This window comes from Solanum stenotomum, chromosome 1 (assembly GCF_019186545.1).
Source record: "Solanum stenotomum isolate F172 chromosome 1, ASM1918654v1, whole genome shotgun sequence".
Taxonomy (NCBI): Eukaryota; Viridiplantae; Streptophyta; class Magnoliopsida; order Solanales; family Solanaceae; genus Solanum; species Solanum stenotomum.
Window position 1 is genome coordinate 56,993,312 of NC_064282.1, and position 72,089 is coordinate 57,065,400.

Genomic DNA, 72,089 nt, shown 5'->3' on the forward strand with positions numbered 1-72,089 from the left:
AGTATAAATATCACATTATTGCCTTTTTAAGTTATGTTTCTGGTTCTTATTATATTCATATTTTTGGCTGATTTGAAGAACAAACGGAAGGCTATTTGTTTGGTGAACAACTTGTGGGGGTGGACGTCTTCACGTCGAAATGAAATCAAATAATTATGTATTAATTTCATATTTTTTTCGTCTGTTTTTTAATGATTAAGGTCATAAGAATGATGTAGCATTATTTATTTATTTTGTACGTTCTCTTTATGATTTATCTTTATTTTATATGAATATGAATATTTTATTATTGTATGTTTGATATCTTATCGTCTTTTATAGCCGCGCAAAGCGCGGACAAATTCACTAGTGTTATATAAACCAAATTTTATATAAATCAATAACCATTCTATGCTATGATTGAGGAAACATGATTATACTTTATAGGCATAATACATAAACATGACCATTAACTTGACATTAACTGACAACTATGACCTTTAACTTTGGGTGTGCACAAATAGGCACTTAAACTTGTATGAAATTGAACAAATAGACACATTCATCCTACATGACACCCTACATGAAAATTTTGTATCCTACATGTCATCCTACATGGATTATGCCATTTAGGACACGTGTGCCTACTTATTCAATTTTATATAAGTTTAAGTGTCTACTTGTGCACACTCAAAGTTGGAGGACATAGTTATCCGTTGAAGCCAAGTTAAGGTTCATGTTTATGTATTATGTCTACTTTATATATATTAGGTTTGGTTTGTATATTAAATCTTGTAGGATAATTTAATATACCTATTGGTGTGTTATATTATTTTGTAACTACTATAGAATGATATTACTTCCTCGCAGCTCATGGCTATTATATTTCATATTTAAATATATATTATTTAACTACTTGTTTACTTTTCATTTTTTACAAAATAGTTCCTTGCGATCTTATTATTTGGTTACTTCAACTCACACATCTTTAAATCACTTGTACAAATTTAACTATATCATCATCTAGATAACATGATTAGAGTGCTAAGAGGCAAGTTGGTGAGTGAAAAAATAGTTAACAAACTTCATACATGAACCAAGAGAAATTGAACAACTTGATAATATTCCTCAATCTTATGAGTCAAGCAGTACAACAACTCTACCATCAAGTTATAAAAAAAAATATGTGCTACATGGAAGGAGCAAGCACATTGACGTGAAGTATTACTTTCTGCGAGATCTCAACGACGAAGGAACTATAGAGTTGGAATATTGCCGAAGTGAAGACCAACTGGCAGATATCTTTACCATACCTCTCAGGTTGTTTCCATTCCAAAATTTGAGGAGGTTGATTGGAATTGGCACTATGAAAGAGTTCAAGAAGTTGAAGTTAAACTAAAGCACGAGAGCTTTCAATTTAAAGGAGGGTGTTAGTTTTAAAAGAGTCTCATCAGTAAAATAAGAGCTGTTAGAAAATAAAATTCCTATCTGATAGGTTTGTCCTAGTCTTTAGGAAGTAGTTTTATACGTGGGTTGTCATCTAGTTTTTAGGAAAAAGCTTTGTAGGATAGTTCCTAATTTTTTGTTTAAGTCTGTTGTGTGTTTTTGTGCTATATAAAGACTGCACAGCAACACTGAAAAGTATCAGTCAAGGAAATTTCTTTTCACGTTTACTGCCTCTCTTTTTCTATTCTATTTTTGCTTCTTGAATTTGTTTTGCTATCAGCTTAGACTTTCGAAGCATCTAATAGTTGTTGGGTTTATTGATTTTAAATTCTCTACATAAATTTTGTTTTAGAGAGATGGTGAGGATTGAGAAAGGAAGAGAGTAAGAATGTGAAGAGATGAAGCAGAGGGTAAAGAAAGAAAAATGTGGACACAAATATAACACGTGTTTGCCATTTACTTAACTCATTTGGAACCTCTGCAATTGCAGTTAAAGTACCTAAATAACCCTCTTTTTAGTACAATTCGCCTTGGATTTTGTACAATAGGGTGATGCAGTGTTGGTCCTAGCCTTGTTGGCTTATATAATATAGAAGTTTTAGGAAAAAGCTTTGTAGGATAGTTTCTAATTTTTAGTTTTAAATCTGCTGTGTGTTTTTGTGCTATATAAAGACTTCAGTAGCAACACTAAAAAGTATCAGTCAAGGAAATTTATTTTCACGTTTACTGCCTCTCTTTCTGTATTCTATTTTTGCTTCTTGAATTTGTTTTGCTATCACCTTAGACTTTTGAAGCATCTAATAGTTGTTGGGTTTATTGATTTGAAATTCTCTACATAAATTTTATTTTAGAGAGATGGTGAGGATTGGAAAAGGAAGAGAGTAAGAATGAGAAAAGATGAAGCTGAAGGTAAAGAAAGAAAAATGTGGACACAAATATAACATGTGTTTGCCATTTACTTTACTCATTTGGAACATCTGCAATTGCAGTTAAAGTACCTAAATACCCTTTTTTTAGTATACTTCACCTTGCTTTTTGTACAATAGGGGGATGCAGTGTTGATCCTAGCCTTGTTGGCTTATATAATATAGAATGTGAGTTTTTCCAAATATTTCCTAATACTTTAATGAGAAAGGTTTGTTATTCGTCAGCCATCAATAATTTGGGGGTTGAATTTATATAAATATATAAATGTAATAAAAAAAATTAGGAGGTGATGCAATTGAAACAACTAGTAGGGTGATGACATAAAAGAAAAGAACATCGTACATGCACCCAAATGTTTAGCCTAGTTGCAACAACTTTTTTTTGTCAATGTATATCTAATTTCATGCTGACCTCTTTCATCATTACCAAGTTGTCCTCTTTGATTAGATACCACTACCAACTCTTGACTCTCGAGAACAGTGGCGGAGCCAGAATTTTTAATAAGAGAGTTCAAAATCTGTAGAAATAGATAGACGAAATAGCCGAAGGGAGTTCGACATCTACTATATATACATACAAAATTATTTTAATCATATATAAATAAAATAATTTTCCGTCGGAAGGGGTTCGGATGAACCCCTTAGTATAAGGTGGCTCCGCCCCTGCTGGAATATATAGATATAAAACCAAAATTATATATCTAGCTCATTCCGATTTTCTAACTACCTAGCTTTAGCCAAAAGGTTGTGGTCAAATACTGTCAAACTTTTTCTAGGCATATCTACCAAAGATTGTGAGGAAATCGATTAGGAATTTTTTTGACTGTTTATTCATTAATGATTTATTGCTTTATACATATTTTGTTATGCTACCAGACGAAAAAAATAGAATGTTCCTAATATATATAACTATCTATTTGTAACAAGCTCTAATTTACAAATATTCTAACATAAAATATCTACAATATTTTGAATTAGGCTCATGGAGGCTGATAAATTGTTTGGGACACTTCTTCAATAGTTGCTTTTGTTTTGTGTGGACCATTTGAGAATAAACTCGACTAAGTCCAATGGCGGAATAAAATGAACCCGATCCAAATTTTATAAACTTCTATGTTTTTCTTCCCTTGTAACCTTGTTAATATTGATACGTCAACCCGCTCCCCCCTCCCGCCCCCTCCCACATCAAGGTGGAGGGTGGATGTAACACCCCAATTTATTTATTTTAAGTTAAGACCATAACTATTCTTCATTTACATATAAGGTCATATCGGGTGATTCTTAAATTTGTTTATATGTGTAAAGGTCAAATTTTTAGTGTGAGAATGAATTTTGATATGAATTACGGTCACTAGAATCCCCTAGCACAAAGTTGAGTTGAAAGCTTCTGTACTGATTAAGTTTTGATGTAAGATTCGATCTACTTGGGTTAACATCAAACAAACATATCTCTTATAATATAAAGAGTTACGTGGCCCAATAACCTGTCAAATTAAAAAGTATTTGAATCTTCCTTCCAACTCAACCTTCGCTTTCGCAGATGAGCCTTCACTTTCATGAAAGGCACCATCGTGAACATGCCCTTCACGATCAAAGGAGGTCTGGAATTCCACCTTCCTTGCTTTCACGATCATGGTCTCGCAATCATGAGGTTCGCGAAAGCGAACATCCTATCGCAATCGCGAGAGGTAGCAGATATCCGAGCTCAGCAAATCAGCCTACATAAAAATAATCGAAAGGACCCTCAGGATTCATTTGAAATCCTGTACACACAAATCGTATATGTAAATTGACTATACTCGACGTTCTGGACTTAATGGAACCATCGAAACACGAATTCGAGGTCTCCTTGATTCGAAACTCATGAAATTCACAAAAAATTAAGGCATAATACACAAATATGTCCTTTAACTTGGCTTCAAATTACATTTATGCCCTTCAACTTTGGGTGTGCACAAGTAGACACTTAAACTTGTATAAAGTTGAACAAATAGACACACATGTCCTACATGACATCCTACATGTCATTTTTTGTCCTACCTGTATTGTGCCACGTTGGACTCATGTGTCTACTTGTTCAAGTTTATACAAGTTTAAGTGCCTACTTGTGCATATCCAAAGTTGAAGGGCGTAAATGTGAAATGAGGCCAAGTTAAAGGGTACATTTATGTATTATGCCTAATTAACATAACGCCTAAAAAAGTCAAATCAAACTCGAAAGCTCTGAAAATTCAACCAAGACCTCATTTAGGCCCAACATCATCCCCAAATCCAACGGAGCTCTAGGAATTCATATCCGAGCATTTGAACCCCAAATGTTGACCGAAGACAACCCAAAGACTAAATTTCCACAAATTTCCAACTTAGGACCTCAATTCCTTAAAAGGACTCCTAATCTGAAACCAACAACTGTCACAGACCAATTTCACATTTCGAGACTGACGGAATCGACAAAATTTCATTCTGACACTCGAAACTCCAAAAGACACAAAAAATCATTTTAAACAACTTTAGTCTTTCACACTCAAAATTTACAAAAATTCATAGCGTTTTACTCAAAGTTCAAAACTATCTTTTAAAACTCAATCAAAAATAACTCGGGGTAAATATCGAGAGGGGAAAAATGGTAATTTTACGAAAATTTCCAAAAAAACCAATCGGGTCATTATAGGTCTCCTTATATGGACTTGAAAAATCCTCCCCTCATGAGCTAGCTTTTGAGTTTAGTTAGGCCTAGGTGTCAAATCTTTACATAGTATCAAAGTCAAGTACATCCCCGTTTGAGCTCTCAGTCCACGTGTCAGTTGTGTCTGGGCATGAATGGGAGTGTTAGAGTGGGTAAAGGTCCCAAGTTGATTGGGAAATGTACGGGTGATCTCCTTATATACATTTGAGCAATCCTCTCTTCATGAGATAACTTTTGAAGTTGAGTTAGGCCCAGATGTCAAATCTTTACAAAAAAAGACACTTGTTTTTTTTTGGATTTCCACATCATAAGAGAGTAGAGACCCACCTAAGATGTTGAAGTATCCACTAATGTACCTGGGGAATCAATATAAGAAGCCCAATTGCTAACCGCGACCTGAGTGCTGAAAGTCCAAACCTATATAATGAAACAATATAGTGCGAGAGTATCGATCAATACTTTAAATATATTGAGTAAGTGGATATGTTAGGGTTTTGCACTGATTTTGTTACCTTATTTGAAGTTTATTTTTTCCTAAAAGAAAAGACAAAACATTACCATAAATGTTTTTACTATTCATGAAAGTAAAATATATTTTCTTCCATATTTGGTTTATTCTTTCCTTAGAGGAAAGTCTGGAATCCTATAAATTGAAGATCACTATTCTCCAACAAAAACAACAATAGCATTCACAATGTAGTCATTTAGAAACTTTTGTTTATGGGGAGTCCTAAGCATATTTATGTTTTTCAATATTAGTTTTATATAATATGTGAGTCGCTTGACCAAACCATATTAATAATATATTTTTAGTATGATTTTATGTGTCGTCTAATTTATCGTCTTATGATTTGCAAGTGTAAGCTTCCGCATGACGCCCTAATCACTTTCGGACCCAACAAGTGATATCAGAGCACATGGTTCAATAATCCAGTGGAACGAGGTTGAAGACAGGTTCAACGTGGTTTCAAATCGATTTGCAATTAATTTGATGATAATGAAGATTTTTGTCCAACTACATGTGGAGAAGAGATTTAAACCATATTTTAAACATTTCTGCTGCTGCATCTTTGAAAATAAAAATAAAATATTTTAAAACCATTTTTGACCCATATATTTTTAAACCTTATTTTTAACCATGGCAAGCAGCAGTAATGAAGATTTTGTGAAGAACAAGAATATCAAACATATGAAGAAGACGAATCAAGTTTTGTCAAGAAAATCCAGCCAAAAGGGGAGATTTATTAGGGTTTTGCCCTGATTTTCTTACCTTATTTGAACTTTATTTTTTCCTAAAAAAAACGACAAAACATTACCATTAATGTTTTTACTTTTCATGAAAAGAAAATATATTTTTCTTCCATATTTGGTTTATTCTTTCCTTAGAGGAAAGTCTAGAATCCTCTAAATTGAAGATTTTTATTCTCTAACAAAAACAACAATATCATCCACAATGTAGTTATTTAGATACTTTTGTTTATGGGGAGATTTTCTCCTAATATTTATGTTTTTCAATATTAGTTTTATATAATGTGTGGGTCGCTTGACCAAACTCTATTAATAATATGTTTTTAGTATGCTTTTATGTGTCGTCTAATCTATCGCCTTATAATTTGTAAGTGTAAGCTTCCGCATGACGCCTTAATCACTTTCGAATATACATGATAAACATACATGTTGAATCTGAACTATTGTACTGAATAACATGAAGTGATGCAATGACTAAGTAATAAAACATGCAAATAATCAAACATATTGAAAACTAAAATAAATTGATTAAGAAGTCAGAAAGATTATAATCAGAATAAGAGAGTAGAAAGTCTAAACAAATTAATCTATAGGCCAAATTTGTGTACACAAAAAAAAGTAAACTGTAAATATAATTCCTTAAGCTTGTTAACAATGTGTGCTAATGGAGTAATTTTTAACAAATCAGTTTTAGAAAATAGAAAAAACAAAAATTACTCTAACAAAATTTAGAAGAAACAAAAAAAAATATTTCGAGCCCACGAGTTACTTACTACGTGTTCTTAAGGAATTATAACCTCCTAACTGTTGCCAAGAATTTGGGTCACATCATAATAGAATGGAAAAATATTTTATAATTGTGGCATTGCAAATTAAGAATCCCAACGAACTCAAATGGTGGAGCAAAGTTACACTTACATTTTGTCTTTGAAGGAAAAACGATGCAAAGAATGCAGAGGAGAAGAAAATTTTTGTTTGTTGTTTTCAATGTGTGGAAAAATTGAGGCGAAGCCTCAGAATTTATAGCAACTAAATTGAGCATGAACAAGTGCAGTCACAGTGATTCATCAAAAGTTGTGACGGTTCGTTTGAGAAGAAAAAACTTTGTATAAAGTATTAGGAAAAAAAATAATTAGTGAAAATAAAATAAATATGTTTTGTCTAAAACAATTATCAAACAAATCATTTACCAAATTCGAGCGGCAATGACGCCGGTGATATGAGGAGAGACTCTCTTCTAAACTCTTTAACAGTTAGAAGAAGTGTTTCTAAAGATAAAGCATAAAAGTTTTCTCATAATCTCAATGAGGAGAAATGAAACTTTTTTTTCAATTTATTTATTTTATTTTATTTTTCTCAAATTTTCAATTTACACTACATCTCGATTAAGTCTAAGGGTAATTGGCAGCCAGTGCTTAGGGGCCATTGTTGTGCATGGGAGACTACAATGCAATTTTGCAAGCTAAAGACAGACCACAAGGTAGTTCAGTACAAGTCACAGAGGTTAAAGACTTTAATAAATTCCTGATAGATACTGGTGAGTTAAAAACAGTTGGGGGTGCATATACTTGGACAAATGGTCACACGTGTAGCACATAGATAGGGCTCTAGTGAATGCTGAATGAATGGTACTTATGCCAATCATGGAGGTTAATATACGCAGACCAGGGGTATCTGATCATTCATTCCCCTCTGAAGATAGCACTGGATAAGATTTTCTAAAATAAATATAAAACTTTCAGATTTTTTAACTGTATTGCAGATCATCCAAGGTTTCTACAATTGGTACAACAGGCATGGCAAGGAGATGATAAATGGGGCATGATAGAAGTTTGGTGGAAACTAAAGAACTTCATAAAAGCCATCAAAGTATTGAATAACACTGAATTTAGGGGAGTTAGGGACATGATTCAGACTATTAGAACTCAACTCTATCAAATACAAATTGACATACTAGATCACAATCAGGTGTAAGCTAACAAAGATCAAGAAAAGGAATTGAAACAACAACTAGAGAAATGAAGTTTAATTGAGGAGAGTGTTAAGAGGCAGAAGTCCAGGGTACAGTGGTTGAACCTAGGAGATGCAAACACAAGCTGTTTCTTTACTCACAGACTAGCACAAAATACTATAACTAGTCTTACAACTGCTGCAGGAATATTTGTACATTCTTAGGAGGCAATTGAAAAGGAGGTTATTACCTTTTATCAAGCACTGATTGGTTAGACTACCTCTAGTTTGCCAAGTGTGGATATGCAAATAATGAAGCCAGGTGTAAGGCTCAATAGAGAACAAAAGTTATGGTTAGCTCCAGGGAAGGATGGACTCAATGCTATTTGTTTCAAGAAAGCATGATCAGTGGTGGGAGAGGTGATAAATGCAGTCCTAGAATTCTTTAATACAAGGATAATGTACCAGGCAATTAACTTCACGAATGTAACATTTATACCTAAGGTACAACATCCAACTAAGATCAGTAAATATAGACCTATATCATGTTGCTCAACAATGTACAAAATCATTGCTAAGATAATCACTACAAGGTTAAAACTTGTCATGGAGAAAATAATTAATGCAGTCAAACCAGTCAACTTTTGTACTAGGGAGGGCTTTGAATGACAATGTGATTCTCTGTCATAAGCTGATTAAAGGGCATGGTAGGCAAAGAATTTCCCGGAGATGCATGGTGAAAGTGGATATGAAGAAAGCCTATGATTCCTTGGAGTGGATATTCTTGGAACAAATAATGGGTGAGATTCAAATACCAGCTAAAGTCATAACAGTATATTATGTAATGTGTCACAACAATTACTTATTATATCTAGATAAATGGGCATAGCACATCCTCTTTCAAGGCAAAGAGGGGAGTAAGACAAGGAGACCCTATGTTTCTTTACCTATTTGTATAGCCATGGTTTACTTGACAAGAATATTAAAGACCTTGCAGACAAATCCTGAGTTTCACTACCATCCTAGATGCAAAAGGCAGAGAATAGTGAAATTAAGCTTTGTTGATGATCTACTGATGTTCTGTAAAGGTGACTTAAAATCAGTGAAGTGTCTAAATAAGTGTTTATGATGTTCTCAAAAGCTTCAGGCCTAGTTGCAAATGTAGACAAGAGTAGTGTGCATTTTGGAGGAGTTAAACAACAATATCAAGAGGAGGTATCGCATGAGCTACAATATGTGAAAGGGGAGCTGCCATTAAGACACCGTGGAATGCCATTGCGTGCAAAAAGGATAACCATTGAACAATACAAACCTCTACTAGATAGGATGCTCAATAGAATTACAAGCTATACAGCAAATTTTTTATCTTATGCATGTAGAGCCCAACTCATCAAAAGTGTGTTGTATGCAATCCAAATGTTTTGGTCTCAAATTTTTGCTCTTCCAAAGAAAATAATTCAAGCGGTGGAGACTATATGCAGAAGATTTTTGTGGACAGAAAACACTGAGATCTCAAAGAAAGCCTTAATTGAATGGGACAAGCTATGTTGGCCTAAAGCAAGGGGTTATTCATCATGTAGCTTGCAGTAAAGGAAAGACTTGCAACAAAGGATAGATTAACAAAATGGGGAGTAATACATGCCCTAACATGTTCTCTATGTCAGCTAATTAATGAAGACCTTGATCATATTTTCTTTCAATGTGTATATTCAACAGAGGTGTGGAGAAGTATACTACAATGGCAAGAAATAAGAAGGATGTAATGAATTGGACAAATGAGGTACAATGGGCAGTGCAGTACATGAAAGGATAAAAGCATCAGGGTTCTTGTGTACAGAATGGCAATGGCAAATACAGTTTATCATATATGGTTGGAGCGCAATGCTAGAATATTTAAACAACAACAACTAGCAAGTTATTTGATCAGACATATAATACAAGAGACCCATGGGCGAGGCAGTAGGTATCTTAGAATAGCTACTAGATTACGAACATTGAATACCTAACCATAGAAAATAACTAGCAGTTAAGAGATATTGGTTTAGCAAGGATGAAGCTTATGTCCATGCCGGTTAATTTCTTTGTTTTGTAAAGTTTACTTGGTAAATAAAATGTTTACTTACCATTTTTTTTTATACTTATACAATGTTAAGTGGTTTGTTGCTTTTTTAAATATATATTAAGTATTGATATTCATTAATTAACTTGATGATTATATTAGCTTGAAGTTGTTGTTTTGTCTTAAAATTTAGAATCTCCAAACTTAGTGTGCCTCTTATTTAGAATCCTAGTTTTTATGATTAAGAAAATACCAAAATTGAATTAGAAAAGAGAAAAACAATTAGAAAGTTTTTATTTAGTTATTTTTACTTAAAAAGGAGCACTTCCCTTCGTATCAGACTCGAATTGAAAAGTGAATCAAATCGTAAAATCGAAAAAAATCTGATTAATGGTTTGGTTTGATTTGGCTTGGTATTGAAAAAAATCTGATTATACTTGGGTTGGTTGGGTTTTAACTAAAAAGGTCGTGTCACGACCCAGACCGTCGTGATTGGCACCCACACTAACCCTCCGGTGGGAGAACCATTACTACAACCCAACTAAACAACTTAATGGAAAATTAAACATTTAAAGATACGAAAGCAGGTTTAAATGTCTAAAGAAAAATGGAGTTCCCATAAATTCCGAAAGTTTAACAAAACAGTTACTAAAACATTTGCGGAAAACAACCAGAGGCGTATCTAAGGGAGGGTCACCGGGTTCACGTGAATCCATGGTCCCTTCCCGAGATCATATATAGTAGTGTTATATTTAAAAAAAATATTGAAATATAGATGTGTGAACCCACACTTGAAGTATCACATAATGCGATTATGACTGGGTGCACCTCTTTCCGCGCGATATTAGAAATTTGAATTTTATATTTGTCTTGTTTTATTTTTCTTTCTAAAATTAGATAACACTTCTCTAAGTGGTAATTGCTATATATATATATATATATATATATATATATATATATATAAATTAATTTTAGACCTATAATTTTAAAATTTTAACGGTTTTTAGTAAATTAAAAACTAAAATGTCGAACCAATCAAATTTATATCATAAATCAACCTTTTTATAACAGTGCACCCATCATCTCAAAATTCTGGATATGCCTCTGAAAACAACCCTTAGAAATTGAAAGTCAATGTACCAAAACTCTAATAACGACAAGTCTAAGAACAAGGGTACAACGCCGAAAGCTAAAACATAACAATAACTAAAGAACTAGTCTAAGTCCGAAGAAAATGGACTAAACAGAATGAGAACTCATGGCAGCCTAATTCGGTCTTCGATCAATGATCTCCTAAATGAGGTATGTCAGTAGCCGCCTGAAGATGTCATGTACTATACAAAAAAAAGAGCAAGTGCAGTATCAGTACACAACCACACTGTACTGGTAGAATCATGTTGCTACTCTCACAAGCACAATATATAACGATCAATCACAACATAGTAAGCGCACACATAAAAAACACAGATCAGCTATCATTTCAGAGCAACACACAATCTTTCATTATCAATGACAAGTAGACATAATCATAACAATCACGAGTAGTTCTCTCATGAAACCCATACCCAAACTGTTAGTGTGTCGGAACGTAACACCCGATCCAATAAACCTGTGTCGAGACGTGACACCCGATCCAATATATGTGTCGAAACGTGACACCTGATCCATTCAGCACAACCACAATCACAATCACACCCATAATCAACAATGATCATAGTCCTACAATCAAGAAATGGTTTCATGACATGTAATTATTCATATACATATACTCATTTGCATTAGTTTTGGTTCAGATTTCCCTATTCACATACATGCATGCATACAACGAGGCAATTAACCGACATACATCACACAAATAGGAAATCAAACCATCATCTACCTCGAAATCAATTTGAATCCTCCTAAGATACTCGAATATTCTCTTTCCGAATTCTTTCAGCTTGTTCGTGGTCTAAAAACAACAAATTAATTCAAGGATCAATAAACGAGGCCTACTTACCCAAATTACAATCGACATTATCAGCCCTAGGCCAAACCCAAGATCCCAATACCCAACTTAGAGCTTTTTCCACCATTAGTTTCAGGTCAAAATCCTCCCCCAATGATAATTACCCATGAATCTAAGTTCTACGGATCGAAAAACGAATTAGGGGAGTAATATCATTACCTTTAGCATCAAAAGTCGTGGAAAATTGTCAAGAACTCATCTTGGATCGTCTCCTAACTCTTAAGAACGAAGTTTGCAGAAAAATAATGAAATTGAGGTTTTTCCACTTAAGTCACGACTGGCCCGCTACAGCGGACCCCAACCTGCTACAACGACCCCGCCTTGGCTGGTTACACGGAAATAGAACCTCAAAATTTGAATTCCAAGCCCCCATTTCATAGCACACCTTCCACCCTTGACGTTCAAAAACTACCCTTTCACGCCTAGATTAGTTTTGGAAGTTCTACTCGCCCGAATTCGATTCTATAAAGTCGTACAGACTCCTTAACATCTTAGCTATCCACTCATTTGATCAAAATCATAAATAGATTCCCTGTTCATTATCAAATTTTCCTAGATCTTACCTGACTCAGATTTCGTCCGAATCTTAACTAGGCTACAAATTTTCAAGTTACTACAAAAAGTTTTTCTGGCCCCAAATCTTTCCCCGTTAGCTTTTCTATAACGACGGAAACAGGTCGTTACAACCCGAGACCAAACCAACCCTATATTATATATATAATTTTTAAAATTTATTTTATACATAAAAGATTTACTTTTATATAATTTCTAAATATTACTTATACTTTTCATAATTTTTATCTTTTAACATATTTTTTAAAGATTTTTGAGACTTAGAATTTTAAAGGTTATAGTCAGTAGATATTAGGAACTCTAATAAAGTTCAATTCAAAATCAAAGCAATACTAATGCTAACCAAAAAAATTAATTCAACACTAAGAATGACAATAATGTTGAATATCTGTTCTATAGTTTTACATTGGTTTATACATTTAAAATAAATAACCTAATTTAAAATTTTCTTTAATGTTTAATCTTGTAACTAATACTTATTAGACTTATTTTAACATGATTTAGTATTTTAAATTATGATTATTTTCATTATGACTTATTAATTTGCAGTATTTATTTTATACGATTTCATTATTATTTTTGGTTGAATATTGTAGTGTCATCACTCATCTCATTTTTTGTGTAATTTTTTTTTAAAGAAACACCTTAGATAGTTGTATTTTGGTTGAACTAAAGAAATATTTGAAGCACAAGTTAATTATATGTTTCTATGAATACTTTACCAAAAAAATCCGAGGTTTATTAGTTTGGTTTGATTTATAAATTTAAAAATTTGACACAAATAATTTGGTTTGATATTTGAAAAACCCGAACCAATCCAAAATATCAGAGGTTGAAAAACTCAAAAAAATCCGAGTGTTATTATTCAACACAAATGATTTGGTTTGAAATTTGAAAAATCCGAACCAATCTGGTCTTGTACACTCCTATATTTCAGAGTGAAACTAGCTAAGAGGCTTTGAGGTATATTTATCATCAATTTTAAGTAAATATTTTTTAGTAAAATTATATTTTACTCTTCAACCAACATCCAAAAAAAAATAAATATTTGAGAATAACTAATATTCTTTAAAAAGAAGTATTTTGTGTTGGTACTAAATGCACCGGCCATGATTATTTTTCGTTAATTATTGCATAATTCGTGGGTATTTACTATTTGATGATGTTGATTCGAAAAAGCATATTTGATTAAAAGTTGATTAGAAAGAATAATCCAAGCAATAGAGTCATAATCATCGTACCCCTAAGATGCATGAACCTTAGTGCATCGTCACCTACAATCTAAGTGGGACCTTTATTTGATTAAAGTTACATCTAATCCCTCACTTTAAAATATAATTTCTGATTTTTTTTCTTTTTAAATAAATTGGGGGTGGTAATGGGAAATGAAAGAGGGGATTACAATGTGAGGATCGAACCCTCACAAAAAAGGTGAGAGTTCAGATAACTAACCACTAAGCTATTAAGTTAGGTTTGATCCAAAATTCTCAAATATTCTTGATAAATTATTTTTGAATGAAGTTTTGGGTGAAGTTTCCCTGTGTATTTGATTTTGGGGAAAATATTTGATTATTTCAAAAAATATGATTTATATTAATAAGTTTTAAAAATTGTTTAAAACTCCTTTAAGTTTGTATTGTCATTTTATAATAAATGTGTTCCGTTAAAAAATAATCTTATAACATAATTAATTAACAACCAACAACAACAAAATAACAATATGGGCAAGAGCAATACATCAATCACATACTCAAACTTGTCACCAATTCAGGATGAATTATAACACATTAGAAACAAATCGTTCTTTTGCCACGTTCTGTATAGATAGCAAATATAAATATTTATTAATTATTAATGGAATAATTTGGTAGATAAATATTAGTTGGAATTAATAAATGATGGATATTTTTTATAAAATATAAGAGTTTGGGGTAATTTTTTTATTTTTTTAAATTCTCAAAGATTAGAACTTAGCCTAAATGTCAGTTTTTTTTAGTATTTGGTGTGGGGATCGAACCCTCACCAAGAAGGTGAGAGTTCAGATAACTAATCACTAAGTTACTAAGCTAGCTTTGATCCCGAATTCTCAAATATTCTTGGCAAATCATTTGGGTGAAGATTTGATGAAGTTTCACTATGTATTTGGCTATAAATTTTGGGAGAAATATTTGACTATTTCAAAAAATATGATTTATACTCATAAGTTCTAAAAATTATTTAAAACGCCTTTAAGTTTGTATTGTCATTTTATAATAAACATGTTCTGTTAAAAAAATAACCTTATAACATAATTAATAACAATCAACATAAACAAAATAATAATATGGGCCAGAGTAATACATCAATCGTATCCTCAAACTTGTCACTGATTCAAGATGAATTATAACCCATTAGAAACAAATCGTTCTTTTTGGCCACGTTCTATATAGGCAACAAAGATAAATATTTATTAGTTATTAATGCAATAATTTGGTAGATAAATATTAGTTGGAATTAATAAATGATAGGCATTTTTTTTATACAATATAAGAATTTGAGGTAAATTTTTATTTTTTTTAAATTTTTAAATATTAGAACTTGACCCAAATACCATTTTTTTTTCTAGTATTTGAAAGCTTTGGATATTTGACAAATATATTTGTCAAGTAACAAAAAATTATATGATCAAACACCACTTTTCAAGTTTTTTTCTAAATTTTTGCCAAATATATTTGGGGCCAAACAGATCCAAGATTCCCGATAGTAAATTAGATGCCTTCTCAAACCATATTTGGCCTACACAGAAAAATACCAAATTTAGGCACTTCAACAAATATCATCGTACATATGAGTGTGTAGTCCCTTTTCCCTTTTGTTTAGTTTCTTTTCTGAAAGTTAATATCTCAAAATGTCACTTAAGTATGACAATATATGTTGCAAAGTCATTAAACTTTATTTTATATTAATAAATCACTCAATTTTGGACTTTTATCTTGCAAAATCACTCCACCAAATTTAACATTAACAAATCAAACATGGCAAAATAAATTAATTCTTTATATTATATAAACATGAAACCACAAATAAATAAAATTAAAGAAAATCTATCGCTTATACCCAACGCACCCACAAATTATATAACAGATTCAGATAGATGAGTAAATATTTAACGAGCATTTTAGCAGGAAATTAAACTCTAAAAACTATGTGTATGTTATTAATAAGAGAAAAATAATAGTAATAATAAAAAAGTTGGACTAGTAAAATAACATCACAGTAACGTTAAAATATTCTAAAATCTAATATCAAATAAGTAACTTATTGATTAAACAATGTTAAAGTCAACGAAAAAGAAATAAATATTGCACGCATCTGAAATTTGTAAAATTTGTTTAATACTGTATGACACTCATACGTGTTTCTAAAATACATTTATATTATTTAACCACAGTTAATCATAAAAAAGAAGAAGCTAAAAATGGCAGATCTCTCGCAAAAATGCTCACTGAAAATATTTACTTACCAATCTAGCTAAATCATCTATTCTAATTAGCGGATGGGTGGGGGTGTAAAAGAAATCATTTTCTTTAATTTTTTGTTTATTTGTGGAATTCATATATTTTTGAGTAAATTTTAGGTTTAGCAAACATAAAAATCATATTTGTATGCTATAGTTATAGTTTGTATAATTGCGCTCCATAGCAAACTTTATGTTTGTTATGACTATTAATTTATATATTTCGGTATATATATACATAAAAAATTGTATTTATATATTTCGGTATACAAACTAAAACATAGCAATTGTATATAAACAAAATTACTACATATATACAACACATATGTATATTGAATATACAAATAGACCCATATGTGTTGTATACAAATTAATTGCAGGACCCATTTGTATACCGAAATATACAAATAGACTCATATTTGTATATTTCAGCATACAAATGGGTCCTGCAATTAATTTTTATGCAACACATATGGGTCTATTTGTATATTTCGGTATACAAATGGGATAACAAAAAACATGGAATGTTTGCTGCAAATTACAAATATAAGAAACTATGGCTATATCATTTAATTTGAATTAATAGTTTGTTATTTCATACAATTTTCCCTTTATTTTATAGTGGAACTTTCGCATATAGCCACTCAAAAATAGCCTAATTACTCTCCATAGCTATAGTTTGATAATTACAATTTGTAGCTACATGTTAAAGGGAGGAGAGAGGTGAGAGGCGAGCAAGATTGGGAGAGGGAGGAGAGAGGCAAGCGAGATTGGGAGAGGGAGAGGGAGGACAAAGGTGAATTGTATATGTATATCGGTTAGATAATTGTATATTATACATATGTATTTGTATATATGGCAAGCGACATTGGGAGAGGGAGGAGAGAGGTGAGCGAGATTGGAAGACGGAGGAGAGAGGCGAGCGAGATTGGGAGGTGAGTGAGAGAGGGCGGAGAGTGAGAGAGAGAGGTGAATTGTATATGTATATTGGTTAGATAATTGTATATTATACATATGCATTTGTATATATGACAAGCGAGATTGGGAGAGGGAGGAGATAGGCGAGCGAGATTGGGAGAGTGAGGAGAGAGGCAAGCGAAATTGGGAGAGGGAGGAGAGAGGCGAGCGAGAGAGGATAATAATTTGTATAATTCACATCTCATTTGTACAATTCGCGGCTACGTTTGTATAATTTGCGTGTTTTTGTATAATTGAGTAATATAAAGTCTGAAATTTTACAAATATGATAAAACTTGAAATAACAAATTGATACAAACATAAACATATGAACTTTAAACAGTTATACAAAATATATTATACAAATTACATTATATAAATTAGTTAACAAAATCTGAAAACTACACGTTTATACAAACTTTAAAAGGTTATACACAAAAAGATTGAATGTATATGGTGACAAATCTGAAAAACAAAAAGAAATCATCATCATATACAAATATAAACCATCGTATACAAATATAAATCAAAAGAAGATTGATAGTTGCGAATTATACAAATGTGACGAATTATACAAATGTGGTTAATTATACAACGCGAAGTCAGCCCACGTAATTAATAATTAATGTTAGTCATGAGAGATAATTATAGCAAACTATAGCTATGATGAGTTTGCTATAGCTATGATGAGTAATAAAGTATAGTATAAGTTTGCTTAACCGCGTAATTTTTCCTTTGATATTATATGACATAGACAAATAACTTATTTAGCAATTTTTTTTAATGATTAGTTTAGTTGAGTGATTTTGGAAGAAAAAAGTTCAAAATTAAGTGATTTTATTAATATAAAATTAAGTTTAATGACTTTACAATATAAATTTTGATAGTTGAGTGACTTTTTGAAATATTAACTCCTTTTTTGACAACTTGACGATTTGCCAATTCTTTTTATATTTAAAAAAGGATTAATTATTTCATCAAAGCAATGATGCCAATTGATGAATCATCATACATTTACTGGACTATCACGGCACAAATATTTATTGGTTGACAACACTGACAATTATAAGCTCGATTTGATTCTTATAAACAAAAATATTTCAAAATTTATTTTTCATACTTTCGATTAGAGCAGTCAAAATGGGCTTAGTCCATGGGGCCGATCTAATCCTATCCGTTATTAAAGTAGGGTTGAAATAAAAATTTTCAAGCCCATTTTAAATTAGGGCTTATAAGCCCTTGGCCAATGAGGCTTGATCGAGGCTGGACCGGGGTCGACCCATGGGCCAAAACTTTTTATTTAAGAGTAATTTACAATAATTTCACTAGTATATAATCTAATTATTTGAATTTACGCTATGTTGTAATACAATGAATCTTCGTACTCATATACATGTATCTCGAAATGTATGGACTTAAAATTAGGTCAATTTGTTCTAGATACACTCTATCCAAGTAGATTCGCATGTATCTAGGATACATATACAAATCTCGTGCCCTCGCCTCCCTTCGACTTGCTTATCACTCTCTTATCTCACTTGCGTATCTGGTATGCGAGATACTTAATTACACTAGATTTTTGCTAGTGTTATTCAAATAACACCATTGTTTGCCATATTTGATTTGAAAATTTTCGCATTTTCTTGATGTTATAGAATTATAAGTTTGAAAAGAAAAAAAGAAGAAGAAGGGCTAGCCCGTCCCAACCCTCGGCCCTTCTAGGGTTGGGTTGAGTTGAGTATTTTCAGGCCCTACCAAATGAAGGGCCGGCCCGCCCAAGCCCTTCAAATTCCTTAGCCCACGAGGCTTGGGCCGGGTGGGGCTGAGCCGACCTCTTTTGACAGCTCTACTTTCGATGTTATAAACGAAAACAAAATTTTGGAAAAAAATAAAATAAACGAAAATAAAATATTTGTTAATCGATTTAACCAAAAACAATAATAAAAGAGTATATTTATATATATAAAGAAGCAAACATCTTTAGCTTTTCCTTATGAAGTTATGATCGGGTACAACTTAAATATAATTTTTTCCCCTTTAGACATTCATATTTGAAATTTAGCATTTCACTAATGATTAGGGGTGCTCATGGTTTGGTTTGGATCAGTTATTGACTAAAACTAAAACTAAACCAATCCAGTCGATTTTTTAAATTTCTAAAACCAAACCAAATCCAACGAAAAAAAATAACCGTCGATTTGGTTCAGTTTTTCTAGTTTTTCGGTTGAAAAGTAATAATTTTTTTGAGGACGTATGTATCTCGATAGACACAAACACCTAGTACATGAAAAATCCACAAAAAAGCCACTGTCGATTCAATTAAACAATTAAGCAATACTAGAGTTATCATTACACGGACAAAGTAATTCAATTCAGAGAAAACGTGACTATTTTATGTGAAGTAGGGTAGGTAAAGACTAAAATAGATTTTGATGGACTTGGACTTAGGATTGTTATATTTAGGCTAAAGTGTTTGGCTTAAGAAAATGGTAAAGTCAAGACTTAAGTTAATTAAAATTTAACAAATATTTTATATTTTATTTATGAATAATATATAAATAATTATAAAATTTATGTATCTAATTTATCGATTCGATTTGGTTATTTTTTGTAAAACCAAAACCAAATCAAATAGAATCGGTTTTCAAAATTTAAAACCAAACCTAACCAAATCAAACCAAATATCAATTTTTTAATCGGTTTGGTTTGAATTACGGTTCGATTTGATTTTTTAACCATAACCATGAACAACCCTACTAATGATGATTATCATAAATATTTTGATATTTTACATTTCATTCTTACAAAAAATTTATTACACAATATTTGAGTATATGTATGCTACAGAAGAGTAATTTTATAAAGAATATACTACTGAATGACTTTGTTGTTATAGGTAGAATGTTGTTACAAAAAAATGAAATATAATTAATATGAATAATTGGTTCTAGATAAAATTAGATGTTACTGTCACGATTCGAGTCTACACCCTGGACGTGGCTTGCACTCGAAGACCATTGTTGATCCCCAAACGAACCCTCATCCTGACTGACTACAAGCGGAAGACTAACTCAAGCATGCAAAAACTTAAAAATTGAATAAATTCATGAAACTTACAAATCTTTAACTCAAAAGAAAACTCTGAATAATATAATATATATTCAACTCGCCCCAAAATGGGCAACTTAAGTCTTTAAAACATTTAACAAAATAAATGAACAAACTTTTGAAACTCTACTGTCTTTCCATGAAGCCTCTAACTGAAAAAGATGGAAGTTGGAACAAGACCCACAACCTACTAACAACTGATATAACAGAAAGTAAAAGTAGAACCCTCCGGAAGCAAGGAGCCTCACCATAGCAAACTCGAACTCCATATGGTATCAACGAAGCTCCTGTTGATGATCCTAAATACCTAGATCTACATCATGAAAAGATGCAAGCCAAATGGCTCAGTACGTGGAATGTACGAACATGTAAGGGGAATTCTAAAGTATAACATACGCTTGAACTTGATAAAAAGGGAAACATACTTACCTCTTCTCAGACTTACTCAACTCAAGGAATACTCAAGGATACTCAAAACTACTCAAACTTACTCAATTCAGAAGTACTCAAGGATAAGATACTCAACTCAGTAATAAGGTTCTCAACTCAGTGAAACTCAACAATAAGGTACTTGACACAATGAAGCACAGATCAACTCAAGATACTCAACTCGAAGGTACTCAACTTGAAATACTTAACTCATGATACTCAAGGATAAAGCAATAGTAAAAGATGCAATATATATGGAAAGCTGTAAAACTGTAGATAGCAACTCAATGTATTATTAAAAAATACAATAATACTCAATGTGTATATAAAAATATAATATAACTTTGTGGGAGTTTCTCTAACCGACAACCACCACTATGAGCCTAAGTGATGATACGTTGTCTTGCCCTCGCTGTCAGAACTGTCCTATACTTTGCGGTTATATAGAACGCCTTAACTAAGTTGATCCACTAGTCTATGCTAAAAGCACTTAAGGAATCATCTAAAAAGTATGATCCTTTACTACCTATGATGGCTACATGGTTTATGGAGACGTGAGTTATCTTAACTCAAACTCATCCCCATATCGGTGCTCAATACTACTCCCAAAATACTCAGCTCATAAGGTTAAAAACATAACCTTTTTTTTATTTGAGATAATTACTCAAAAATCTTTCTCTTAAAAGAGATGGTACTCAAACTGCTCAAAACTCTTTTGGAAATCTCAGTTTCCTCTCATCTTAAATGTGAAAACATTCACTCTTGGGAATACTTAGTTTGCATATATCATTTTAAAGAAAATGAACTTTGCTCTTACGTTTTACTCAACTCAAAGCTAAGTCTTAAAACAAAGTTAAAACGTTTGTAAACGATTTTTTAAAATATGGTTCATGTCAATTTATGGACGTGAACGACTCAATGCAAGGTTTTCAATAACCATAGGTAGAACTCAATACCTGTAACTCAAGAACTTCAATGATACTATTCATTTCAAGAATGTTCAACTCAGAGGGTTCATGCGGAATTATGAGCATGAACTACTCAACTCAAGGACTCAAAGATACTTCTTATCTCAAGACTGTTCGACTTATAGGGTTCATGCAGAATTATGAGCATAAACAATTCAACTCAAGGACTTCATGGGTAACATGTAATAGTCCCATGATTAGACATATAATCTCACAGGGGATTAGGAACTGAATACTTAAGACTTAGAACTTGAAGATACTACTTCTCTCAATGATACTCAAATTTATGGAGTCCATGCGGAATTTATGGGCATGAACGACTCGACTTGAAGGTATACATAACTACATGGAACTCATGTATACAATTCTTCTCATTCTCTTACTTACTTCCTCAAAACTTAACTCACATTGATGATGAATCTCAAATGATTCACAATTTAACTTAAAGACTTTCTTGAACTCTACTCTTAACTCTCTCTTGAATGTGAATTATGAATTCAAGAATTATGGTTTATGATATGAAGGATATCGTGATGAAAAAATAGACTCATGAATACATTCTCCTCACTCTCATACTCACTTGCTCGAGTCTTGAAACAAGTTATTAGAGTTTGTAGAAGACTCCTCAAAGGACTCAAAGGGACTTTCTCAAAAATGTTCGAGAGAACTCTCAAGACTTGACTCTCAACTTTACCTTGAATGTGATTTATGAATTCAAGGTTGCGATTTGTGATAGGGAAGATCTCGTGATGTTTAGGAGTGTTTTTAGATAGTTAAACATGAGAAACGATCAAGAAATCACTGTTTGAAAGCAAGTCCGCGACATGGAGATGCATTTTAATATTTGGTTGCGAATTAGCTTTTGAGGCAGAGAGGTCCGTGACCTCTCAGCGACTCGAAGAAAATTTTTGTGAAAGGGGAAGGCAGGTCCGCCATGCGGAGCAAGGTGCCAGATTCGCCCTACTTTTTTCTTCTTCATTTTCTAACCCTAATTCGCCTAAATTCGATTGTTTTTCTCAATCCCTCTTTAGATTTAGATGCCCAACACATGAACACAAGAACCTACTCATATATAACTCTAAAATCGACATGATTTCATCAAGAACTCAACAATCTCATCTAAACTCAATAACTAAAGCCAATTTCAAGAACATAATTCAAGAACATCATACTTTCAACTTCCTAGAATGAATTTAACGCTAAAATTAACATGATTGGCATGTGGGAAAACAAACCCAACTCTATGGAAGCTTACATACCTGAAAGAACCATCTTCTTGAAGAACTTGAAGGGAAATCTTTGAAGAAGAACCCTAAGCCTTAGCGTTTCTTGAATTCCTTGAGCGTTAGAATTTTTTGGAGTGGATGAGAGGGTTTGATTTATGATAACTAATTTTTCTACACGTTTAGGGTAACTTATATGACCTCCTAAGGGTTTTTAGGACCAAAATACCCTTAAATAAATAAATAAAACGAGATGAGAGTCGGAATAATTTTTCACCAGGCAGTGAGGTCCGTGTTGGCTTCGTAACGCGGAGCCATCGCGGAGCTGCTGCCAGGTTTCAGCGTTGTTAGTAAATTAGTCATAACTTTTTACTCAGTGCTCGAAATTTAGCAAACTCGGTGGTGTTGGAAATAGGACTAAAAGGGATTTAATTTAATATCTTATAGGTCTCCTACTCATCATGTACTAGGAGTTATGGTCATTTGAAGTTGACCAAAACTTAAGAAAAACTTATGAATGACTTGAATGAACTCTCTTTAGTTCTTCTTGGAACTCAAGGTGCTATATCTAGTGACCTTAACACTAAAGAAATTTTAATTTCCTTGGTAAAAATACTACTCACAACGAAGGATGGTTCGAGTCTCAATTCAAAATTTTTTTCTGGAGTGTTACAGTTATAGTGAAATGTTGTTATAATGGTTTGAAATAAATTTTCAAGTGATAGAAAATAAATTACAATCACAAATAAAATATGAAGAAACATAATTTTATTGCTAAAACAATATGAGTACAAATCTGTTTGTTCCCTTGATTATTCTCTCTGAAATTTCTTCGTAATTCGACGGATTCTAGTAGTGTATTTCTCGAATATAGGATGATTTTGACATCCTCAAGATTAATTTGATCTCCATGTAAGGAGGATTTTGTAGATCTTCTTGAAGCATTTAGTTGTCAAGAAAAGTTCGACCATATCTTTTTTTTTTTTTAAAGAATTGTGGTCCTGTGGACTCTTTATTTATTCCCAGCCACAAATGTGACTGTCACCATCCAAAATAAAAGAAAATACAAATGAACCTTCCCCAAATGTGTCGGTCCAAATCTACCACTATGATGATTTTAGGAAACCTCTGCTTACACTTCCTGTCCTCCACTTTAGCTTCCTCCATTTCTGTCATCTCCACAAGCTTGCAGCAGGAGCTCCCTCACCGGTTCATCTCTTTGTAGTGGAGTATTCTCCTCTTTGACTCGATTGTCCAGCGTACCAACGACTCCAGCAGATCCAGCTAAGATCTCTGCAATCAGGTAATTCTTTATTTTGTTGTACTCCACCATGTAATGTATCTTGCCTTCCGTTCCTTTAGTTGTTATTGCAACTATACAGTAGTTTTATGTCATGTATCACTCTATATGCTGTGTTAACTGATTCTTGATTGGCCTGGTTCGGATTCTCAATGTCGGTATTTGCGCCTTGTCCGAATTGATAATGCATTTTCCTTTAGTAGGTAGATTTGAGAATATGTTGAAATGAACCACTCCCTCTGATCCAAATACTGTGTTTGCTATGAAATCTGCTAGTTTGTTCCCCTCCCTCAATGTATGTTGAATCTTTGCTTTGGTGATCACCATTAAGCTTTTACATTCTTCCACCTGCTCTATTATGTCCCATGGAACTTTCCAAGAGTTTGTTAGATATTTAACAAGACTGAGTGAGTCAGACTCCAGCCAAATGTCCTCTAATCCAACCCTCTTATAGTATCTTAGTGCCTCCAACATTGCAATGATTTCTGCTTCCATATTAGTTCTTATACCAATATCCTCTCCTTGTGCATATATCAGATTCCCTGTTTCCTCCCTAATACAAGATCCATAAGAACTTTGTCCAGGGTTCCCTTTACATGCTCTATCTGTGTTAACTTTAACCTTATTTCTTGGTGGTGGTACCCATGTTATGCTTTTGACATGCAGCTTGGGTTTGTACTCATTAAGAGACCTGGTTATATTTTTCCAATCTCTAGGAATTCATTTTATCCAAGGGTATTTAACCTGAATCAACTGATGTATCTGAATGCTTATGTGTTCCTTCATCTGATTAAAATTGCAACTTCCTTCATGCTTGAATGTATTCCTTCTCTTCCACAGAGCCCACATTATCATGGCTGGAATTGCTCTCTAAATTCCCATTAGTTTTGTGTTAGCCTCTTTGGTCCACCATTTGGTTATTAGTTGTTGCAGGTGCATGCCTTCAATATTTATACCTGCACAGGAAAGAAAATTGCTTCCATAACCTATTGGCTATAGAAGCTGTTAGAAAAAGGTGAGTCATAGTGTCTTGTTTGCTGTCATTACAGCACCAACATCTTGAGACTATCTGAATATTCATCCTTTTCAAGTTATCATTTGTTGCTATTCTTCTCTTCCAAACCCTCCGCAAGTGTTCGACCATATCTTAATATGATCTTTTGTGAATATTCCATATATTTATGGAGTTTTCGACATGCCTCTTCAAGAAAATATAGTCATGAACTAAAAATGTACTCTACTTCAAGGCTTGTCAGAGTCTAGACTTGATGAAACTAAAAAACGAGACTAGAAGTACCCATAAAAATGGAGCTTTCACCTTCGCGGTTTTGTGGCTTCAAATTTATTGCAGATTTGATTTGTGAGAGAAGAGGTGAAAGATAGATTTGGTCCCAACGAGCGTGCCAAAATTTGTTGCAAACAAATTTTTAAGAGATAGAAATAAATTACAATCACAAATAAAATATGAAGAAATATAATTTTATCGATAAAACAATATTAGTACAAATCTGTTTGTTTCCTTGATTCTTCTCTCTAAAATTTCTCTGTGATTCGAGAGCTTTTAGTAGCGTATTTCTCAAATGTAGCATGATTTTGACTTCATTGAGATTTATTTGATCTGCATGTAAGGAGGATTTTATAGATCTTTTTGAAGTATCTAGTTGTCAAGAAGAGCTCAGCCACATCTTAATTTATGTGTGAATATTCCATAAATTTATGAAACTTTCGTGATGCCTCTTTAAGGAAATATACTACCCTTTATATAGGTATGAACTAGGGTTTAAAATGAAGTAGTCTCCAAAAATTCTAACTGAAATAGAATACACCTTATAGAATCTCAATTAAAATTTAACAGGTCTTGTACAGTCCCATAAAATTTTAATGTCTACTATAACGTTGTTATGAATGTTTATGATGTGTGTCTTAACATCAATTCTGATGATATTATATTTGATGTAGGAGTAAAATGCCATGATGAGTTCACCTCAGTCATCTCTGATGATGCCTCCAATTCCTACATTACCTGAATTATTGGAAAAAAAACTTCCATTAGTATTAATTTTAATATTATCAAGCATAAGCTTCTTCCAAATAACTTAAAAATCAAAGTTGGCTTTTAGGCCTAATATTCTTGATGTGATTCCATATAGATTTGTTGGTGAATATTTCACTGTTAGATTCCTTCAGATTGCACAATCATGGATGTCATGCCTACCAATATCAATATCAAATAGTTAGGATAAAAATAATTTCTTTTTTCTGCACAAGGTTAGAGTAAAATCAATGTACAAATCACTCTCTCCAAACATCAAAAGTAGCACGTGGGTCAGTTTGTTTTTACTCAAAATCATAATATTTTTCAAATATGAAAAATCAACTTTTTACGTCATATCCAAAATTAATATTTATTTTGTTTATAGAGAAACATACCATCCACATGCGTACATTAATATTAATATTTGAAGGAAATCAAAGAACTTTCGTCAATTTACTTTCATGCAAAAATACAGAGAAATCTCAAAAAATAATATTATTGTTTGAAAACTTTTATGTTCGTTCGCGAATGTTTAATTTGATAACTTTAAACTAATCCATCTAATTTGATAAACAAATGGGGAAGAACTAATACCTACAAAACTATTGAAAATCTTACAGAAAATTAAATACTTGATCACGAACATTGTTGGAGATTCTTCAAAGCTTGAGGCGTGTCTTTTGACATTGTCCTTAACAATATTTCACGCGATATAAATGTATCCTAAAATTCAACATAACTATTTGTTGATAAATGAAGAATAAATTAACAATGAATAGTTTATTAAAGAATATAATTCTCGTAAAGAGGGCTAATCAAATGTAGCAAAATGAATTGAATGTAAGGATTGCATATTTTCTATTAGCTCTATCTCACCATTGACAAATAAAAATTATTTTTGAGATATAAAATTTTTTCTAACAAAACAAGATTCATGCTTGTTATAAAACAAAGGGAGAAGCAAAAATAAAACACGTGTATTTTTACAAAATTTCCAAAATATATATCCACGGAAAATGTGATTTTCTTCAAAGTTATGTTGTGACTTGTGTTAATTGGAGCAAAGTTATATATGAAGTTAGAACTCTATGATAGTTGCAAAAAACAATATTTCAAAAATACCATTTGTTATACATACCAGCAAATATATATCCTGTCCACTCAATGCTTCTTTTTGTTTTGATTGCGGACCCATATTGTGGGAAGGGGTGTCAAGCGATCCCCTTTTTCGGAATATTTTACTATATATATATATATTAGTAGAGATATTGAATGAAATTATACCATTTGAGAAAAGTTATTTGTTGGTGTGTTAATTTGTTGGCAGATTTTTTAGTTTGAGGTTGGAGGTTCAAACCCCAACCAAAGCACTTTTTATTTTTGCAACAAGGCCTCTCCAACTTAAAATTAGTCGAAATCAATACAACAAGGCCTCTTCCAACTTAAAATTAGTTGAAATCTATACAACAAGGATATAACCGAATTCCAACTTAAAATTATTTGAAATCAATGAGTCAAGCCTACTTATATGTATGTAATTAAATTTTTATCTTTCCATATATCGCTTTCTAAAATTTACTTGTTTCAAACATAGAATTATTTTTTAATAATTGAGATTTTTTTAAGGGCTTACTCCTATATATTCTTGTCCACTTAAGACTTTTTTAAAAAAAAATGAATGGTCCAAACCCGTAAGTTATGCCAAGCCCGTATACATAGTGTTTGCATCCTTTGAGGTAAAAAATGCATTGTTAAGAACAGCTATGACATTTCTCGTTCTTACAAAATAAGAGAGTAAAAAAAAAATTGTAAATAATGCGGTGAACGTGGATCGAACACGTGACCTTCAGATCTTCAGTCTGACGCTCTCCCAACTGAGCTATCCCCGCTGTTTTTATAACTAGTTATAGTTTTCTTAAATTCTGTTGACTTGTGAACAAGCTAGACTGAAATTATAATATTGTGATGGTTATAATACGTAAACTAAATAATGATGAGATTACTCACTACTAAAAAAGTCACTATTTTTTCATTGAAAAATATCCAATAGTTATTTCTACAAATATTTTGATTACATGAGTGAAAAAAGAAATAATAACAATCTTCTTATACGAAAAAATTAGAAAGTTTTTCGTTATTTAATTGAGAATATATTTCCAGTTATGTAATATCTCAGTGAGTTGATTTGGTGAGAAATAAGTGGAAAAGTCATTTCTACAACATAAATTTCTCACTAATTCTCGTCGAGAATCTTTTTGTGTTTCTAGTAGTGATTTAGTGGGTTTATTATTATTCTTATTATTTTTTATAGATGTTTGGTTCATCGAACTAAAAATGAGATAGAAAAAAAAATCCATTTCTATATCAGGTGTATATAAGGATGACCATATTACATATGTTTTCAAATGTCTGATATGATTCGAAAAGATCAGGAACATTCTTTTATTTTAACTAAGTAGAATCACATCTTTGATATTGTGCAAGATTTGATAAGATATTGTGCCAGAATCATACTTGTATTTATGGATCTTTGTATATAAATAGTGTCTAGTTTATAAATTATAAATAACAAAAATATAGAAAAAAATTCAACTCTTTTTAATTTTTGATTTATCAATATTTATAATAGTATCAACAACCTAATTTTTTTTTCCAGAAACTGTTTTACTTTTTACTCTTAATTGTTGTTTGATTTTTGTCATCAAATTATCTCTTGTATTCCTAATGAAGTCACATTCTCATGATATTTTGTTTACCAAGTTTGACGAAAAAATTATCCGATATGGAAATTTCATTTCCAAATCTTTGTTTAAGGAAAAGAACTTGTTTGGAATCTTTGATAGATCAACAATCGAGCCAAACGAAGACAAAGAAAAACAAGTTTGAAACTCTAACAATGCTCATGTCATTTCGTGGATCCTCAATTCTGTACATGTAGATGTTGCACTCAGTTCAACTTGGTAGCGGAGATGTAGAAGCATCTTAAAAAGGCATATTTTCAATGTAATTATGCTCGTAATTTCGAGTTAGAACATAATCTTTTCGAATATAAGAAGGGGGATAAAAAAATTCAGAGTTACCATTCGGGACTTATGGTAATCTGATCAGAATAAGACTAAAGCTTTGGAGGAAAACTTTCTTCCACAAGTTTCAAAGAAGTTATGTTGGAGAGGAAGAACTCAGATTGTCCAATTTCTCATGAAGTTGAGGCCTGAATTTGAGCCCATTAGAGCTTATAATCCTAACAGAGAAACTCTACCAGACATTGATATAGTTTTTATAGAACTCATTCTCGAGGAGACACACATCAATGATCTAGAAGTCATGAATTCGTCCCACACAATTGATGCGACTATGTATACATCAAAAGGTATCCATAAATCCTACACTCAGAGTACATCTCAAAACTCCGAACCACAATGTTTTGAGTGTAAAAAGTATAGCCATATTGCATCACATAAGAAAAAAAATATATGCAATCATTGTAACAAGCCTAGACATATAATTTTGGAGTGCAATCGACACCCAAATACGCATTAAACCAATCACAAATATTTTGAAGCATCTAAAAATTATGTGAGTCAAACACAGATCACACCACCACCATCTGTCTTGAATTGGAAAGCACTTCAAAAGATGATACGAGATTCAGTTGCAACTACTCTTTCAGAGTTATTTCCAGTGCTCGCACTATTGCCTATCCTGGTAAGAAATTAAATAAGAATTTAAAAGTTTGACATACAGATTTGGCTGCTTTTAACCATATGATAGGAGATATCTTGATAGCATCCAATTCAACCAACTTGTACTAAAGTTGATGAGCTTCAATGAAAAATCAAGAATATGTTTATCACGAAAGAGGTGTCCAAATTCAAGCCCAAAAGAAAGAAGATTGGGCCACACGAAACCCAATAAAAGAGTCCAAAAAGACTGAACGCTTAAAGTCAAAATTTCTTAATTTAAAAGTTTCCTAGTTTAAAGTTTTTCTAGTTTAAAAAGTTTCATTGTTTAAAGTTATCCTAGTTTTTCCTAGTTTAATTTTTCCTAGTTTAAAGTTTCCTAGTTTAAAAGTTTCATAGTTTAAAATTTCCTATTTATTATTTCCGTAAAAGTAGGATTTGGATCCCCTTCTATTTGGGATATGTTTTCCCTATATATAGGGGTTGATTTTATTATTTAAAAAATATACATAATTAATATTATTTGAGAGGTTCCTCTTCTTTACACATTTGTGTGTGGCTACTTGGGGTTTATCTTACAACCTTATAAGAATGATTCTTCAAGAGGTAAGATTAATTCTTAATTTGATATCTTTGATTTCTATTTATAAATTAAAGAACTTGATTAGTCTTATACTAATTGTTGTCTCTAATTTTTTTGTAATAGGGGTCTAGATAACTTTTGATCTAAGTAATTGAATTGGCTCTATTAGTATCATAATTAGTCTTAATCTGCTAATTTTGAATACTAAGATCAATTAGGGTTCTTAACACGCTTTGTCTTGAAATTGGAGATTTTATTCTTGAATTTCACATATCTTTCAAAATATGTCTTTAATCTTTATAATTTCACTTCCACATTATTTTCTTATTTATTGTGGTAACTCGATTTCTATCATATCCATAATTTAAACTCTTTATCAACTCCAACAGAAAATCATCGTATTGTCACAGTCAATGTCGACACACCTACCTCTAAGATTGAAAATACATCTATGCTTCACTAATGTTTTTTTTTTTGTCCCTAAACTCACTGATAATTTTATTTCGATTGGACAATTGGTGGAACCAAATTTCCTTGTTGTTTTATCATGTCTTGGTTGCGTTAGGAAATGACATTTCCAAGGGTCATAAAGTTGGGATAATGTTTCAGTTGTCCATGTCTCAAACACCTAACCATATGCATATTATTTGTATACCACTAAAGAAGACATCACTAACTCAAATAAATTGTGATACTTGTGGCATCATTGTCTTGGGCATCCACATGCTCAAAAATATTCCTCCATGTTAAAATATTGTCTTCATTTGGATAATAAATCCTGAATTTTGTTATCAAAATTACATTGTGAAAATTGTGTTGAATACTGCTCGAATCTAGCTACAACAATTCGTCAATGGCAATTGAAACCTAGAGTAATTGATAGATTGCAGAAAGTACACTTTGGGAAATTTAGTTTATTGATCTATGGTTCAACAGTATTCCACAGTCAGATCTCAACACTTCGATTCCCAAAAAATATTTGAGATCTCCCAAGTCCTTGACCTTGAACTGCTGATGTAAAGCCTCTTTTGCTTGACCTATTAGTGTGTTGCAAGTTGCAACTACCAGTGTTTAATAAATCATCCACATATATCAAAGTAATCACAATGTGACCATTTTCTTTCTTTGTGAACAATGAATAATCATAATTGCTCTGTATGAATCCAGCCTTCAATAATGCATCAGTTAACTTGATATTCCACTGTCTAGAGGCTTGTTTAAGCCCATACAGTGACTTCAATAACCTACATACATTGGTCTCCCCTGACTTCTGAACCCTTCACGCATCTCCATGTATACCTCTTCATATAAATTTCCTAGAAGAAATGCACTACAAATTTGAAATAGGTCCCATCCTTTAGATGCAACAAGTGCAATGACAGATCTTACTGTGATCATCTTGGCTATAGGTGAGAATGTCTCATGATAATCAAGGCCTTCCTTTTGGCTATACCCTTTAGCAATATAGCCTTGAACCTCTCCACTTCACCATTAGCTTGATATTTGATTTTGTAGATCCATTTTGATCCTACTGCATTCCTTCCTGAAGGAAACTCAACCACATCCCATGTCTTGTTATCTTCTAATGCTTTAATCTCCAACTTCATGGCATCAACCCACCTAGGATCCTTGACAGCTTCTCTAAAACTGGATGGTTCAATCAAATTAGAGAATTTGGAGAGATAGCATTTATACTTGGCAGAAGTGTTATCATAGGTCAGATAGTCAGATAACGGATACAAGCTAGCATTACAGCTTGGTTTGGTCTTTCCTACATAATCTTTCATCCAAATAGGCTGTTTGGAAGGTCTTTCTGATCTTCTTCTGTTGGCCTGTTCATCAGGATGAGTACTCACTACTGGAGAAACAACACTTTCAGCTGCTTCACCTGAATTCTCAACAACTTCTTGTGCAGGTGATTCTGCAAATACTTGAGTACCATGATCTATGGGAATATTAGGAGCCTCTGAAGGTGAGGAAGTCTCAGATAAATTCTCATTGGAAGTTATCACTTCATTTTTTGAAAAAATAGGCATCATGTCACCTGAAACTGACCAAGATGACTGAGAATGGAAAGGAAATACTGTTTCTTTAAAAACTACATCTCTGCTGACAATGATGTTTTTAGAACTTAGATCCACTAGAATGTAATCCTTTTGAACATCTGCGAAACCAAGAAGAGAAAATGCTTTTTCCCTTTGTACAAACTTGTCCCCTTTCACTATATTTGTATAGTAGCATAGACAACCCAATACTTTCAAATGTGTAATGGTGGGCTTCTTTCCATGAACCAATTCATAAGGTGTGAGCCCTTCTATAGTAGTGGAGGGTAACCTATTCATAAGATAAACTGCAGCCTTGATGCATAGCCCCTAATATCTGAGTGGAATGTTGGCTTGAAACTTCAAAGCCCTGGGATATTAAGATTATGTCTGTGCTTTCTCTCTACTGTTCCATTCTGTTGTGGGGTGTAAGGGCAACTACTTTGATGAATAATACCCAAAGTAACAATTCATTGCATTTAGAGTTGAAAAATTCAGTCCCATTATCAAACCTCAATACTTTTATCATTTTTCCGAACTGATTCCTTATCATAGCTAGAAATTGTTTTAGTACAACAACAACTTCAAATTTTAATTACAACATGTACACCCAAGTAAATCTAGTATGATCATCCACATAGTCAAGAAGTAACATTTCTTATCATAAGTGGGAACCTTATAGGGACCCCATAGATCCAAGTGTACAAGTTTCAGAAATGAATTAGATCTAGAAGTGCTAATAGGAAATTGTATTCTAGTTTGCTTTGCCAAAGGACATATGTGGCAATTATTTTCTACAAGAATGCTAGCACATTTATTTAGTTCAGGAATTTGTTTCATGATTTGTTATGAAGGATGTCCCAACCTCATATGCAATAGATTGTGTTCCTTAGAGTTACTGATGGTATGAGCTCCTGCAAACTTACTTCCACCTGAGTCTCCATCCATCATATACAGTCCACCTTTCTCTTTACCAATCCCCTTCACCCTGCCACTGTAGAGGTCCTGAAAGACATAGAAATTAGGATAAAAAGTGACAAAGCAAGACAACTCTCTGGTCACTTTAGCCACTAATAACAGGTTGCATCTAAATTCAGGAACATATAATACTCCCTTAACAGTTTCATTGTCAAATAATCTAGCATTACCTGTGTGAGTAATGGTATTCATATCTCCTGTAGGTAACTGCACTTTCTCCCTTCTAGATGTATCTATATGAACACTATGTTGCAGGGATTTCAAGTTTGTACTAATGTGATGTGTTGCCCCGGAATCAATAATCTACTCATGTTGTGGTAACTGAGACATTAGACAAGTTGCAATACCAACCATACCTGTCATGTTACCTTGAGGCTCTCCTCTTGATTCCTTGTTCAGCAGACTCAAGATCTTCCTGTATTGTTCATCAGATAAAGAATTGAAGTGTGCCTGCTTCTCATGTTGGCTACCATTTCCAAAACCTCTAGATGATGAGGCATCATCTGCATTGTTCACAACTGGTGGTCTTCTCCATCTTTCAGAAGTGCGTGCATTCCTCCTCCATCCATCTGAGTTGCCAGGATTCCCATTACCATAGGATCTTCTTGACTGAAAACCGGGTGGGTAATCAACAATCTTATAGCAAGTTTCTTTTGTGTGTCCCTTCATTCGACAATGCTCATACTTCTTGCCTTTGAATCCTCTGCCATATCCAGTTTGCATTGCCATAGGCTCAATTTTTTCAGCTTGTTTGGCTGTCATACTTGCCAAATTAATTTCAGCAGTTTTTTGCTACCAGACTAGCTGCAGTAACCTGTTGAGTTTCATCTGTATGATCATAGCATAAGCTTGTCCAAGTGTAGGAGCAGTGGATTTCATGAGAATTTGTCTTCTCGCTTGGTCATATGACTCATTGAGTCCACTGAGAAAGTGAAGCAACCTCTGTTGACTGAGGTGTTTGATATAGTCCTTAGATTTCTCACATCCACAATTAGGAGATGGCACCAGCACATCATATTCATGCCACAATTCCTTCAATTTGGCAAAATACACAGATACAGAGTTAGTACCTTGCATCAATGTCGTAATTTCCTTGTGCAATTGCCAGATCCGTACTCGATTCACTTTGTCAAAGCTCTCCTTCAGATCTTTCCAAACGAGATATGCGTTTGAGGCATAAACAATTCCTGTAAGCATATCTTCAGACACCGTGTTCATGATCCATGAAAGTACGATCGCATTACATGTTTCCCATTGCTCATGCAACGCAGTTGCGTAGGATTCTTTTGTGCACGTACCAGTCACAAATCCAAGCTTCTTTTTTCCAAGCAAAGCAATTCTCATTGATCGACTCCATAGACCGTAATTCTCAGAACTAGTAAGTTTCACTTGAACTAGAACTGATCCTGGTGCGTCTGATGGACCTAGATGAAAAGGGTGATTGGAATCGATTTTCTCAACTTGATCGCCTGCCATTGCTGGCTCTGATACCATGCTCGAATCTAGCTACAACAGTTCGTCAATGGCAATTGAAACCTAGAGTAACTGATAGTTTGCATAAAGTACACTTTGGGAAATTTAGTTTATTGATCTTTTCTCACACTACACCTCGTACGTTATATATATATATATATATATATATTAAGAAAAGGTAACTGCCTACTCTTGCCAGCTGTATTTAACAAACTTTGACAGCTGTACTCATAACTACTAAACTAACAACCATTAGTCTAATCTCCTAACTAATTAATCATCTAGATGACACTAACTCCAATACAAAAGTCATAAACTGCCTCTTTTGTAGTACTACTTCATATAACTCTACTTTTGATTTGATTCACAGAGATTTATGGGGTCTTGGATCAATTTTATCTAGATTAGGGTATTGATTTTTTATCTTGCTTATTGATCACGTCTAGTGGTATACAATGAGGGTTCTTTTTTAGAAACAAAAGTGAAGTTCTTAAAATTATAAAATAATTTTCATCTATGTTGAGAGTATGTTCAATAAACAAATCAATTTTTTTGATCTGATTCAAGTGGGAAGAAGAATAAATAAAAGCAATAGAAAAAAGAAAAAAAAACAGTAAAACAAGGTAAAAAGGATAGAAAAAAATAAAAATAAAGTTATATATATATGCGTAGTGGTGCATGTATCTCACCGCAACTAATTAAATTGGAGTGTGACTCCACATTAGCACAGACAGAAAAATATGAGAAAGACCAATCAAATCAGTTGTTAGGTTTGGTTTTCTTCAACTTATTTTCTTTCACTTTTTTGGGAAATATTTCAAATTTTAAAAGAAAATCATTTCTTACGCCACCCCACCCACCACCCCACCCAAGTCATTTCCGTAAAAAAAATATTTTAGAAAAAATGATTTTTGAAAATATTTCAAATTTAATTTTTTTTTTATTTTTGAAAATATTTCTAATTTGTGTTGATTGACCCACTTTTCAAGAGAATTGATGTGGGTATTGTGGTTTTTCGGAAAATGATTGTGAATACTCGCTTTTATATAGATTGCGTGAGTTTGGAATTGATTTGGAAGGGAAAGACTCAACTCTTGGAGTGATTATTGATTAATTAAGGCAAGTAATATCCTAAACCTTGTACTCTAGTAGAATTCATGTATTCCCTTCGTTTCTTCTGTGTTGGGAGTAATGGGAATGAGGTGAAGGGTTAATTGTCCACTTGATAACTCTTAACGAATAAAAAGGGGTTGGAATGAAAAGGCTATGTGATGATCATGATGTTTGTGAATTGCCTTGTTGTAACCCTTGTTGATTTATTGATGATATGCTTGATAGCATGAAAGTGGACTTGAATTGTTGTCTCTTCCATGTGGTGTGATATTGCTTGTGTGCATTGATTATTGAACACCACGATGTGAGATGCGATAGTTTGATGCCGAAGTCATTTTCGGAAAGTGTTTATGATGCCCAGGTCTTTACCGGCGAGTGTTATGAGGCCGAGGTCTTTGCCAGCGATTGTTATGATGTCGAGGCCTTTACCATCGATTGTTCTGAAGCCAATGAGAAATGGTTTTGGCTAGTGATTTGATATAAAGACGATTGAAAATAGTTACGGATAGTGATGTGATGTAAATTTGATTGGAAATGGTTTTGACTAGTAATTTAATATAAAGTCGATGGAAAATGGTTTCAGCTGATATTGTGCTGATGAGAAATGGTTCCGGGGACAGATTGATTATTGTTACTTGTTGCATTTGATTTTTATGTGTGACTTTATTATTAATTATCATTTATGCACTTGTTGCGTGTGACAAATCTACTTGAAATTGAGATTGACCTACTTAATTCGTTTAATTTTTGATTTGTGACTATTGGACTGTGAGTGTTAGGTCTTGTGAGCGGTATATTGCAGAATTGTTAGGTTGGGTTGATTTCTATGCAAGTTGAAGTTTGATGAGGTTCGGTTAGAGTATAAGGGTTACTTGATTCCTAGCTAGATGCCTTGTTTGTTAGGTTGCTTATTGAGTACCATGTTGTTGGTACTCACCGCTTGCTTCTACACTTGTGTAGTTTTCAAGCTGGACCTGTGTGATATCTTTCTCTTTCTTCTGATTTCGAAGCTTGTCAGGGATTTTGAGAGGTAGTTGCTTTTCATCCCGACGGACCCTCTTGTCCGTTTACTTTATATTTTGTTCTATTTGAGAAACAAAGAGTGAGACTTGTACTTACTTCTAAATTCCTCTACTTGTACATGCGATAATCAGATTGTAGGGTATTGTTTTAAATGAATAAGGTTTTCGCCTTTGTCTTGTTCTTGCTTTATATTTCCACTTTTCTTTCATTTTTGTTGGGTTGAGGCTGACTTGTGTTGGTGGGAATAGACAAGTGCTATCACGTCAATTTTTGAGTCATGACAAATAGTATCAGAGCCCAAGTTCATAGTTCTCACGTGTGTACAAGCCAAGTTTAATTAGAGTCTTGGGGATCGCTACGAAGACTTATGTACTTATCTTTGAGAGGCTATGAAGACTGTTAGGAAACTTCCTTTTATTCATCCTTTCTTATTGTACGTGGTGACCTTTGCTAGTGCTGAGTTGTCTCATGTTGGTTTGGCAGATGTCGAGGACCAGATCTTTTGTTTCCAGTGGTAAAGGCGAGCCAGTCCTCGAGCCTATTGTTGAGACCCAAACTAGGGGTAGAGGTATGTCCTGAGCTGAAGGCCGTGCTCTTGGAGTAGCACCGATTAGAGGTCGTGCCCGTGGAGCGGCACTAGCCAGAGGTCGAGCTAGAGATGCTTCTCCTGTTCCACATGACAAGGTTCTTCTCGAGTTTGGAGCTCATTTGTTTCAGGAGACTTTGTTGAGGATGCTAGGTGTAGTAGATTACCTCTCTCAGGGTAGTGAGGCATGTTCTCCTTCTTCTGATTTCGAGGCTTGTTAAGGATTTTGAGATACACTTGTTTGTCATCCTCGCGAACCCTCTTGTTCCTTTATTTTATGTTTTGTTCTAGTTGAGAAACCAAGACTACAACTTGTACTTACTTCTTAATTCCACACTTTATGTATTTAGTGGCTTGTACATGTGACAACCTGATTGTCACGTTGATTTTGGTGTATTGCTTAGAATGAATAAGTTTTCCACCTTTGTCTTGTTCTTGCTTTATATTTCCATTTTTCTTTCATTTTTCGTTGAATTTAGGTTGACTTGTCTTTGCGCGAATAGACAAGTGTCATCATGCCCATTTTTGGGCCCTGACACCTCAAGAGGGCTTTTAGTGGGTGCATTAGAGTTTTGTTCTATACTCCGACAAGGTAATGGAGGTTCTGTCAAGTGGGTAAGACATTGTATCATCACAAGGCTCATAATGATGGTTTTCGGTTAAAGAAACTCCCTAATAAAGTAAAGTATATATAATTTAGTATTTGTTATCATTACTTCTTATATTGTAAATCTAAATGATTTTTCTCCATGTGAATGCATTACTTCAGTCCTTTAGCTTAGTTATTTGTTTCATTCAACTTTATTACATACCATACATTCCATATACTGATGTCATTTGATGCTGCATCGTTTTATGATGTAGATACAAGTATTTAGTATCATCGACAGTTGCTTCATTGAGATCACATCACTACTCGACAACTTTTGGTGAGGCCTCCTTGCTTTTCAGAGGACTCTATTTTTTTTTATTGCTTTAGTAGTTTGATTAAGGTTGTCATGGGTCTTGTCCTGACACCTATATCTAAACAGTACAGACTTCATAAATAGGCAGATTTAGAGTCTTTTCGTATTCAGTTTCATATATTTTGCTAAACATTTTGTCACTCTCTGAGCCTACATCCTGGGCCGAACTGACACTCGATAACCATTGTTGGCTCCAAGAGAACCCTTGGCCTGGTTAAACATATAGCGGAATACTTAATAATAATAAAAAATAGTCTCAAGATATAACTCATGCAATAACTTAAAGAGATATTTGACTTAGCCAAAATAGCAATTCAAGTTTTAACGTATACAACTAAAAATGAAAAGACTAAAGAACTATAACTACTCGTCTATGAAGCCTCTAACACAAAGAGGGATGTTGGGACAAGAACCCCGATCATCCTAACAACTAGAGTACTAAATCAATGAAAAGGGGTCCTTCGGATAATAATGAGGCTCACCAACTGACTCCGGGTGCTCAACTGGATCAACGAGGCGTTAAATGCTAATCCTGGTTACTTGTATTTGCATCATAAAATGATGCAGGCCAAATGACATCAGTACATTGAATGTACGAGTATGCGAGAGGAAAACTACCATGACATAAGCTTGAAAGGAATCTGAAAGAAAACTTACCTTGGCTTTCCTCAACTCATGAATACTAAACTCAAATGCAAAGTAAAAACAACAATAAAGGTGCAGTTTATACAAAGAATTTAAAACAGTAGATGTCAATTCAATGAATTGAAGAAATGCAATAACAACTTAGTTTACATATAAAGTAATATAATACTGTGGGAGTTTCTCTAACCAACAACCACTACTATGAACCTAAGTGATGATATAGCGTCTCGTCCAAGCTGGCAGAACTGTCCTATACCCTGTCGTTCTATATAATGCCTCAACTAAGTGGATCCACTAGTCTATGATAAAAAGCACTAAGGAATTATCTAAAAACTATGATCCTTTCTACCCATGATGGCTACATGGTTTATGGAGACTTGAGTTATTATGAACTCGTCCCTATATCGATGCTCAATACTACTCCCAAAAATATACTCAGCTCATGTGTTTTAAAAATAAAACTCTTTTTGTGATTTGAGATAATTACTCAAAAGCTAGCTCAAAAGCTCTCTTGGAAATCGGTGTTTCCTCTCTTGTTTAAATGTGAAAACATTTCAAATCTGGGGAATACTTAGTTCCCGTATAATCTTTTGAAGAAATGAAATTTACTATTACTCTTTAGTCAACTCAAAACTCAAGCCTTAAAACAAAGTAAAAACGTTTGTAAAAAAACTTTTGGAAAACTGTATGAACTTCTCTTGACTTGACTCTTAACTTTCCTTGAATTAAATTATGGAATCAAGGTTCATGATCTCATATTTTTGGATGATTTCATGATGTTTAGACGTACCTTAGAGTGTAGAAATCGACTAGAAAACATAGGTACATTGTTAGGGAACAAGTACTGAAAGAAGTGGAAAAAAGTGGAAAATCTGGCGTCCCTGGCACTCTGAGCGACGTGGGGCGCCAGAGGCTAAACATCAGAAACAGGGTTGGGGCGCTCTGGCTGGCGCGGCGCCCCAGAGCCCAAATTTTAGAGCCCCTGGTGGGGCGGTGCCCAAGGCCCTTGCCCAGAAGGTTCTGACTTTTCTTGCGCGTTTTTCAACTCTAAACCCTCTAGAATAACTTGGTTCTCTCCCGAAACTCTTAGATTCGACTACATGACCAAAATATGTAAAACTCTACTCCGAACGACACCTAAATTTCATGAATCACTCAAGAAACTACTCCATAACTCCAACAACAAGAACTTGAACAAATTTCAACAAAATCCATCAAGAACTAACATCTAAACTTGCAAGAACACAAATTCGCTGAAATAACTCATGTTTGGTGTGTGGGTGAACTAACCCAATGCTATGTGATCTCACATACCTCGTAGGGATTAACCCTTGGCGAAATCCACACGAAATTCTCCAAGAAATCGACGAATCCTTGCTTCTTCTCCTCTTCTTTTCTCTTCTCTCAAAACCCTAACTCTTTTTGAAAAGCGTAAACTGAACCAAATCTGTTTAGACCGCAAATTAATTACCAAAAACGAAAATAAAATAATAGGGTATGAAAATGACCATAATGCCCTTCTAAAATCCGGTTTTGACTTTCCTTATCTAGATAGCCCAACTTCAAATAGACATATCTCATTCATACGAACTCAGAATTGAGCAAACTCGGCGGTGTTGGAAAGATAATTCCAAGATATTTCTACGATATCTCGTAGCTCACCTAAATCATCCTGAGCTAGGAGTTATGGTCGTTTGAAGTTGACCCAAAACTCAAACTTAACATAACTTAACAAATTTTCCAGAATTTTCATTATTTCCAAAAATGACTCTTTCTAATTCTAGCTCTTTCTAGTTCTTTCAAATAGCGAGGTGTTATAATATCTACCCCTTGGGAACATTCATCCTCGAATGAGATTACTCTTAGTAGGCTAAGGGTGTAACATCTAACATTCAACTCAAACACCCAACAAGCAAATCTAACACATCAAGTATATAAATTAAATAGTACTAAGAAGAGAATTAGTACCTTGGTCTGGTATTTCTCCGGGTTCAAAGAGATGTGGATATCTCTTCTTCATATCCTCCTCAGCTTTTCAAGTATCTTCCTCGAAAAATTTATTTCTCTAAAGAAATTTGATTGATGCTACTTTCTTGGTCCTCAACTTACGAACTTGGCGATCTAGAATATTAACAGGAATCTCCTCATAAGATAAGCTATCCTTGATTCCAATATCTTCAGTTGGTATGATAAGTGAAGGATCTCCCATGCACTTCTTCAACATGGAAATATGAAATACCGGATACACTGCTGCTAACTCTTAGGGTAGCTCTAGCTCATAAGATACACTACCGACCCTTTTGGATATTCTGTAAGGGCCAATATACCGGGGACTAAGCTTCCCCTTCTTACCAAATCTCATAACGCCCTTCATGGGTGAAACTTTCAAGTATACCCAATCATCTACTTCAAACTCTAAGCTCTACCCTTCTTCCATTGGTCAAACCAAGTCCTAGAAACATTGTTCAATTGATATACATCTAGTTCCACTCACTTAGCATCGGTAATGTGCATAACCTCAAACACCTTTTGCAGTTCCTCAACAAAATTTTCCGGATCCTCAGTAGTGCTTGAACCAGTGAAACTTGGGGATGCATCCTCAAGAACTCGTGGATCCTCGAAGTATCAGCTTTTTCATGTCGAGCCCCTCTTTGTTGCCCAGCTTGGTTGGTCACAACTTGACTTAGCATTCAGATTGCTTCCCGAAATTCAGAATTGGTGACCTCTCTTTGGGTTTGCACTTCAGGTGCATTAGGTACCCCTTTCTCCTCAACGTTCCTCCTAGCAGGACGACCTTAGAAGGCTCTTCATGGAGGCATTATCAACTGAAATACATGCGCAAGCACAAATTAGAAAGAGACTTTATAGAGATGAACTCTATCTTACGAAATGAGTATGAAAAAAGTGAAAGAATTTCCTAAATGTTGCAACCTCCTAATTAAATATGTGGCGCGTTTTACACCGATAACTAGGACTCTACTGACACGACTTTATAGACTCTCTAGGACTCTTGAACTCTGTGCTGTAATACCAAGTTTGTTACTACACCCTGGGCGGAACTGACACTTGAGAACCATTGTTGGCCCCAAACAAAACCCTTGGCCCGACTTAACTTATAACGGAAGACAATAATAAAAAAAACAGGCCCAAGATATAACTCATGCAATAACTTAAAGAGATATTAGACTTAGTCAAAATGGCAACTCAAGTCTTAACGTATACAACTGAAAACGAAAAGACTAAGGAACTACAACTACTCGTCTATGAAGCCTCTAAAACAAAGAAGGATGTAGGGACAAGACCCTCGATTATCCTAACAACTAGAGTACTAAATCAATGGAAAGAGGTCCTCCAGATAGAAATGAGGCTCACCAACTGACTCTGGGTGCTCAACTAGATCAACGAGGCGCTGGATGTTGATCCTAGTTACCTGTATTTGCATCATAAAATGATGCAGGCCAAATGGCATCAGTACATTGAATGTACAAGAAGGCGAGGGGAAAACTAACATAACATAAGCTTGAAAGGAATATGAAAGAACACTTACCTTGGCTTTACTCAACTCATGAATACTCAACTCAAATGCAAAGTAAAAACAACAACGAAGGTGTAGTTTATAGAGAGCATTTAAAAATTGTAGATGTTAACTCAATGAATTAAAGAAATGCAATAACAACTCAGTTTACATATAAAGTAATATAATACTGTGGAGTTTCTTTAACCGACAACCACCACTATGAGCCTAAGTGATGATACAACGTCTCGCCCACGCTGCCAAAACTGTCCTATACCTTGCCGTGATATAAAACGCCTTAACTAAGTGGATCCACTAGTCTGTGCTAAAAAGACTAAGGAATCATCTAAAAAGTCTGATCATTTCTACCCATGATGGTTATATGGTTCGTGAAGACTTGAGTTACTATGAACTCGTCCCCATATCGGTGCTCAATACTACTCCCAAAGATATACTCCGCTCATGTGTTTTTTAAAAAAACTCTTTCAGTGATTTGAGGTAATTACTCAAAAACTAGCTCAAAGGCTCTCTTGGAAATCAGTGTTTCCTCTCTTGTTTAAATGTAAAAACATTCAACTCTTGGGAATACTTAGCTCCCGTATAATCTTTTGAAGAAATAAACTTTACTCTTACTCTCTACTCAACTCAAAACTTAAGCCTTAAAACAAAGTAAAAATGTTTGTAAAAGACCTTTGGAAAACTCTATGGACTTCTCTTGACTGGACTCTTAACTTTCCTTGAATTAAATTATGGATTCAAGGTTCATGATCTCATGTTTATGGATGATTTCATGATGTTTATACGTACCTTTGAGTGTAGAAATCGACTAGAAAACATAGGTACGTTGTTAGGGAACTAGTATGGAAAGAAGTGGGAAAGGGTGGAAAACCTGGCATCCCTGGCGCTCTGAGAGACATAGGGCGCCAGAGGCTAAATATTAGAAACAGGGTTGGGGTGCTCTTGCTGGCGCGACGCCCCAGAGCCCAAATTTCAAAGCCCCTGGTGGGGCGCTCTGGCTAGGGCGATGCCTCAGGCCCTTGCCCCCTGCCCAGAAGGTTCCAACTTTTCTTGCTCGTTTTTCAACTCTAAACCCTCTAGATTAACTTGGTTCTTTCCTTAAACACTTAGATTCGACTACATGACCAAAATATGTAAAAATCTACTCTAAACAACACCTAAATTTCATGAATCAAATTCAAGAAACTACTCCATAACTCCAACAACAAAAACTTGAACAAATTTCAACAAAATCCAACAAAGAACTAAACATCTAAACTTGCAAGAACACAAATTCGATGAAATAATTCATGTTTGGCGCATGGGTGAACTAACCCAATGCTAAGTGATCTCACATACCTCATAGGGATTGACCCTTGGCGAAATCCACACGAAATTCTCCAAGAAATCGACGAATCCTTGCTTCTTTTCCTCATCTTTTCTCTTCTCTCAAAACCCTAACTCTTTTTGAAAAGCATAAACTGAACCAAATCAGTTTAGACCCCAACTTATTTACCAAAAATGAAATTAAAATAATAGGGTATGGAAAATACCATAATGCCCTTCTAAAATCCGATTTTGACTTTCCTTATCTAGACATCCCAACTTCAAATGGACATATCTCATTCATACGAACTCAAAATTGAGTAAAATCAGCGGCGTTAAAAAAATAATTCCAAGATATTTCCTACGGTATCTGGTAGCACACCTAACTCATCCTGAGCTAGGAGTTATGGTCGTTTGAAGTTGACCCAAAACTCAAACTTAACATAACTTAACCAATTTTTCATTCTTTCCAAAAATGACCCTTTCTAATTCTAGCTCTTTCTAGTTCTTTCAAATAGTGAGGTGTTACACTTTAATCATTTATATCTAATATTTTCAGATAGCTTTAAGACTCCATAAATTGTTTGAAATGTTTTTCTTCAATTTTAAGCTTATGTATGCTTGAGTAAGTCTTCCTCTAAGTAGTCAACCAGGCCAAGAATTTTTTTGGGGACCATCAATGGTTTCCGAGTACCGGCCACATCCCGGGTATAGACTCAGGGAGTTACATACACCCCAAAACATGGTTATATATAGGATCTTTTTTAGCCATAACAAACATACTTTCTAAGTAGGAATACTTGCTCACGCTAGTATTCTCCCCTCAAAGATTAACAAGGCTATAGTATAAGACTGCGGACCTGGATAAAAGTGTTATTCAACAACCACCTAAATATACCCTCTTTCTCAAGAATACATAATAAATAAGCACAATCAATTAAGGGCTCATCAACTAATAGAGTTCACCACATTTTTGAACAAGTAGAGAAAAAATAATGGAAAATGTATATTAAACATAATGTAAGTCATATTTCAAAAAGTTTCATCACACAACCTACATAGAAATTTAGCTACTCATAAAAGTATGAAAGAATTTCAATAATAGAACTCATGACATAAAAATTAAGAAGAAAGAGGAAAAAATGTGAGATGAATCTATATCTTATCTCCAAGCGTGTTCTTGCCTCCAAATATCCAACGTCCCTTTTCAGAAGTCATTTACTAGGGTATTTAAAGGACCTAGATGTGTAGGGAATCAAATAACATAATCCAAAACCGCTAGGATAATTTTCTTGGCTCATCTGAACTCCCGATTCACGAGGATCTCAAGTGAGCTCTAAATGAGCTCTTGCTTCTAGGCTCGCTTGGTTGTCTCATGAGGCAAGGATATTGAGTGAATTCGGCCTTGCTCCAATCATTATTCCTTTACTTCAAGTCAAAACAATATCACCTAATTTACATTGTGTTCATTCGACATACTTCATGCACATATAAAACTCATAATAATCTCAGAACATACGGGATAACTATGTGACAATACAATAATAATCAAGATATATGAGGTGATAATATACTAGAAATATCCACTTTTACCTAAATATCAAGCACACGTAACAGTGTGTGTGAAAATAGTAAGATTGTTGCAAACTCAATTCGTTGCTCTATATTGATGTGTTTGTCATATTTTCAGCATTCACCCTCACTTGTGTCATCATAATTTCCTTTCATGACTAATTTGATTGTCTGGAAAGGGAAAGACCTACTTGGGGGCATGGGGTTTTAATTAGGATGAGGATGGTAATTAATGAGTTTAGTATGTAATCAATAATTAGAAGAAAGAAAATATGTGTTTTTCATATATGAGCAATTATCAATAGATTTATTTAATTAATAGCAAGTTGTGTACTTGTTACATCTCCTTAGACTTCCTCTGGTTCTTGATAGATATCGAAAGATCTCTTTGTTTCGTTATTGATTTTTTTCAGATAAAAATATTCTATTCCCATTTTTTTACCTTCTTTTGTTCCCTTTTCTATTTAATGTTTGTCTTGTCCGCAATCATCATATTTCTTATACTTCGTGACTCATTTGTTGTCTTTTCTTCTCGTAGATTGTGAATATACTGATGACTATATATGGTCATTGAATATCAATTTTTTTATTTTACTTTCTATGGAAAAGAAAGATATATTCCTAACAGGTTACTTACTTTATTTATCAATTTTTGGTGATAACAATGAGTCCGATTCGGCCTTTACAATTCAAAGTAATTAGCGAATCTACTTCAATAATTATTTCTCTAGCTAGTTTTTTCACAAAGAATAATATTTTCTTATCCATTTATATTATATGATTCCATTTAGGTGAAATTTAATTCCTTCTTAGACCATAGTAAGCACATAAAATGAAGTCAAAACATAAACTTAAATAAAAGATAAATGTTTCAACAAATATAAAATGACAATAAAACAAAACAACAAACATAACACGAAAACAAAACAAAACAAACCAACAAACATAACATGACCATAAACAAAACAACAAACTAAAGAATCTTAATATCTAACGCCTAAGCTCTAAGTCAAGCTCCTCTTGGTCATTAATATTGGTGTTCTCGACCAATTGATTAGGAAGATTGGAGAACAAGTTCTGATCTTGAATAAGCATTGGAGTGATAGGTGCACGTGCAACAACACAAGGCACTTAAAGCACCATGGCTTTGTCACGAACCAAAAATGGACGTGATGACACTCTTCTTATCCCACCAAGACAAGTCAGCCTAAAACTCAACCATTATAATAAGATGCGGAAATTTTATAATCAACTCAAAAATACCCCCAAAAATCTGGTTGTCACGTGCACAAGCCTCTAAAGTATTACAATTGACTCGAAAGAAAACACTAGTCTCAAATGACTTTGTTTCTAGAATAGAACAAGATCATAAATATGAGTAAGAAGGTCCACTGAGATGATAAACAGTTACCTCACAAATCTCCAAGAAGCCTCGGAAAAGAAGAGAATGACAAGTAAAATCCAGGCTCGTAACCTATAAAAAAAATGTAGAAGCAAGGGGTGAGTACAAAACCACACGGTACTAAGCAAGTAAACTTCTAAACACAAGCTAAGGGAATGAAATACGAGTACTCCTTACACACCAACCAAACCTCCACAATTACAACCTGCATAAAACCAACCCAACCTAACAGTTCACAGTGTACATAGCACCAAGCTCAACAACAATCACTTTAACCAATTTCATATCCTCAACGACAAACTCAATATTCATTAATCACAACTTCCAAAAAAAAGGGCACTCATAATATCAGCAACACACAAGATCAAGTTCATCAAATAGAGGTAATCAAATACCAAGTACTTTCCAACTACCAATAAAACACAAAATCATCAAGAATGAAGGATGCCATGGGATGCAATGCAATATGACACCATGAAATGATACGCCTCAGAAAACCAAGTACTCTCTCAACTGTATATACATGATACTCCTCGGAAATACATCGAGAGTTCATGACCCATGGGGGACTCGCGAGGTCCATTTACCGACACAGATGATCTCTACGTGTCTGTGCGGACGATCTCAATGCACTACAATAAATCAAACAAATTTCGCATGAACAATCTCCACGTGCCCAAATTATAATCTTAACATCTCACCATCCCCAGCACGGACGATCTCCACGTGCCCAACTTATACTCAATCTCATGTCAATGCATGTACAGAATATGATTTCAGTAAAAGGGATGATGCATCTTAATCAAATATCAATATGATTTGTAATAACCTTAGTTATCACCAGTATACGGTTCAATAAAGAACACAATCACAAATAATAAATCAAGTCAATAATATATCAGCTAATGCCCATATGATTTGACATTCTCGGAATATAATCCGCATTCTATAGTAATAAACTTTTCCCTTTATAACATCGGTACTCGTACCAATGCCCATCACCAACAATTCTCAATACATCACACACAAACAATTAATCACATTGCCTTTTATTACCACTTTTTCATTATTAGAATTAATCAATGTGGACAAGTCAACCCATCACCAAGTCCCATTACCCCCAAATACATATTACAAGGAAATACACGAATTCCATACACTTAACAAGGGTTTAGAAATTCACTTGCCTGAAATAGTTGAACAATTACTTCGGGACTTGAGCCTTCCCCTTTCGTTGAACTTCTAAATCAATTTGATCTATTCAAATAAATAATCACAATAAGATTTCAACAATAACAACCTCATATTATCATGTGCCTAGCCTAGACCCAAAAACTCATCCAATTCTATAATTAAATTCTTAAGTTTCAAGCCTAGGATTAAATCTTAATTCCTCCAAACATAATTCCAACAAAATCAGAAAAAAATTCAACAGAACTAACATTTTCCACCGATTTGTGATTTCAGCGAGACGAATCCAAATTGAAATTCCTTCTTTTCTCCTAATCTAAATTCCGTAATAGTAATCATTATCCAATAATGGCTAATGTTTAACCAATCATCAACAATCCCTTATAGACCCCAAATTTCCAGCCGTCAACCTCATCCCATATTTTCCAGTTAATTCACCCAATGATATTTAATAATAATTCGTTCAATATTCTACATATCAATACATATTATATAATGATATTTACTAAAATTACTAACCACCCAAAATACCATCTCTTCGATCCAAAAAAAAAAAAACTAAAAGGTCACGTTGTACTGGAGTAATTAATTTGCTTCATTTAAGTGCAAAATCAAACCTGACACTTCCTTCCCACTAACATATAATTAAATAATGAACACTTAAATATTCTACAAGCAATATTCTAAACTTCTGTGTGGCTTACTTGGAGAAGCGTCTCCGTCCTTTGCAGTTTGTCGCCGTAGGTAAGTTTCTAACTCCCCTTTTTTTAAAAAAAGAAATAATTATGTACTAAAATTGATAAATCCTATAATTTATTTTAATATGGGTTAACTAGTAAAATTTATGGCATTGATCCATTAACCACTAACTAAATAAATAAATTATTGATTATATATCCGTCAATTAAAATAATCGTAGTTATCGAATAGTTCAAAATTTCCAAACCAACTTCACTGATCAAAATTGACTCAGGCAACTATCGGGAGGGGTAAAGAGATAATTTTTTTATAAAAATTTTCAAAAATATTTTTTCGGGTCATTACAGGCTTGCTACAGTTGGTACAAAACTGCGCGTGGGCGTCCCGATAGTCTGTGATGCCCGTAAAACACTTTGTTCCTCGGATGGGGACTATAAAAGCTTCCTTGGCCGCGTAACACTGTTGGGGTCGACTTTCGTGTCCCCAACTGACCGTAGAAGGCGGGGAGTTCAGTGGATGGGCAGAAAAACTTCTCATGAAGAGCACCTCTTATCCAAGTGCCCTGAGATTTGTGCTGATGTTTGTGTCCAGCGAGCCCTTGGTTCGAAGAGAACACATTGCAGTACGTTGTGCACCTATAACACCAAAGTCCTTCAGGTTTTGGTATGATGCCTTAGTGATCCATTCCGCTTATTTGTTGTTGTTGTTGTTGCATTTTCCTAAATGGATTTTTTTTAGAAATTGAGAAATGATTTATTGAGGAGTTGAAGAAAAGCCCATTGAAATTTATAGGGGCAGAATTTATGATATATTGATTACAATGGTTGCATAAGAAGGCAAGTAGTTAATTGTATTAATTACAGATAGCGGGTAATTCTGGATATTTCATATAAAATAACTCAGTTTTTCCTTGGTTTAGATTTTTTAAATAAAAAATGTAATAGTTTTCCCGCTTCCTGTTCTTTTTCTCTCTTTTGCTTACTTCTTCGCATTGATTTTATTGTTTTTTTTTATTTTTTTGAAAGAAAGATGAGTTCATTAGAATATGTACATCAAGGTAATAAATATAGTATCATCTATACTTTTCCTTTTTTAATAATGGAAAAAAATCATTTAATTTTATTAACTTTTATATTTATTTCTGAAAATCAGCACGAATTGAAACCGAATTTTAGAACTATCAATGCTAGATAGTTACATGAGAAAATGCACGCTAAAAGATCTTAAAAGTTTAAATTGGATTTTGTGTCACATTTTACATGTGAATAGTTATTCTTATAAGTTGAATAAAAAATTGTTATTCATCTAAAAAATATTATTTATTTCTATTAATTAATTAGTGGATTTTAATATTCTTTTAATCTGATTTTAACTAGTGAATAAACTAAATGAAATCTATTTAAACATATAAACTAAAAAATCTATCAAATCAAACTCTTTTTTATTTGAATTTCTTACATTTTTTTATAGTCACATGAAAGACGAATTCTTTAATTCAGTTAAACAAGAACTACAAGTAAAATTAATTATAATATAGAAAAAAATTCATTGTTCCACCAAACACTAAAAATCACATTTCAGGAAAATATTTTTCAAAGAAATATTTCTATGATACCAAATACCCGAATAATTTTAGTGTTCGTTTGTAAGGGAATATTTAAATTTAAGAGGGAACATTTAAATTTTTTTATCCTGCATGACATTTGACATGACAATTTTGTATTCTACATAGCGTCTATGTGTATTATGCCACGTAGGACGCATGTGTCTACTTCTTCAATCTTATATTAGCTTAAGTGTCTACTTGTGCACCCAAAGTTGGAGAACATAGATGTTAGTTAAAGCAAGTTAAAATATATATATATGTATATATATATATATATATATATATATATTATGCCTAATTAATAGCAAGTCCAGTACTCGTTACACCTCTTTAGAGTTCCTCTAGTTTTTGATAGGTTTTTTGTGAGATCAATGGTCTTCTCTCCTTTTAAGGAGATCTTTGTTTCAATTTTCTTTTACTTTTTGAGTTATCGCTTGTCTTCTCGTCTTGTACATTGTGATTATACTATTGGCTATTTATGATTATTGAATATCAATTTAATACTTCTTTTCTATGGACAAGTAAGAGATCTTCCTAATCTATTACCAACTTTATTTAATAATTTTTAGAGATAACATTGAGTCTGATTCGAACTTTCTGATTCACAGTAATTAGTGAATGTACTTTTATCATTAGCGTTATGTCTAATTTTTGCACAAAGAATAGTATTTTTTTTTACCTTTTATTTTCTATGCTTCCATTAAAGTTGGATTTATTTCCTTATTAGACCATTGTAAAATGTGAGCTGAATCTATATATCTTATCTCCAATTGTGTTCTTGCCTCCAAATAGTCAACGTCAATTTTCAGAAGTCATTTACTGGGATATTTAAAAGACCTAGATGTGTGGGGAATCAAATAACCTAATCCAAACTAGCTAGGATAATTTTCTTGGCTCATCTGAACTCTCAATTCTCGAGGATCACAAGTGAGCTCTAAATTATTTCTTGCTTCTAGGCTTGCTTTTGTCTCATGAGGCGATGATATTAAGTGAATTCAGCCTTCCTCCACTCATCATTCCTTTACTTCAAATCAAACCAACATCACCTAATTTTCATTGTGTTCATTCGACATACTTCCTACATAGATAAAACTCATAATAATCTTAAAACATATGGGATAACGATGTGACAATACTGTTGGGATATACTATTAACCATGTAATTGTGTTATAGTATTTTTTATTTAATCCCTTGTAAAGATTTTTTATGTTATATATTTAATATAATAAATTTTTGTTTAAATAGATCATTATGTATATATGTGTGTCCATTGCTATATAGTAGACAATTTTGTGTATGGAGTATTTTAACTCATACACGGAAGATTAAAATTGTTGGTGCATATAAGTTATAAATTTATGTTCACGATCAAAGATGAAGTAGGACGAACATCTTGATGATCGTAGCACAAGATTAAATATAATTTGATCTTAATTATGAGAATGGTTGAATTCAACTTCTTGTGCTAGTACATTTTGTATGTATTGAACGGACCAATTAGAGACATTTGTTTATGTTCTGAATATTTATAAATAAATTCTCTAGTCCACTACATGTACTTATACTCTCAATCTTGATATAATTATTATGATCTATGTAATTTATTTTATTGTTTTAATCTATTAAAAGGTGAGACTTTTTGATGAGTCAATAAATTCCTAATAGATTAGATAATGACAAATTACATTAGTGAAATAATAATTAGTTGATAGAACCGTGTCTCGGACCCGAGTTGAAGACACCCCTTTATGGTTACTTATAAGTTTTCACGTGAAAACCCTGCAGGTGGATTTTAGATCCGTCACGTGAAATAAGTTAAGTAAATATAATAAAGGATTAATTTAGTCAATGAATTAAATTTTCAGATAATTTTGATTTAATTGATTGGTGTCGGTAATTCTAACACGGGGGGTTAAATAAGATGTAGTGGTAGATTTCGAAATTAAATCGAGGAGTGCAATTACAGAATTTTAGTGGAATACTTTGTAATTTATTGCGATATGGTTAATTCGTTCATTTGAGAATTATTATCGTAGTTGGAAGCCTCTATTAAATATATCTACGGTCCCTACTATGCCTGATTAATTGACCAAGTTTGAAAAGAAGGACAAATTAATTTTATTGTTGATCTTCTTTAAAAGGATGAATTATTTGAGAGTTAAAGATTGAGTTAGTGACAAAAACGTTTGGCCTTAAATGGATGAAAACGTTTTTGTTCTTATTACAAAAACGTTTGGCCTTAAATGGATGAAAACGTTTTTGTTCTTATTACAAAAACGTTTGGCCTTAAATGGATGAAAACGTTTTTGTTCTTATTACAAAAACGTTTGGCCTTTAATGGATGAAAACGTTTTTATCTCAATTTATTCTCATGATCCTCTTGATTGCTCATTAAGCCTGGAATTTATTTGGACGTTTTTCCTATTCATTCTTGAGTGGGAAAACTAGATAAATAGGCTGGATATGGCATGAAAGAAATCATCTTTTGAAAAACAAGTAATACTTGCCCACACAAGTAACTTGGTAGTAACAGTCAATCAGGAAATAGGAGAAGATCGTAGCTCTGGATCCTTGGCATCTGGACGACTTTTGTAGAAGTTTCAACAGGTTAGTGCTCTTCTAAATTCGTTTATGTTATATTGTTTAGTCTATATGTAAGATTTGTGATCCTGAATATAGCTTCCGTTGTGCATATTCTAACAATTGGTATCAGGGCATGTGGCATCTGGACGACTTTTGTGGAAGTTTCAAAAGGTTAGTGCTCTTCTAAATTCGTTTATGTTATATTGTTTAGTCTATATGTAAGATTTGTGATCCTGAATATAGCTTCCGTTGTGCATATTCTAACAATTGGTATCACGAGTCTTCTTACATATACTAAATAATGTAATAAGATAATTCATGATTGATTGAATGTCTATATCATGATGCGTTACTGTTTCATTTATGAATTCGTTGTATCATAAATACGTTATTTTCTGTTTATGAATTTATGATTTGATGTTCTGTTCAATGATGAGATTGAAATAAATCACTGTGTATAATTCAAGTTTAAAAAACAGAATGTTTCATGTATTGTTGATAATTGTTCATTATTCAGATCTTGTAAAACGAATTCATGTTTCATATTCATTGAATTAATAGTTTGAGTAAGGTTTTTAGATATTGCCTGGATTCTGAATATTTAAAGTTCTATGAAATTTTTAAAGAAAACGGACAACATGCCATGCCTGGCAAAAGTTTTTTCTCTGACAAACTCCGATTGGCCTCAAATTTGGTTGGTTGATTGGAAACGACCCAGTGAGAAATACACACAGCTTTTCTGTGATCAAGGGCCTTTTTTGGCCATTCGGAGTCGTTTTGATGGGTTTTTGGCCATTTTTCTGTTTATGAAACATTAAAAAATAGATTAAAAATTATTTTTAGTAATCCAGTGGCGTAAGGGTTCATCCCTAACACTTATGTATTTTACAGTAAATATATGAGTTTATATGTTGACTTAGGTCCTCTTCCCCATCAAATAAACTCATATATTTTGATACACTTTTGGTACGTCTTTTGCTTTGATGACTTGTTTAAAACTTTCCAACTAAGTTATATGTTGAATCAATGAGCAAGAGACATAATCTATATCTATATATTCCTTATTTTACTTAACAGAATACTCTCTAACTGAGTTGGACTTGTTTTGCTTAATTGGTACTGTATTTACACATGCTCATATATTTGCTTGAATAGTTAAGTTTCCCAATCTAATCTAACTGTTTATAGGCATGATTATGTGAGTCTTGTTGTGTTTTTTTTAATAATATATCATGTATACTTAATGATCTATTTTATCTCTCTCAGATTAACTATGTCTCACTTCAATCCCCTGTCCTCAATCTTGAATCAAAATAAACTTGAGGGTCCAAACTATGTTGATTGGAAATGAAATTTAGACATTGTCCTAACTTCTGAGGGTTATAAATTTGTATTGGTTGAGGAATGTCCTATCAAATCAGCAGATCCTACTGATGAGGAAGTCCAAGCCTATGACAAATGGGTTAAGGCTAATGAGATGGCAAGATGCTACATTCTTGCCTCAATGGCGAATGTCTTGCAGCATCAGCATCAGTCTATGACATCTGCTTACGATATGCTTGCATCTCTTAAGGAGATGTTTGGTGAGCAGAATCGTGCTGCAAAGCAGACTGCCATGAAAGCCCTTTTGACCACAAAAATGGCTGAAGGATCTTCTGTCAGAGAACATGTAATGAAGTTGATGAATTACTTGAATGAGCTGGAGATACTTGGTGCTGAGATTGATAAGGAATCTCAAGTTGAGATGATCCTTCAGACTTTGCCGGACAGTTTTCAACAATTTCGCTTGAACTATAATATGAATAAGATGGACATGTCTTTAGCGAAATTGTTGAATAAGCTGCAAGCGGCAGAGACTATAATTAAGCAGCAAGCTCCTGCGGCATTCCTGGTTGACCAGGCTGGGCCGTCCTCTTCAAAACCAGCAAAATTCCAGAAGAAAAAGAAAAAGCCCCGCAAGGCTGTGATACCCGGAGGTGCTAAGGATGGTGTGGCTAAGCCGAAAGGCAAGTGCTTTCATTGTAAGCAGCCTGGACACTATAAAAAGCAATGCCCTGACTTTCAGGCTAAGATGAAAAACAAAGGTAACTCTTTCTTAAATGTCATTGAAACCTGTTTAGCGGCTGTTTCTACCCAATTATGGGCTGTAGATTCGGGAGCCACTGATCATATCTGCACTTCTTTGCAGGGGTTTCAGGAAACGCGGCGGCTAAATAAGGATGAAATTAGTGTTTTTCAAGCGAATGGGGAGCCAGCACCAGCCTTAGCTGTTGGAATAATTTTGTTTTCATTTAGTAGTTCTAGACTTTTAGTTTTGAATAATGTTTTATATGTTCCTTCTATAAGAAGGAATTTATTGTCTGTTTCTAAACTAATGGATAATGGTTATGATGTTCACTTTGCGAATAACTCTGCTGTTATTAAGTGTAATAACCTTTTTATCCTTAGTGCTCCCAAAATACATGATTCATTTGTGTTTAAAATTTTCCATAACATGCTTCAACAAACTGCACTAAATAACATTGTTGTTTCGAATAAAAGAAAACATATTTCTCAATTGAGTCCAACTTATTTATGGCACTTACGTTTATGTCATATTAATATAAATAGGATTTCACGGTTGGTTACAGATGGACCTTTGAGTTCATTGAAAGTGGAGGCACTACCAACCTGTGAATCTTGTTTAGAAGGTAAAATGACAAAGAGACCTTTCCCTTCTAAAGGAAATAGAGCTAATAATAAGTTAGAATTAATTCATTTTGATTTGTGCGGCCCAATGAATATACAAGCAAGAGGTGGTTTTGAGTATTTTGTGACTTTCACAGATGATTACTCCAAATATGGATACATTTATTTGTTGCGACGAAAATCTGAATGCTTTGAAAAATTCAAAGAATTTAAGATTGAAACGGAAAAGCGACATGATAAACATATCCAAACATTACGATCTGATCGTGGTGGTGAATACCTTTCTGCAGAATTCATTAAGTACTTATCATAATCAGGAATTACTTCTCAATATTCTGCCCCAGGAACACCTCAACAAAACGGTGTGGCAGAACGTAGAAATAGAACTCTTTTGGAAATGGTTAGATCAATGTTAAGTTATTCTGATTTACCTTTTAGCTTTTGGGGATATGCCTTAGAAACTGCGAATTATGTTCTGAATTTGGTTCCTTCAAAATCTGTACCTTTAACCCTATCCGAATTGTGGAATGGGAGAAAGCCTAGCCTATGGCATATTCGAGTTTGGGGTTGTCCAGCTCATGTGCTTAAAGGAAAAACAGATAAGTTAGAATCTAGAACAGAAGTATGCATTTTTATTGGATATCCAAAAGGAACTAAAGGAGGTTTATTTTACTGTCCTAAGGATCAAAGGGTAATTGTATCGACAAATGCCAAGTTTCTAGAACAGGACTATTTAATGAACCATGTTCCTAGAAGTAAACTTGTGTTACAGGAACTGTCCAAAAGAATAACGAGTAATGAATCGACAGAACAAATTCCATACACAGTTGTTGACATTCCTTTACAACCACGTAGTGGGAGAAATGTCCATAGGCAAGAAATTGCACCTGAGGCTGCGCAGAAGGTTGCCCTAGAGTAAACTCAAGATATTACACTACCTCAAAGTAGTGGGAGCAATGTCCAGCAGCCTGAGGCTGTGGAGGAAGATGTTCAGGATATTCAGGATTTAGTTCAAGAAGTAGCACATCCTGTAGTGGCTATTCGTCGTAGTGGGAGAGTTATTAGAAAGCCTGAAAGGTTTACGCTCTTGGGAGAGTCATATGATAGAATCCCTGAAGAGCTTAATACAGAACCATTGAATTACGCCGAAGCAATACATGATAAAAATGCTGAAATGTGGATTGTTGCTATGAAATCAGAAATGGAGTCTATGTACTCTAATCAAGTCTGGGATCTTGTAGAACACCCTGCTGATGTCAAACCTATTGGTTGTAAGTGGATCTTCAAGAAAAAGAAAGGTGTGGATGGAAGAGTGAAAACTTTTAAGGCTAGGCTTGTTGCGAAAGGGTTTACTCAAAAAGAAGGAATTGATTATGAGGAAACTTTTTCACCGGTAGCTATGCTTAAATCCATTAGGATTCTCTTGTCCATTGCTGCTCATTACAATTATGAGATTTGGCAAATGGATGTCAAGACGGCTTTTCTAAATGGAAGTCTTAATGAATGCATCTATATGACACAACCAGAAGGTTTCATAGAAAGTGGCAATGAACACATGTTGTGTAAACTTAAGAGATCCATTTATGGACTAAAGCAAACATCTAGAGCATGGAATATTTGTTTTGACAAGTCGATTAAGACTTTTGGTTTTGATCAATTTGAAAATGAATCATGTATCTATAAAAAATGGGAAGGAAACAGAGTAGCAATTTTAATTATGTATGTTGATGACATTTTTCTCATAGGAAATAATGTGAGCATGTTGAATTTAGTTAAGGAATGGCTGTCATCGCGTTTTGATATGAAAGACTTGGGAGAAGCGGCTCATATCCTTGGGATCAAGCTTATGCGAGATCGTAAACAAAGGATATTAGGCTTGTCTCAAGCGCTTTACATTGATACTATTCTTGCAAGGTTTAACATGCAAAATTCAAAAAAAGGATTTCTTCCTTTTAGACATGGAATTACTTTATCAAAAGATCAGTCGCCCAAAACAACTGATGAGATAGAGAGAATGAAGGCGGTCCCTTATGCATCTGCTGTAGGGAGTCTTATGTATGCTATGTTATGTACTAGACCGGATATCTGCTTTGTTGTTGGCATGGTTAGTAGATTCCAGTCTAATCCTGGGCAAGAACATTGGACAGCAGTTAAGCATATAATCAAATACCTGAAAAGGACTAGAGATTACATGCTTGTTTTCCATCCTGGAAATCTTGTACCTATTGGGTATACAGATTCAGATTTCCAGTCAGATAGAGATTCAAGAAAGTCAACCTCAGGATATGTATTTACTCTGGGAGGTGGAGCCGTAATATGGAGGAGTATCAAGCAATCTTGTGTTGCTGATTCCACCATGGAAGCTGAATATGTAGCTGCCTCTGAAGCGGCTAAGGAGGCTGTTTGGCTTGGAAACTTCCTAAAAGAGCTTGGAGTGGTTCCTTCGGTTGAAGCACCAATCACACTTTATTGTGATAACAGTGGTGCAGTTGCTAACTCGAAAGAACCGCGAAGCCATAAAAGGAGTAAGCACATCGAGAGGAAATATCATTTGATTCGTGATATAACTCAAAGGGGTGATGTGAGAGTATTGAAGATTGAATCGAAGAACAATTTGGCGGACCCATTTACAAAAGGCTTACCTCAGAAGGCTTTTGATAAGCATGTGGAAGAAATGGGTGTTAAAATTGTGAATGCATGGTTATAAGTCTAAGTGGGAAATTGTTGGGATATACTATTAACCATGTAATTGTGTTATAGTATTTTTTATTTAATCCCTTGTAAAGATTTTTTATGTTATTTATTTAATATAATAAATTTTTGTTTAAATAGATCATTATGTATATATGTGTGTCCATTGCTTATATAGTAGACAATTTTGTGTATGGAGTATTTTAACTCATACACGGAAGATTAAAATTGTTGGTGCATATAAGTTATAAATTTATGTTCACGATCAAAGATGAAGTAGGACGAACATCTTGATGATCGTAGCACAAGATTAAATATAATTTGATCTTAATTATGAGAATGGTTAAATTCAACTTCTTGTGCTAGTACATTTTGTATGTATTGAACGGACCAATTAGAGACATTTGTTTATGTTCTGAATATTTATAAATAAATTCTCTAGTCCACTACATGTACTTATACTCTCAATCTTGATATAATTATTATGATCTATGTAATTTATTTTATTGTTTTAATCTATTAAAAGGTGAGACTTTTTGATGAGTCAATAAATTCCTAATAGATTAGATAATGACAAATTACATTAGTGAAATAATAATTAGTTGATAGAACCGTGTCTCGGACCCGAGTTGAAGACACCCCTTTATGGTTACTTATAAGTTTTCACGTGAAAACCCTGCAGGTGGATTTTAGATCCGTCACGTGAAATAAGTTAAGTAAATATAATAAAGGATTAATTTAGTCAATGAATTAAATTTTCAGATAATTTTGATTTAATTGATTGGTGTCGGTAATTCTAACACGGGGGGTTAAATAAGATGTAGTGGTAGATTTCGAAATTAAATCGAGGAGTGCAATTACAGAATTTTAGTGGAATACTTTGTAATTTATTGCGATATGGTTAATTCGTTCATTTGAGAATTATTATCGTAGTTGGAAGCCTCTATTAAATATATCTACGGTCCCTACTATGCCTGATTAATTGACCAAGTTTGAAAAGAAGGACAAATTAATTTTATTGTTGATCTTCTTTAAAAGGATGAATTATTTGAGAGTTAAAGATTGAGTTAGTGACAAAAACGTTTGGCCTTAAATGGATGAAAACGTTTTTGTTCTTATTACAAAAACGTTTGGCCTTAAATGGATGAAAACGTTTTTGTTCTTATTACAAAAACGTTTGGCCTTTAATGGATGAAAACGTTTTTATCTCAATTTATTCTCATGATCCTCTTGATTGCTCATTAAGCCTGGAATTTATTTGGACGTTTTTCCTATTCATTCTTGAGTGGGAAAACTAGATAAATAGGCTGGATATGGCATGAAAGAAATCATCTTTTGAAAAACAAGTAATACTTGCCCACACAAGTAACTTGGTAGTAACAGTCAATCAGGAAATAGGAGAAGATCGTAGCTCTGGATCCTTGGCATCTGGACGACTTTTGTAGAAGTTTCAACAGGTTAGTGCTCTTCTAAATTCGTTTATGTTATATTGTTTAGTCTGTATGTAAGATTTGTGATCCTAAATATAGCTTCCGTTGTGCATATTCTAACAAATACAATTATAATCAAGATATATGAGGTGATAATGTACTAGAAATATTCACTTTTAGCTAAATATCAAGCACGCATAAAAGCGAGTGTGAAAATGGTAAGATTGTTGCAAACTCAATTCGTTACTCTATATTGATGTGTTTGTCAAATTTTCACCATTCACCATAACTTGTATCATTATAATTACCTTTCATGACTAATTTGATTGTCTGGAAAGGGAGATACCTAATTGGGGTCATGGAGTTTTAATTAGGATGAGGTTGGTAATTGATGAGTTTTGTATGTAATCAATAATTAGAAGAAACAAACTATGTGTTTTTCATATATGAGCATTCATCAAAAGATTTATTTAATTAATAGCAAGTTGTGTACTTGTTATGGCACCTTTGACTTCCTCTTGTTTGTGATAGAAATCAAAAGATCTCTTTGTTTAGTTAATGATCTTTTTTTAGATAAAAATATCTCTATTACCATTTTTTTTACCTTCTTTTGTTCCCTTTTATATTTACCTTTTATCTTGTCCACAATCATCATATTATTTATGCTTTGTGACGCATTTGTTGTCTTCTCTTCTCGTAGATTGTGATTATAGTAATAACTATATATGGTCATTGAATATCAATTTTTTATTTTACTTTATATGGACAAGTAAGATATCATCCTAACAAGTTACTTTATTTATCAGTTTTTGGTGATAAAAATGAGTCCGATTTGACCTTTATGATTCAAAGAAATTAGTGAATCGACTTCAATCATTATCTCTCTATCTAGGTTTTTCACGAAAAATAGTATTTTCTTATCCTTTTATTTTCTGTGATTCTATTGAGATGAAATTTAATTCCTTCTTAGACCATAGTAAGCACATAAATGAAGTAAAAAAACAAACATAAATAAAAGATAAATGTTTCAACAAACATAAAGCGACAACAAAAGCAAACAACAAACATAACACGAAAACAAAACAAAACAATCCAACAAACATAACATGACCATAAAACAAAACAAACTAAAGTTTCTTTAAGATCTAAAGCCTAAGCTCTAAGTCAAGCTCCTCCTGATAATCAATATTGGTGTTCTTGCCAATTGACTAGGATGGTTGGCAAACAAGTTCTGATCTTGAATAAGTAGAGGAGCGATAGGTGCACGTGCAACAACACGAGGCACCTGAAGCACCATGGCTTGCTGCGGTTGGTATAAAACTGCGCGTGGGCGTCCAGGCAGTCTGTGCGGCCCGTAAAACATTTGAGTCCTCGGACGGGGACGGTAAAGCATCCTTGGCGGCGTAACACTGTTGGGGTCGACTTTTGTGTCCCCAACTTACGGTAGAGGGCGGGGAGTTCAGTGGATGGACAGAAAAACTTTTCATGAGGAGCATCTCTTATCCAAGTGCCATGAGATTTGTGCTTATGTTGGTGTCCAGCGAGCCCTTGGCTCGAAGACATCGTGGCACATTGAGCACCTATAACACCAAAGTCGTTCAGGTTTTGGTATGATTCCTTGGTGATCCATTCTGCTTGTTGGTGGTTGTTGTTGCATTTTTCCTAAAAGAATTTTTTGTTTTGAAGAAATTGAGAAATGAGTTAATGAGGAGTTGAAGAAAAGCCCATTGAAATTTATAGGACCAGAATTTATGATATATTGATTACAATGGTTGCATGAGAAGGCAAGCAGTTAATTGTATTAATTATATATAGTGGGTAATTCTGGATATTTCATATAAAATAGCTCAGTTTTGATCTTTTAAATCACAAATGTAATAGTTTTCCCGCTTCGTCTTCTTTTTCTCTCTATTGCTTACTTGTTTGCATTGATTATTTTTTTTTGTTTTTTTGTTTTTAAAAAAGATGAGTTTGTTAGATTATGTTGATAAAGAGAATAAATATATTATCATCTATACTTTTCCTTTTATAATAATGGAAAACTCATTTAGTTTTATTAACTTTTATTTTTATTTATGAAAATCAGCACAAATTGAAACAGAATTCTAAGACTATCAATGCTAGATAATTATATGAGGAAATGCACGCAGAAAAAAATCAAAAAGTTTAAATTGGATTTTGTGTCATATTTTTTACTTGTAAGTAGTTATTCTTCTAAGTTGAATAAAAAAATTGTTATTCCTCTAAAAAATACCATTTATTTCTATTAAGGGATTTGTGGGTTTCAATATTCTTTCAATATGATTTTCACTACCGAAAAAACTAAATGAAATCCGTTTAAACATATAAATAAAAAAATCAAATCAAATCAAACTCTTTTTATTTGATTTTGTTACTTTTTTTATAGTCACGTGAAATATGAATTCATTAATTCAGTCAAATGAGAACTATAAGTAAAAGTAATTATAATAAAGAAAAATATTTCCATTTTCCACAAACACTAAAAATCATATTTCAGAAAATATTTTGCAAAGAAATATTTCTATGATACCAAAGACACGAATAGTTTTAGTTTCTGTTTGTAAGGAAACATTTAATTTAAGAGGGAATATTTAATTTTTTTTTATCCTGCATGACATCAGACATGACAATTTCGTATCCTACGTAGTGTCCTATGTGTATTATGCCACATAGGATGCATGTGTCTACTTGTTCAATATTATATTAGCTTAAGTGTCTCCTTGTTCACACCCAAAGTTGGAGGACATAGATGTCAGTTGAAGGAAGTTAAAAAATATATTTATGTATTATGCCTAATTAATAACACGTCCAGTACTCGTTACACCTCTTTAAAGTTCCTCTAGTTCTTGATAGGTTTTTCATGAGATCAATGATCTTCTCTCCTTTTAAAGAGATCTTTGTTTCAATTTTCTTTTACTTTTTGAGTTATCCTTTGTCTTCTCGTCTTATACATTGTGATTATACTATTGGCTACATATGATTATTGAATATCAATTTTATACTTCTTTTATTTGGACAAGCGAGAGATCTTCCTAATCCATTACTAAGTTTATTTAATAATTTTTAGTGATAACAATGAGTCTGATTCGACTTTTTTGATTCATAGTAATTAGTGAATGTACTTTTATTTTTATCTCTATGTCTAATTTTTGCACAAAGAATAATATTTTTTTAAAACTTTTATTTTCTATACTTCCATTGAAGTTAGATTTATTTCCTTATTAGACTGTTGTAAAATGTGAGCTGAATCTATATCTTATCTCCAAGTGTGTTCTTGCCTCCAAATATCCAACGTCCCTTTTCAATAGTCATTTACTAGGGTATTTAAAGGACCTAGATGTGTAGGGAATCAAATAACCTAATCCAAACTCACTAGGATAATTTTCTTGGCTTATGTGAATTCTTGATTCCCGGGATCACAAGTGAGCTCTAAATTATCTCTTGCTTCTAGGCTCGCTTGGTTGTCTCATGAGGCGAAGATACTGACTGAATTCAGCCTTGCTGCAGTCATCATTCCTTTACATCAAATCAAACAAATATCACATAATTTTCCTTGTGTTCATTCGACATACTTCCTACACATATAAAACTCATAATAACTCAAAACATATGGGATAATGATGTGACAATACAATTATAATCAGGATATATGAAGTGATAATGTACTAGAAATATCCACTTTTAGCTAAATATCAAGCACACATAAAAGTGAGTGTGAAAATGGTAAGATTGTTGCACACTCAATTCGTTGCTCTATACTGATGTGTTTGTCATATTTTCACTATTCACCATAACTTGTATCATCATAATTACCTTTCATGACTAATTTGATTATATGGATAGGGAAATACCTACTTAAGGTCACGGGGTTTTAATTAGGATGAGGATGGAAATTGATGAGTTAGTATGTATTCAGTAATTGGAAGAAAGAAAATATGTGTTTTTCATATATGAGCAATTATCAAATGATTTATTTATTTAATAGCAAGTTGTGTACTTGTTACATCTGCTTAGACTTCTTCTGGTTCTTGATAGAGATCAAAAGATCTCTTTGTTTAGTTATTGATATATCTAAAGATATCTCTACTCCCAATTTTTTTTACCTTCTTTTGTTCCCTTTTCTATTCACCTTTTATCTTGTCCACAATCGTCATTTTTCTTATGCTTTATGACACATTTGTTGTCTTCTCTTCTCGTAGATTGTCATAATAGTGATGACTATATATGGTCATTGAATATCAATTTTTTATTTTACTTTCTATGGACAAGTAAGATATCATCCTAAAAAGTAACTTACTTTATTTATGAGTTTTTGGTGATAACAATGAGTATAATTCGACCTGTATGATTCAACGTAATTAGTGAATCTACTTCAATCATTTGTCTCTCTATCTAGTTTTTTTCACAAAGAATAGTATTTTCTTATCCTTTTAGTTTCTATAATTCCATTGAGGTGAAATTTAATTCCTTATTAGACCATAGTAAGCACATAAAATGGAGTCAAAACATAAAATTAATTAAAAGATAAATGTTTCAACAAACATAAATGACAACAAACATAACACGAAAACAAATCAAAACAAGACAACAAACATAACATGGCCATAAAACAAAACAACAAACTAAAGTTTCTTAAGATCTAAAGCCTAAACTCTAAGTCAAGCTCCTCATGATCATCAATATTGTTGTTCTCAACCAATTGATTAGGATGATTGGCAAACAAGTTCTGATCTTGAATAAGCAGAGGAGCGATAGGTACCAGTGCAACAACACGAGGCACCTGAAGCACCATGACTTGCTACGGTTTGTACAAAACTGGCGTGAGTATCCAGGCAATCTAGGAGGCCATAGAACACTTGATTCCTCGGACGGGGACAATTAAAACGTCATTGGCCACGTATCACTGTTGGGTCAACTTTCGTATCCCCAACTGACGGTAGAGGGCAGGGAGTTCAGTGGATGGATAGAAAAACTTCTCGTGAGGAGCACCTCTTATCTAATTGTCCTTAGATTTGTGCTTATATTGGTGTCCAGCGAGCCCTTGGGTCGAAGTGAACACATCACAGCACGTTGTGCACCTATAACACCAAAGTCCTTCAGGTTTTGGTATGATGCCATGGTGATCCATTCCGCTTGTTGGTGGTTGATGTTGCATTTTTCCTAAAGGAATTTTCTTTTTTTGAAGAAATTGAGAAATTATTTACTGAGGACTTGAAGAAAATCCCATTGTAATTTATGGGGGCATAATTTATGATATATTGATTACAATGGTTGCATAAGAAGGCAAGCCTTAATTGTATTAATTACAGATAGTGGGTAATTCTGGATATTTCATGTAAAATAACTCAGTTTTGCCTTGTTTTAAATTTTTAAATCACAAATGTAATTGTTTTCCCGCTTCCTCTTCTTTTTCTCTCTTTTGCTTACATCTTTGCATTGATTATTGATTATTGTTTTTTTGAAAGAAAGATGAGTTTGTTAGAATATGTATATCAAGATAATAAATATATTATCATCTATACTTTTTACTTTTTTAATAATGGAAAAAATCATTTAATTTTATTAACTTTAATATTTATATCTAAAAATCAGCACGAATTGAAACAGAAATCTAGAACTATCAATGCTAGATAATTACATGAGAAAATGCACGCTGAAAAAAAGCTAAAAAGTTTATATTCGATTTTGTGTCACATTTTTTACTTGTGAGTAGTTATTCTTATAAGTTGAATAAAAAAATTATTATTCGTCTAAAATATATCATTTATTTCTATTAAGGGATTAGTGGTTTTCAATATTCTTTCAATTTGATTTTCACTAGGGGAAAAACTAAATGAAAGCCGTTTAAACATATAAACCAAAAAATCAATCAAATCAAACTCTTTTTATTTGAATTTCTTACATTTTTCTTTAGTCACGTGAAATATAAATTCATTAATTTAGTCTAACAAGAACTACAAGTAAAATTAATTATAATATAGAAAAAATTCCATTGTTCCACCAAACAATAAAAATCACATTTCAGGAAAAAAATTTGCGAAGAAATATTTCTGTGATACCAAAGACCCGAATAGTTTTAGTTTTCGTTTGTAAGGGAACATTTAAATTTAAGAGGGAACATTTAAAAGAAATTATCCTACATGACATCTGACATGACAATTTCGTATCCTACGTAGCATCCTATGTATATTATTATTCCACGTAAAAGGCATGTGTCAACTTGTTCAATCTTATATTAGTTCAAGTGTCTGCTTGTGCACTCCCAAAATTGGAGGAAATAGATGTTAGTTTAATTAGCAAGTTAAAATATATATTTATTGATTATGCCTAATTAATAGAAAGTCCAATACTCATTACACCTCTTTAGATTTCCTCCACCTCTTGATAAGTTTTCCATGAGATTAATTATCTTCTCTCCTTTCAAAGAGATCTTTGTTTCAATTTTCTTATACCTTTTGAGCTATCCTTTGTCTCCTCGTCTTGTACATTATGATTATACTGCTGGGTATATATGATTATTGAATATCAATTTTATACTTCTTTTCTATGGACAAACAAAAGATCTTCATAATCTATTACTTACTTTATTTATTAATTTTTAGTGATAACAATGAGTCTGATCCGACCTTTTCAATTCACAGTAAATAGTGAATGTACTTTTATCATTATCTCTATGTCTAATTTTTGCACGAAGAATAATATTCTTTTTACTCTTTATTTTCTATCCTTTCATTGAAGTTGTATTTATTTCCTTATTAGACCATTATAAAAAATGTGAGCTGAATCTATATCTTATCTCCAAGTGAGTTCTTGCCATCAAATATCCAATGCCCCTTTTCATAAGTCATTTACTAGGGTATTTAAAGGACCTAGATGTGCAGGGAATCAAATAACCTAATCTAAACCCGCTAGGATAATTTTCTTGGCTCATCTGAACTATCGATTCCCGAGGTTCACAAGTGAGCTCTAAATTATATCTTGCTTCTAGGCTCGCTTGTTTGTCTCATGAGGCGAGGATATTGAGTGAATTTGGCCTTGCTCCAATCATCATTCCTTTACTTCAAATCAAACCAATATCACCTAATTTTCATTGTGTTTATTTGACATACTTTCTACACATTAAAACTCATAATAATCTCAAAACATATGAGATAACGTTGTGACAATACAATTATAATCAAGATATATGAGGTGATAATGTACTAGAAATATCCACTTTTAGTTAAATATCAAGAATGCATAACAATGAGTGTGAAAATGGTAAGATTGTTGCAAACTCAATTCGTTGCTCTATATTGATGTGTGTGCCATATTTTCACAATTAATTACCAGACCTTGTAATATCACAATTACCTTTCATGACTAATTTGATTGTTTGAAAAGGGAAAGACCTACTTGGGGGCATGGGTTTTTTAATTAGGATGAGGATGGTAATTGATGAGTTTAGTATATAATCAAAGAAAAAACAAAATATGTGTTTTTCATATATGAGTAATTATTAAAAGATTTATTTTATTAGTAGCAAGTTGTGTACTTGTACGTTTCCTTAGACTTCCTCTGGTTCTTGATAGATATCAAAAGATCTCTTTATTTAGTTATTGATCTTTTTTCAGATAAAAATATCTTACTCCAATGTTATTTACCTTCTTTTGCTCCCTATTATATTTACCTTTCTCTTGTCCACAATTGTCATATTTCTTATGCTTTGTGACTTATTTGTTGTCTTCTCTTCTCATAGATTGTGAATGCTATATATGGTCATTGAATATCAATTCTTTATTTACTTTCTATGGACAAGTAAGATATCATCCTAACTAGTTACTTACCTTATTTATCAGTTTTTGGTGATAACAATGAATCTGATTCGACCTTTATGATTCATAGTAATTAGTGAATCTACTTCAATCGTTATTTGTCTATCTAGTTTTTTCACAATGAATAATATTTTCTTATCCTTTTATTTTCTATGATTTAATTGAGGTGAAATTTAATTCCTTATTAGAACACAGTAAGGACCTAAAATGAAATCAAAACATAAACTTTAATAAAAGTTAAATGTTTCAACAAACTTAAAACGACAACAAAACAAAAAAACAAACATACCACGACAACAAAAAAAATCAAACCAACAAACTTAACATGACAATAAAACAAAACAACAAACTAAAGTTTCTTAAGATCTAAAGCCTAAGCTCTAAGTCAAGCTCCTCCTGATCATTAATATTGGTGTTCTCAACCAATTGATTAGGACGGTTGGCAAACAAGTTTTGATCTTGAATAAGCATAGGAGCGATAGACGCACGTGCAACAGCTCGAGGCACCTGAAGCACCATGGCTTGCTGCGGTTGGTACAAAATTGCCCGTGGGCGTCCACGACGTTTGTGAGGCCCGTAAAACACTTGATTCCTCGGACAGGGAAGGTAAAAGCGTCCTTGGCCACGTACCACTATTGGGGTGGACTTTCGTGTACCCAACTGATGGTAGAGGGTGGGCAGTTCAGTGGCTGGACAAAAAAACTTCTCATGAGGAGCACCTCTTATCCAAGTGCCCTGAGATTTGTGCTTATGTTGGTGTCCAGCGAGCCCTTGGCTCGAAGTGAACACATCGCGGCATGTCACACACCTATAACACCAAAGTCCTTCAGGATTTGGTGTGATGCCTTGGTGATTCATTCCGCTTGTTGGTGGTTGTTGTTGCATTTTTGCTAAAAGGATTTTTTTTTAAGAAATTGAGAATTGATTTAGTGAGGAGTTGAAGAAAAGCCCGTTGATATTTATAGTAGCAGAATTTATTATAATATAATTACAATGGCTGCATGAGAAGACAAGCAGTTAATTGTATTAATTACTGATAATGGGTAATTCTAGATATTTCATATAAAACAACTCAGTTTTGACTTGTTTTAGATTTTTAAAATCACAAATGTAATAGTTTTCCCGCTTCCTCTTCTTTTTCTTTTTTTTGCTTACTTCTTCGCATTAATTATTGTTTTCTATTTTTTTCTGAAAAAAAATGAGTTTATTAGAGTATGTACGACAAGATAATAAATATATCACAATCTATCCTTTTCCTTTTTTAAAAATGGAAAAAGTCATTCAATTTTATTAACTTTTATATCTAGTTCTAAGAATCTACACGAATTGAAACAAAATTCTAGAACTATCAATGCTAGATAAGGACACGAGCAAATGCATGCAGAAAAAATCTAAAAAAGTTTAAATTGGATTTTGTGTCACATTTTTTACTTGTGAGTAGTTATTCTTATAAGTTGAATAAAATAATTGTTATTCGTCTAAAAAAATATCATTATTTCTATTAAGGGATTAGTGATTTTCAATATTCTTTCAATTTGATTTTAACTAGGAAAAAAACTAAATGAAATCCGTTTAAACAAATAAACCAAAAAATCAATCAAATCAAACTCGTTTATTTGAATTTCTTACGTTCTTTTTTATAGTCACGTAAAATTTGAATTCATTAATTTAGTCAAACAAGAACTACAAGTAAAAGTTTATTAAAATATAGAAAAAAAATTCATTGTTCCACCAAACACTAAAAATCATATTTACTCTTTTATTTGAATTTATTACGTTCTTTTTTATAGTCACGTAAAATTTGAATTCATTAATTTAGTCAAACAAGAACTACAAGTAAAATTTTATTAAAATATAGAAAAAAAATTCATTGTTCCACCAAACACTAAAAATCATATTTCAAGAAAATATTTTGCAAAGAAATATTTCTATGATACCAAAGACCCAAATAGTTTTAGTTTTCGTTTGTAAGGGAACATTTAAAAAACAATTTATCCTTCATGACATCTGACATGAAAATTTCATATTCTACGTACCGTCGTATGTGTATTATGCCACGTAGGACGCATGTGTCTACTTCTTCAATCTTATATTAGTTTAAGTGTTTGCTTGTGCACACCCAAAGTTGGAGGACATAGATGTCAGCTAAAGCAAGTTAAAAAATATATGTATGTATTATGCCTAATTAATAGGCAGTCCAGTACTCGTTATACCTCTTTAGACTTTCTCTAGTTCTTGATAGGTTTTCCATGAGATCAATGATCTTTTCTCTTTTTAAAGAGATCTTTGTTTCAATTTTCTTTTACTTTTTGAGGTATCCTTCGTCTTCTCTTCTTTTACATTGTGATTATACTGTTGGCTATATATGATTATTGAATATCAATTTTATACTTCTTTTCTATGGACAAGTAAGAGATCTTCCATAATCCAAATGTTTCTTTTACAAAACCTAACAAATAATTATTCACCAATATTCATGTCTATGCAAATACTTTTATTATAATAGACATATTTTCATGAAAAATCACAACATTTTAAGTGACACTTTTTCATAAAAGAACACTTTTATTTTGAACAAGTATATATATAATTTGGTAGTTTCATACTAGTCACATCATATACTAGTAATAGAGAAACTCAACAACCACAATACCGAATATACTCGCTCCAAGAATTTTGTGGGTCTAACATAATACAAAAGTATCATTGAATTTCATTTCTTTTTCTCCAAAATTAAATTAGACACCAAATCTAATTTTATCTTTATCATAAGCAAAGAACCCCCACATTTTAAATATGATCTCAAAAATATTTTTCAAGTATTTGAAAATAGTTTTTCCACATATTTTCCCAGACTATCAAAATGTCATTCGCACTATGAAACCTCTTTTGAAAATATTATTCTACAAAAGAATTATATTGCTTCAATTATCTTTGACAATATTTACATAGTGTCAAAGTTCATTCATAGAGGCACAAAATCACAAACTCTAAGTCACTAGTATTTTTCCATCTATCACAAATAGACATACCACTTAGTATTTAGAATACTAACAATAAAGACAAAAAAATTTGTACAATTTGTTTCTATATAACAGTGAGTTTATAGAAAGTCAAAAGTACATCATTCACTTATTATGTGAAGTTTTCATAATTTTTCAAACCAATTGGATAGTTTGATTTATCCAGAGTAATAAACTACAAAAGTTTTTAGCCTACAAAAATCAGACACAATCAAATTTCAAATGGAGTACAAAACTACAATAGTTTTTTTTTTTCTTTTAGTCTCCAAACATAATTAAACATATTCTTTATCACATAGAAATGTTTTTTCTTTTCAAATAGTCTTCCAACTATAACATTTTGACATACTATTTTATCAAACAAAAATGTGCATCTCTCATTTTGCAAACTAAAGAATTTTAAAGGCAATACTATTTGCCAAGAAAAATTCATTCCACAACAAATGGTTTGCAGATCTTTTTCTAAAGATACTCATGATAAAAAATCAAAATTGTTAACTCTTAGAAATTATTTTCCACAGATAAATAATAAGAAGATTACCTGGTGTAATCTTTAACCGAAATAGCACCAATTTTTTCTGTACATTCTCACTTCGAACTTGCTAAACAAAGCACCAAATTATGGAGAAGTAATGCCTTAAACTTCTACTTCCATGATCTATTTCTCTCAATCAGTAGAATACAAGAAATACCAACAGTATAATAATTTCCTTAAGATTGTTGTTCATCTTGTATTCCTAAGATACTTAGAACAAAACTTTGAAGAACTTGGTAAGACACAATTAAGTTTAAGAACATTTTCACAACTAGAAAATTAAAACTAGTAGAGAAACTAGAATCAGAAACAAATTAGATAAAATATACGAAATATTTTTTCCTTAAAGAAGAATTGTTGTCAATCTGTGTTTAAAGAATCTTACTGATTCTAACAAACTTTGCAGAAACACGAAGTTACCTAAGTTTAATAAACCAGTGAAGAAAAGAAGAACACAAATTAATTCACAAATCTAGAATCTGTAACACATACCAGAATCTGGAAAAACAGAAAGAAG

At 33.0% G+C, this 72,089-nt stretch overlaps 1 non-coding gene across 1 annotated transcript; it reads right to left on the reverse strand.

Moving 5' to 3' along the window:
• Window positions 1-28,207: 28,207 nt before the first annotated feature.
• Window positions 28,208-28,280, reverse strand: TRNAF-GAA (transfer RNA phenylalanine (anticodon GAA)). The gene has a single exon. It is a non-coding gene; the product is annotated as a tRNA-Phe (tRNA).
• Window positions 28,281-72,089: the final 43,809 nt, after the last annotated feature.